At 49.5% G+C, this 71,331-nt stretch overlaps 1 protein-coding gene across 2 annotated transcripts; it reads right to left on the bottom strand.

Moving 5' to 3' along the window:
• Positions 1-15,541: 15,541 nt before the first annotated feature.
• Positions 15,542-69,312, bottom strand: PRDM11 (PR/SET domain 11). Of its 2 annotated transcripts, XM_049779575.1 has the most exons (8): positions 68,988-69,312; positions 68,216-68,340; positions 67,828-67,931; positions 66,888-67,150; positions 38,837-38,904; positions 25,040-25,227; positions 18,993-19,619; positions 15,542-17,818 (listed from the first exon to the last, which is right to left on the bottom strand). In XM_049779575.1, the coding sequence occupies exons 2-8, from the start codon at positions 68,332-68,334 to the stop codon at positions 15,654-15,656; spliced, it is 3,534 nt and encodes a 1,177-aa protein (XP_049635532.1). In that variant the 5' UTR covers positions 68,335-68,340; positions 68,988-69,312; the 3' UTR covers positions 15,542-15,653. The 2 variants fall into 2 exon arrangements, with proteins under 2 accessions (XP_049635532.1, XP_049635533.1); XM_049779576.1 differs by lacking the exons at positions 15,542-17,818; positions 18,993-19,619; positions 25,040-25,227 and adding exons at positions 32,297-33,059; positions 35,196-35,617.
• Between the last annotated feature and the right edge of the window lie 2,019 nt (positions 69,313-71,331).

Here is a 71,331-nt window from a genome sequence, read left to right as displayed (position 1 = left end):
CCCCAAGAAGCCAGGAGCAACTTCTGAGCGCATAGCCAGGAGTAACCCCTGAGCGTCACAGGGTGTGGCCCAAAAACCAAAAAAAAAAAAAAAAAAAAAAAAAAGAATTGGAGTCGTAGCCAAGTTCTCAATCATGGTAGTGACAGCATCAGTCTCAAGTTGGCCTTGAGATTCATGACATTGAATTACCATCCTTCTACTAACAATTCGTAGTTCTTCCTGGAAATGTGAGTAACCGTAGACAAGAATGTGACCACTGTGTTTGTCTACTAAATCTGTCTTGGTGACTTGTCATTTATTTACCTGGGGCTCTCAAACTGCCAAATCTCAGGACTCCTTTGCATCAGCTCTTCTGAACCGGAGACTTTTACCATTCACTGCTCTGAGAGAGGCACTGAGTCTGTGTGAGATATCTTTTTTTTTTTTTTTTTTTGGTTTTTGGGCCACACCCGTTTGATGCTCAGGGGTTACTCCTGGCTATGCGCTCAGAAGTCGCTCCTGGCTTGGGGGACCATATGGGACACCGGGGGATCGAACCTCGGTCCGTCCTAGGCTAGTGCTGGCAAGGCAGACACCTTACCTTTAGCGCCACCGCCCGGCCCCTGTGTGAGATATCTTAAAGAGGAGAGCCTTTTCCTTCACCAGGGCACGTTTTTCTAAGAAGAGCAGAAAGCTGAGGTGAAAATAAAGTGAAGCACATTCCCAGGTTGAGCTGTTACCCCCAACTGGCCTGATTGGTTATTTTATGGATACAACCATGTGAATGGAATGCTTGGAGTCTACACTCACTGATCCCTGTGTCAAATTCAGCTTTCTCTATCCAGAGAGGTTCTTTATCCAGACCTTGCATGTGTGTGTCTATTTCAGTATGAAATGATGACTCTTATGTGGAAAGAGAGACAAGCATCTGAGAAGATGCCCTGTAGCAAGAGGAAAGTGGGAGCAGGTTCTTGGGGGGTGCAAAGGAGTTCTAGAGGGTAGGTGGCTGCAGCCTAAGCCACTGAAGCAGGGATCCCCAAAGAGAGACCACATCCTTGTCATTTGTTTATCCCCCTGTTTTTCCTTCTAGTCTGAGCTATGTGTGTGTGTGTGTGCGTGTGTTTTGCAATCATGAACTAAAGCACAAAATGACGCATGAGACATTGTAGTCAACTATCTGGTGTCGTATTTTGGAGCAAAATCCATCCAGTGATAAATAAATCATGTCTAATAGCGTCAGCTGCCTGGTGTTCTCAGTTGATCCCCTCACATCATACTCCAGATGCGCAAAATACTAATGAGATGGCCCAGGATGGGGAATCAAAGGGCTGGAGCACAGTGGCACAGGAGGATTGGGTTCTGTCTCTAGCATTGTGTGGTTCCCCCAGCACTATCAGCAGAGACCCCCATGTATAGGTACTAAAAAGTGTGTGATTCCAACAACAGACCCATCACCTTTCCAGGTCAGTTCTTTTACCACCCCACTCTTCACACCCAGAAGGACCTGCGTGCAAGCTCTCCTTTCAAGTCTAGGTGAAAATAGGCAGCCAGTGGTCAAGGGGCTGTACTGGAAAGAAACTTGGATGTGTTATGGGCAGGGACCTCAGTATACTACCTGGAAGTATGGATACTTATAATCACCAAGCTCAAAGGATGTAGAACGTAGGGGACCCTTTCTAGATTGGATGAGACATTATCCACTGTGGGAAAAGAGACCTTAAGTGAGCCCTGTGGGGCAGCATCCAGCTGGGCAGAGAAGTTGGGGTGATGGCCAGGTGTGGGCCAGTGATGCTTAACTGACCTTTGAGGGCCTTGGATAAACACAGGAACAGCAGGGCAGAGATGATGCCATCTCTCTGTGTTTTCATTCTGGTCTTTGTTGGATTGTTTTTGTGGTGCTGAGAATGGAGTCCAGGGCCTCACATATTGTTACTCTACCTCCAAGCTGCACTCCTGACCTTGGGTTCATTTTTTTTTCCGGGTGGGAGGGGGTTCAGGTTTTTTTTTTTTAGTTTTTTTAATAATTATTTTTATTTAAACACCGGGATTACAAATATGTTTGTAGTTGTATGATAACAGTCATATAAAGTACACCCCCTTTCACCAGTGCAAGATTCCCACCACCAATTTCCCAGATCTCCCTCCTCCCCACCTCACTCACACCTGTACTCAAGATAGGCTTTCTATTTCCCTCATTCATTCACATTTTATAATAGTTTTCAGTGTAGTTATTTCTCTAACTGCACTCATCACTCTATGTGTTGAGCTTCATGTCATGAGCTGCACCTACATGGGAAGATGGGGGAGAAATAAGGGTTGGGACTGAGGCAGTAAAAGATTAGATATGAGCTTTGTAGGGCAGTATCAAGGTCACAATACAAGTTAGATATTATGTATATATAATGTATATTTATATGTATGTAAACTATATGCATACAATACTGTCAATATGAGACCAAGGAGAAAAAATTTCCAGTGACTGTTCCAACATAAACCAGTGATAGAACGACCTGCCCTCCTCCCAAAGGGCATTCCCATTACTGTAGGGAGAGGTAGGGGGAAAGCCTGATGACCCCTATAGAGCCCACCTAGACTGGCGCCCAGGGAAGGCTTGGAGTCAGGGGATGGCTGGGGGCCTGCCAAGCATCCCAGCACTGCCCAGGCTAGAGAGAGGGCCTCTGGCATGGGGCTTCCCCAAACCCCATACCTGACAAGAGCTGGCCTCCAGGATCAAAGGGGAAACCGGAAGCCAGATATTTGCTCGTCCTCCTCCTCATGCACCTCAGCCCTGGAGTACAGAGGGAGGGGGGGAAGCCTGAGGACTAGGTGGGGAAGCCCACCTAGACTGGCGCCCAGGGAAGGCTTGGAGTCAGGGGATGGCTGGGGGCCTGCCAAGCATCCCAGCACTGCCCAGGCTAGAGAGAGGGCCTCTGGCATGGGGCTTCCCCAAACCCCATACCTGACAAGAGCTGGCCTCCAGGATCAAAGGGGAAACCGGAAGCCAGATATTTGCTCATCCTCCTCCTCATGCACCTCAGCCATGGAGTACAGAGGGAGGGGGGGAAGCCTGAGGACCCCTAAGAATCCACCTGAACCCACTTCTGGCCATCTAAGCCGGCACCCAGGGAGGGCCTGGAGTCCAGGGGAAAAAGAGGGGGATGGCTGGGGGCCTGCCAAGCCTTTCAGAACACCCTAGGCTAGGGAGAAGGCCTCCGGCATGGGGCCTCTCCAAACCCCATACCTGGCAAGAGCTGGCCTCCAGAATCAAAGAGGAAACCAGAAGCCAGATATCTGGCAGCCCTCCTCCCCATGGACCTCCCCCTGGAGTACGGAGGGAGGGGGGAAGCCTGAGGACCCCTAAGAGTCCACCTGAATCCACTTCTGGCCATCTGAGCTGGCACCCAGGGAAGGCCTGGAGTCAGGGGAAAAAGACAAGGATGGCTGGGGGCCTGCCAAGCCTCCCAGCACACCCCAGGCTAGGGAGAGGGCCTCTGGCATGGGGTCTCCCCAAACCCCATACCTGGCAAGAGCTGACCTCCAGAATCAAAGAGAAAACCAGAAGCCAGATATCTGCCCAACCTCCTACCCATGCACCTCCCCCCTGGAGTACGGAGGAAGGGGGGGGAAGCCTGAGGACCCCTAAGAGTCCATCTGAACCCACTTCTGGCCATCTGAGCTGGCACCCAGGGAAGGCCTGGAGTCAGGGGAAAAAGACAAGGACGGCTGGGGGCCTGCCAAGCCTTCCAGCAATCTCCAGGCTAAAGAGAAGGCCTCTGACATGGGGTCTCCCCAAACCCCATACCTGGCACGAGCTGGCCTCCAGAATCAAAGAGGAAACCAGAAGCCAGATATCTGGCAGCCCTCCTCCCCATGCACCTACCCTCTGGAGTACAGAGGGAGGGGGGAAGCCTGAGGACCCCTAAGAGTCCACCTGAACCCACTTCTGGCCATCTAAGCTGGTACCCAGGGAAGTCCTGGAGCCAAGGGAAAAAGACAAGGATGGCTGGGGGCCTGCTAAGCCTCCCAGAACTCCCCAGGCTAGGGAGAGGGCCTCTGGCATGGGGTCTCCCCAAACTCCATACCTGGCAAGAGCTGGCCTCTAGAATCAAAGAGAAAACTGGAAGCCAGATATCTGCCACCTCCTCCCCATGCATGTCCCCCTTGGAATATGAAGAAAGGGGGGAAGCCTGAGGACCCCTAAGAGTCCACCTGAACCCACTTCTGGCCATCTGAGATGGCACCCAGGGAAGGACTGGTGTCAGGGGATAAAGAGGGGGACAGCTATGGGGCCTGCCAAGCCTCCCAGCACTCCACAGGCTAGGGAGAAAGCCTCCGGCATGGGGTCTCCCCAAACCCCATGCTGGCAAGAGTTGCATACGCTCAGTTTTTCAGACCTGTTATTTCAGTGTGAAAATTTCTGATTTCAGTCGTCAAATCCTCTTGATACTTACCCGTGCTCCAGTCAAGTCTATCAATGCTTTTTTAGAGCTCCCTGATCATCTTCCATAACTTTTTTGTTTGTTTTTTCAGGCCACACCCCTTTGATGCTCAGGGGTTATTCCTGGCTACACGCTCAGAAATTGCCCCTGGCTTGAGGTGACCATATGGGACGCCGGGGGATCGAACCGTGGTCCTTTCCTTGGCTAGCACTTGCAAGGCAGACACCTTACCTCTAGCACCACCTCGCCGGCCCCAATCTTCCATAATTTTAATCTAAACTTCTTATTTGAGAGAATACCTAGCTATTTCCTACTTTTTAGATTATCAGAGCAGCCATCTTGATTTCTTTAAACATGGGGGTGTTCTGCAAAATTTCTCCATTGGTAAGGCTGTAGATTGCTTCTTACAATGTGGAGAAATGGAATTCAGGGGTTAAAAGATAAGCATGGCCGCGGAGCGGAGCTCTGCAGCCGCGCTTCTCGGGTGTGGGTCCTGGAGAGATTATGGTCCTTGGTGTCTCTAGGCTGGCTCAGCAGGAAAAAAAGCAAAGAGCATCGCCGTCGTCCCTTTTAAGTCTCTGGGTGCCCAATCACAGGGCAGGAATCGGCCCCACATTCGTTGGGTGGGGACATCTTACCGGGTGTGGGTCCTGGAGGGATTATGGTCCTTGGTGTCTCTAGGCTGGCTCAGCAGGAAAAAGGCCGGGTTCAGGTTTTTTAACAGTCACTATAGGGCTAGAAATATAGGGCATTGGGGCCGAAGAGATTAGCTCAGCGGTAAGGCATTTGCCTTAGATGCAGAAGTACGGTGGTTCAAATCCCAGCATCCCATATATTCCCTGAGCCTGCCAGGAGTGATTTCTGAGCATAGAGCCAGGAGTAACCCCTGAGCACTGCTGGGTATGACCCCAAAACCAAAAAAAAAAAAGAAAAAAGAAAAAGAAATATAGGGCAGGGGTAAGGTGTTTGCCTTGCATGTGGCCAAACCCAATTCAGCCCCATATATTGCCCCCCAAGCAATGCCTAGCCGTGATGGCAAACTTATGGCATGTGGTGGCATGCAAAGGCCTTGCAACTGGCACGAGGGAAGGTCCACAATTAAGATATTTGGGAGGCGAATGTGATACTAAAATCTTGTTATTAAGGTTTAATTGACGTGCTGGCACTTTGAGGAAATTTTTTGGCTTTGTGCGGCAGATTGGGCACTCGGGCTCAAAAAGGTTAGCTATCACTGGCTAGAGCAATACATGAATGAACATAATGAACACAGTAAAAACCCTGAGCACTACTAGCTTTTAACCCCAGGCTAAACAACAAAAATTCTACTATGAAGGGCTGGGGAGATGGCTTAAAGGGCTGCATCATGTGTTTTCCATACAGAGGCCTGAATTTAACTCTGAGTATTAAATTGTTCCCAGAACAGAGCCAGGAAGAAGCCTTGAGCACCCAGTCAGGAGTAGTCCTCAAACAGTGTCGAGTGTAGACCTCCCCCCAAAAAATTAACTCTATGACTGCATAATGCTACAATCCCACTCCTGGGTGTCTGTTTCAAAGAATAAAAAATCATCCCCAAACTGGTGAAGTTATTTCATGCCATTATTTATTGAAGCAATATTTATAATAGATAAGACATGGAAAGCAAGGAAGTGGGCTGAATTAAAAAAAACATTCCCTTGACCTACACAAGGGAATGCTATTCAGCACTCTTTTTTTTTTTTTAGCAATTTTTAAAAAGATGAACTTTTGCTGCATGTAGCAAAATAGGAGAAGCTCAGGGGATTGTGGGAAATGCAATAAATCATTAAAGAAGGTGAAAAACGGGATGGGTGATCTCGCCTATGCGTACAATACAAGGAAGTAGAATTGAGCATATTTTTTAAAAAGAAATAGGGCTGGGGAAATAGTCCAGTGATGAAAGCACTTACCTTGTACCAGGCTGACCCAGGTTTGATCCCCAGTACCACCTATGATTCTTGAGCTCAAAGCTAGGAGTCAGCCTTGAGCATAGTCAGGTGTAGCCCAAAAGCCAAAAAGAAACAAATTGTGAGCATAACAACAAACTGAGGTCACTAGAAGGAAATAGGAAGAAAAAAGGTGCTATTATCTTCTGCTTAAAGCTGATTCGAAATTATCACCTGGCCTTATACATCTTTAAAGTGTCATGAAGACTTTTACCACCTTCTCTTTGAATTCAGTTCAACAGGTCCATGGACCATGGTGGATTTGCTTGGAAAATACACTTTTTGCCCCTGCCACGTCCTACCACTAGAGAGAAGAGAGGGAAATGGAGGAGAAGGGAGCACTTCTCCCTACACCCCAAACTCTACATTGGAGAGACTCAGAGACCCAACTCCTGGCCAAACACAGGAGAAAGAGTGTCCCAAGAATACAGATCAGACACGGCTGCAAGTGGGCAGCTGACCCTGGACAAGGACAAGGACAGTGATACCCCACTCTGCGTCTTCTTTCTGCCTGTCCTCAGGGAAAGGAGACAGAACATTCCATGCCAATGAACAGTCTCACAATGAGACACTTTAAATGAGCAATAACATAGCAGATAAGATGCTTTGCCTTGCATACCGCTAACCCGGGTTCAATTCTGGCATCCCATATGGTCCCTTGAGCCTTCCAGGAGTAATTTCTAGTGCTGAGCCAAGAGTAATCCCCAGAGCCGCCAAAAAGACCCCCTCCCAAAAATAAATTTTAAAAAAATGGAATGCTATAATTTAAAATAAATAAATGACCAAGGTAGGAGCATCCAGGTATAGACCCTAAGGTGGCAGAGGAAGGAGAAAAAAGAGTGCGAGTAGGTGGGGGTTCGGGTGGGTGGATGGTGGAGGAGCAGTAGCAGAGAGTGGGTAAGGCCATGCACTGACTTAAGTATTTATGAACAGACTACTCCACAAAGAAGGCGAGCGCCATGTCTTCATCTACCCACATCAACACTGTCAACAAACAGTGGGGGAGTCTGTCTCCTCATCATCCCCATACCAGCCCACCTATAGGACTGCAACTAGAGTAGGCAACAGGAGGGAGAACTACCTTCTGTCTCTAATAGCTCTGGCTGTTTGCTTGGAAGTTCCTGTGAGGGAAACTGCCAGAGATTTATGGGCATAAGGGGGCAGTGAAGGAAGGTGGTGAAGCTTTCCCAGCACGGAGATGCCCCAATCACTGGAGCGACATGGCCCAGGAGAAACAGTAAGTTCAGTGCAAAAACCTTTGTTCTTCATCAACTCGTCAGCCATAACAGCGGTTTAGCTAGCTGCTTGTTTGTTACTTGCTTCCTCATTTGCAGACATAAAAAAGAAGAGTCCCCCTTTGTTTGGACCAGGAGTTGGCACTTGGTCTGTGCACATAAATTCCTTTCTCTTTCACCTACCTCATACTGCGATCTCATTTCTTGAACTTTCTCTGGCGTGCAGAGGGGAATTGGAAGATAACTCAGTGCTTAGAGCACACCTGAAAAATCAAACCCAGGGTTTGACTCCCCACATTCTTTACATAAGCCCCTAAATGAGGTACTTATCAGGTTCATGTGAGTATGTGTAAGGGGGTGAGGTTGTTATTTGTATTCTAATGTTTGCACTTCCTTCTGAGTTCCCAGCTGGGTAAGGCGAGTAGTTTTCCTGCTGAAAGTGAAGGGAAGAAAAGTGAAAACCTAGTCCAAGGCCTCTTCTCGATCTTTCTGAAAGATCAGAAGTCTGTATTCTTCATGCCAGCTGCTGCAAGCTGCTTTATTTTAGCTGTCTCTATACTCCATTAAATATTTTATGCAGGGGCCAGAGAAATAGCATGGAGGTAAGGCGTTTGCCTTGCATGTAGAAGGATGGTGGTTCAAATCTCGGCATCCCATATGGTCCCCAGAGCCTGCCAGGAGCAATTTTTTAGCGTAGAGCCAGGAGTAACCCCTGAGCACTGCCGGGTGTGACCCAAAAACCAAAAAAAAAAAAAACTTTTTCTGCAAATTGGGCCACTGTGATAATACAGAGGGTAAGGCGTTTGCCTTACAATCAGCAGACCTGGGTTATATCCAGGAGTAATTCCTGAGTGCAAAGCCAGCAGTAATCCCTGAGCATCGCTTGGTGTGACCCCCAAACAAACAAACATACAGAATAAAGAAAAAGAAACATTCCTGCAAATTCCTGGACTCTGAGACTAGGGAAGTTTACAATTCCCTCAGACCATACATTCTGCCCCAGACCTTGGGGTCACAGGAGAGAGTCTCTGCAATCACAGGTCACAGGAGTCAGGTCACAAGAGTCTCAGGTCACAGGAGACTAAGATCAAAGAGGCAACATCTGGGCATATAGTGAAATATAAACGTAAAAGACCTTAAGTAAACAAGAGTCACCACCAGTCTAAATGGGAATGCAAGATGTTCATCTTATTTTAGCAACACAAATGGGCCCCAAGTTAAAAAAAAAAAATTGCTGGGCCCGGAGAGATAGCACAGCGGCGTTTGCCTTGCAAGCAGCCGATCCAGGAGCAAAGGTGGTTGGTTCAAATCCCGGTGTCCCATATGGTCCCCCGTGCCTGCCAGGAGCTATTTCTGAGCAGACAGCCAGGAGTAACCCCTGAGTACTGCCAGGTGTGGCCCAAAAACCAAAAAAAAAAAAAAAAAATTGCTGGGAAACAAATTGGAATATACTCAAACTTTGTTTGAGAAGTAACACAAGAACAGTTTTCTTATAAAAACACCACAAAATGAGCCACACTTAACTTGGTCCTATACAAAGATCCTCCCCTGATAAGGAGTCTCTTTCTCTTCTACGTACTTTCCAATAAACTTTTCAATTTGCAGACAGTCTGAACATCTTTATTTTCATTCTTGAAAATATTGAATAACCCCATGGAAGGACACAAAGACCCACTGTCATCACCTCTGCATCCCTTCCAACCTGCCAGTAGGCAGCCCTGCAGCTGACCCTGGAACCCTTGCAAGTGAGGGGCGGGATACTGAGAGTACCCTGGGTGACAAACCCTAATATAGGACCAAGAGAGAGGAAAGGAACAGAGAGAGCCTGCACCTCTGTGAGTAAATTTAAATGCTTTTTTATTAACAATCTTCGTACATTACAAGGATAATATGAGCAAAGGAAAGGTTTTGTGTACATACTATGATAAACCAACATAGCTCTATTTGTATCCAGTGTTCTAGGCCCCTCACACAGGTACTATAAAGCGTAGTCTGCAAAAGAACAGCATTAAATTTTATTTTAATTTTTTTAAGAAAGAAAGTATTAACATATTAAGATGCACATGAGAACAGACTCCCAGGCATGCCCTCCCCACCCCCACTTCAGTTTTTCTTGGTTGATTGACATGAAACTGTTAGCAGTGTGGTGGTGAAGAGGAGAGAAAGAGAGAGATCTGGGGGGCACCCAAGACCCCTGCAGACAACCTGCTCTTCTTGAGAGACAGGGTGAGACTATGGGGTGCCTGGAACCCCTGCAGGCACTCTCTGAGGTACAGTGCATTGTGGGATTGCTGCCAGGGCCTATGCCCATCCCCTGGTCCCTGGGTCTGACCTGCCTCCTTGAAGGAAGGCTCGGGCCAGGCCTGGTCTCTCTAGAATCGGGAGCCACTGGCAGCTGGTGGTGGCTCAGGGGGCCCAGCCCGCTGTGTGGGGAAGGAGATGGGCATTGGCAGGGCAGGCCTGCCCGCAAGTAGGGATGCTACGGGTGGGCCTGCCAGGAACTGAGGTCCGTTGGTCGGATGGTGGGGGAGAGGAGGATAGCTTGGAGGAGGCTGGCAGGGATGGGGGATAAGTGCCTTTGGAGAGCCGATGGGCAAGCAGTACACCCCGCTTCCTTCCCTGGTCTCTCCTGGTCTGCAGCCTCCTCCAGCTTCTCCTCCCCTTGTTTCCAGGGGAAGACAAGAAGCAATCAAGAGAAACCTGGACATGAAGAAAAACCTGATTCTGTCAGGGCAGCACTTCCTTGTGCCCTCCGTCAAGTTGCCAGTGCCTCCTGAGAGAGGGGTCCCCATTCCCCCCACTCCCCAGGCATCCCTGCAACTGGGGTTGGGGTAGGGATTGCCAGAGAAGGTGCATGCCTTCCTCCCTCTGTTAGCAGTGGAAGTGGGTGAGCTTGGGGCAACGGGCTCGGCCGCTGCCTCGGGTCACAGAATCAAAACAGTGTATGTGAACCACATTGTGGGGGCCTGGAGGGGACCCCTCGGGTGCAGGGTGTGTGCAGGATGTGGGTGAGGGAAGAGCGTTGTCCTGAGTAGCCAGCTGTGGGAGCTGTGCAAAGAGGGCTGGACTGAAGCCCTGCTTCTGACTGGAGTTGCCACTGAATTTGCAAGAAAGCGGATTTATCTGCCTTCCTCCCCCACCCACCTTCCCTGTTCCCCCAGATCCCCTACACTGGCCAGAAAAGCTTGGTGGGGGGAGCTATGGATGTTAGCGTCACCTAAGACTAGTTTCCACAGAGGAGCAGAGCAGGTGCCCTCTCCTAGGGCCCAGGCCACTTCCTCCTGGAGGAGAGGGACTGTGAAGAGTTGTGCTGGCCCTCTCCCTACTGGGGTGGGGTGGGGGGCAGAACCCATGTTCTACTATCCAGCAGCAGTGGCAGGCCACAAGGGGTGGGGTGGGGGAGCTCTTCTGCTGGGGCTCAGGACATGTGTATTTCCTGGGCCAAAGGAAAGAAAGTGCACTGAGGGTGGGGACCCAGCTACTCCCCTCTCCCACACTCTAGGTGAGAGGCCCCATTCCCCACACCCCCAAACATGACCAGCTGTGCTCCCCGATTTTCCCCCCACCCCCATCCCCGCCAAGGCTCTGCTTCCTGCGTCTTCGAACAACCAAGTGACAGGCGCTGCCATTGCTGTCCCAGCTCTATAGACTCTATTTTTATATCTATTTAAAACATAGAAATGTATAAATATATAGGCTATTATTTATAGATATATAGACGTGATTCCATCTCTTCCTCTGCGTGTAGAGTAAGAACTGCCTATGCCCGTATGTACAATAGACATGCTGCAGCGCTCATAGCCCCGCTTTCTCGTGCTCACTCTCAGGGGACACTAGATTGCATAGGTATTTCTGGGGTGTCACCACTCAGAGGGAGCAGGAGAGCTGGCTGGAAGAGAGGGCCTCCCAGTTGCCTCCTCAGATATTGAGCATATCCTTCCTCTACCATAACCAAGCTCGCCTCAGAGGCTCCTTAGGCCATCACCGGCTCCAGTCACTCAGCTAAAGAACCCGCCAACAGCAGCCAGAGTAGTTCTCTCTTCAGGCAAGCAGAAGGACCCCATGTTCTCAGACATAGCATTTCCTCTTAAATAAGTGAGGAGGGACTCAGACTAGAACTGGAGACCCAGGAGATGGGGGCCTGTGCCAGGAATGACCCTATTCCCTACTCTCTCCAAGCTAACCTGCCCCTTTAAGGGGTACCAGGTGTATTTGAGGTCACTTCCTGCCCCCTCCAGTTGAGTTTCAAGTTCAAGAGCAGATGTGTAGGGTGCCTGGTTGTCACCCCAGACCACAAGCCCCAGGATGTCAAATGTAGGCATCCAAATTTTTTCTGGGATGAGGGGGAGGAAGGGAATCTAGAATCAATTCTACTTCGAGGACCCACTTTCAGGCTTGCCACTGAAGAGTTCTCATGAGGTTTGCCCCACACTCAGTTGGGGTCAGAACTTAAAGTCCCTTTCCGTTGTCCCAGAAATCTCTACAGCATCTGCCCACCTTTTCTTGCCTTTCCTTTCTACCTCTTCCAAACACCAGAACCCTAAAACAACCAACCCCTCTTCCTAATGGAATAATTGACAGGCACCAAGGAGCGAGGGTTTGACCAGACAAATCCACCTGGAAACCCCCAGTGGTGGTTGAACCCAGACCCCAATGCTGGGGCTTCAGGCTCAGCCCTCACGCCACTCCCGAGAACTTCAGCCTCTCTTTGTTGAGTGAGGATAAAGGGATCTGTCTGTCCAGCACACAAGAAGTGGTTTAAAAATAAAAAAAAGCAGTGTTTGGGTGCCTGGACTCATAGTAAAGCAGTCAGGCAAAACTTGGGGGTCCTGACTTGGCAAGAACTAGAAAGGACTTGGGTTTCACAGACTGGAGGGGGGCAATGATTGGTTCCCCCATCCATATCTCCAAGGAGAAAAGGCAAATCATTTCATCATGGCCAAACACAGACTCTGCCACAACCAAAGCCACAGTTGCTCTGATAATTCTGCAATGGACAATGAACTTTCTCCCTCACAGAGCTCACTTCCGGTACATCCAGGAACCCAGGCAAATGGCTTATCAACCATTCCAGGGACAGCTTGAGAGACAGAAATACACACGCTTCCTTCTAAGCTTCTAGGGATACTTGGAAGCCAGGGACTGCCTTATGGGACTGATAACTGAGGCAACCCCATTCAGGATTCGATGAACCCTAGCCACAGGCTTTTCTCCCCACCACGGGGCAGGTAGGCCAGGCAAGCAGAGTCCCCCAAAGGTTCAGGTGAGGACATCCTGCAGAAGTTACAGGATGGAAGCACAGAGCCTGCTAGAACTACTGGGTTGTCAACAGACCCTGTATGTACCACAGAGGCCTTTCACCTCAGTTGTCCCAAGCAAGACACTGTCTAGGCCTAGCTAAATTCAGAAGTCATGAGCACCAAGTTTTAGAGGACCCAGCCTCTCATCTGTGGCTTGGGGACCACCTGTGGCAGCTGCTCCTGCTTTGACCCCAGAGGCAAGTGACAGTTCCCTGCTACACCAGAAGATCCCAAAGTCATTGTTTTCATCTCCAGATGAAAAGTGAATTGAGGTTACCCTCAGTTCAGTACTCAGGGAAACTAATGATTCCCTCTTCTGGTTTTTCAATGAGTTTCTAGGGGATGGTTCCTGGCAGAAGGTTCCATGAAATGTGCCTGTGTGTGTGGTGGGAGTGGGCGGGAAAGGGGTGTAAGGCAACTCTTGGCAGGAACAGAAGCCTCTCGACGCGTGTCCCTGTCAGACCCCTCTGCCCTTCACCCTTCATCATCTGAGACTCCAAGCTCCTGAGGATGCCTGAGGATACGTGTGTGGCAAACAGGAAGTCTGGGAGGGAAAGGTGAAACCCTGTGATCTGCACCCTACTTCCCACTTAACCACAGTTGCTTTAGGACATGGAGGAGTGAAGGTGGAGGTCAGGAGATCTCAGCCTCAGGTGGGGAAGCAGGAGACTGGGATCTCAGAGCCTCACGAAGGACCCTCAGCCTTGTCTAATTCCTGCAAACTGTCTCTGGTTCAGAGAAGCGAGCAGCATGGATGACTAAGGGTGAGGAAGCAGGGGGGCAAATGGTCCCAGGCAGGGTTAGGGGGAGTGCATTGATTGATTAAAGAAGGCAGCATATGAGGCTTGGCAGTGGGACAGTCAGAGGAAACCAGGTTTTTGTGGAAGTGTGTGCATTTCATTTGCTTTTCCCCCATGCTACATCACTGTTAAGAACAAACAAAAAAAGTTTAAAAAATAATATATAATATAGATTTATATAATGAAAAGCTATTAACTAGCAGCAATGATTCTAAAATTCTCTTAGCACCAAGACCAGGGAGGTGGAGGGAAGGTAATATGGGGGAGTGAAGGGTCTGACAGGGTCAGGATGGGGGTGTGGCATGTTCAGTGTCGATGACATTTCCACGGTGGTTCTCAGCGGCAGCGGCACGAGGCCCGGAGCCCAGAGAGACCAAGCAGGACGGAAGCCACCACAGTTTCATAAGGTCAGAGCCGAGCAGGGTTTTACCTGTGGCCAGATCACACCATTTTTGCCCACCCTCTGCCAACAAACAGGCCCCTGGGGACTGACCCTGCAGATCTTCCTCACCACAACGTCCTATGTCCTGCCTCCTCAGTGACACAGGATCTCGGCGTATTAGATACGCCTCGATCAGAGGTGGAAACATGAACAGTTTTGAACAGCTCATGCACATTTAAAAAAAAATAAAACAACTCCCTTACGAGGTATACCGGTAGTTATATGAACAAAAGAGCATTGATCAGACTCCTCTCACTTAAACCGAGACTTGCCCCAGGGAATAGGCAAGTGGCTATTTCTAAAGCTTATAGTGTGTATGTGCGTGTTTGTGTGTGTGTATATATCTGATGTGTGTGGTGACGTATAGGCTGAGGCCTGAGAGTCCTATCTTACTGCTTGCTTTTTCCTTGTCTTTAGGACATCTCTACCCTGTGCAAAAAGGAAAGCGTTCACAGGTAGAGAAACAGGTACCATTTCCCATGATACCTTGCAGCAGCAGTGCTGCCCAACACTCTACTTCGAGACTCTCGTTTGAGCTCAGCACCACCCAGGGCCTAAACTGTATTGACATCTCCTGCAACTGGACAGTAACAGGCCTTCCTTGACTTTAAAGGAAAAAGAAAAATACCCCCAACACATTAGATGCTAAAGACATAGTATAAATAATTTAAGGGCAATTGAGTAGATATTTCTCAACTGCCTTAAGATTGTGGCTGTTGGGGTCTGGGTCTCTCAGTTCTTGTGTTTTTCCCTCAGCCCTAAATCTGAATGTTATACTTTATCCAGCCAAGAGCTCCCTCCCTCTCCCAGACCTGGGGATTTCAAGTTAGGTGAGAAGGCAAAGATTATCTTCTGTATAACAGAACTCAGGGTACCAAGAAACAAGGAGCCAGCCATCCAGGGGCAGGAGAGGAGACAGAGGTGGGAGCGGTGGGTATCACAGTTTGCCAATACTTGTGTTTTTGAGACAGTGCAGAAACCCTTGTTGGAGAGTGAGGAGGGTTCAAGGGAGTCATCTAGACCTGACATGAGTGCTTGGACTCAGAGGCTCTGAGCCCACCATGAAAAACCCGAGCAAATGAGGAAAGAAAAGGCAAGAGCACAAACTTGACCCTTGCATTCCCCACCCGCAACGAAAACACAAACAGTAAAAGAACTGCCTAAGATGAGGCAAGTTTATGCTGTCGTGGGGTGGGGGGCCGTCACGGGTAGCCCCAGCAAGTGCTTCTGCGTTGTGGAAATGAGTCGCCACCTAGTTTGCAGCTGCCACATTTTGAAGACGACGGTTAGCTTCCGACATTATTCCTATGAAAGCTCCCAGCAGCTTCAGGTGGATGCATCACCTTGGTTTTTTAAAAAAATTTTTTTCAGTGTGAGTTTATATATATATATATATATAATATAATATAATATATATTTATATAATATATCAAAGCTTATGCGTAGAGAGATTAAAAAAATATTCAACAGCTTAGTGAACTCTGCCTTGCCAGCTCCCTACATGTCTGCGTAGAACTCCGGCCCATGGTCCACAGCATGCAGCACTGGCTTCTGCTCCAGCACTGACATCCGGCTGAGTACTTCCGCTGACAGTGTGTAGCTGTTGCCCGATTTCTCCTCGAACCAGCTGTCCAGGGCCCGCTTGGCATCAAAGTTGGCAATGGGCGGCCCATTCACGGCAATGGTGAGCAGGTCACTGAGCTGCTCCAGGGTCAGCCGTGAGCGGTGGTTCTTGCGCACCCGTTGCAGGGCATTGCGGCCCTTTTCGCAGCATGCTGTGGACGTAGGCAGGACTTTCAGAACCTGAATGATCTTGTTCAAGAGTGGAAACCGCTGCTTGTACTTGCCCACATGGCCGATGAGGTCTTTGAAGCCATTCTTGGTGTAGTAATCGGCCTTCAGTTCCCGCCACTCCATCAGCAGGTTCCCCCGGGGATCCAGGCCCTCCCGGCACACATCCCGGGAGAAGGTGGGGATGGCCTCCAAGTGGTCAAAGATCTGAACCATATCTTCTTTGCCATAGCTCACAAGCTCCTCGCTGCTCCGGGGCCAGGTGGCCAGGTCGAACACCTGGCAGGCCTTCACAAAGATCCGACTGCGGGAGTCGAACCTCTGAGCCAGGATCACCTGAGTCTTCTGACAGATCTTCTCCCGGATGGACTGAAACTTGGCTTCGGCTACTCGGAGGTTCTTCATGGCGATCCCATTAAAGTTCTCTCGGAAGTTCTCCTCAAATTCTTGCAGGTACTCCCCCGGAGAGTCAGCCAGTCGGCTGATCTCCTGGATAGATTCCTCGATCTTGTCATCCACCTGAGACACTAGGAGGTACTCACCCTGAAAGACATAGGCCAGGCGCGACAGCACAGCGATCACATCCAGGAGAAAGTAGATGAGTTTCACTGACTGGTAGTCCATGAGGAACTGCAGCAGGGCCAGTGCGATGGCCGAGGCATCCGCCCGCTGCGTTTGGCTGCTAACATCCTTGAGGTGTGCCACCACCTCCAGATAGTCCTTGATGAGGGCGTTGAGCACATTCTGCTCACCGATGATCCATCTCACAGCCCGGATGTCACCCAGAAACTCCGTCTCCTCGCAGAGCGTCGAGGCCGTGGCACGCAGCTCACCCATGAGGCGCGGTGAGTAGCGGTAGAAGCTGAGCAGCTGCTTGAGGTTGTTCTCTAGTTCCTCCAGGCAAGGAAGCTCTTTCCCACTGATGGCGTCTAAAACCTCCAGATGGGGCCGGTGCACCATGAAGGGCAGGCATAGAAGCCAAGGCAGCGTCTTGCGGATGGTCATGAACATGCTGGCACGTAAGCTGGCTGTGACATGGGCCCCATCCACACCCAAGCCCACTGTAGGCTTCTCATCCTGCAGCCGGATGCCCAAGGCAGTAAAGGCCCGATCAAGTGCTTGCAGGTAGCTCTCAGTGCTGGAGAAACCCAGCTCCTGCAGTGACAGGAACTCTGTGGCTGGTGGTCCATCGCTGCTGGTGTACTGAACATAGACAGCCACCGTGTCAGCTAGCAGGTCATCGCTCTGGCCATCCAGGATGATGCTGAGGCAGGGAGACTGGCGGAGCCGCTCTACCAGGTCCTCCCTCAGGGCCCGGGCAATGTGGTGGATGAGGATCTGACAGTCCCCCTCGTTCATGTACTGGTCCACCACCTTGAGCTCACACTTCCTCAGCAGCTCAGCCAGCGGTCGGAAGTCCAGGTAGGGCCGGCCCTCAAATGCCAAGTGGTAGGCGGTGTTGAAGAGCAAGGTCATGTTGCGACACATCTCCTCCGTCTTCTCTGGGTGCATGCGTAGCTTGTAGAGCTGCAGACACTTCTTGTGCAGATTGCTCTGGCTGTGCAGCTTGATGGTGTGGATCTTAAATTGCTTGGAGCCAATGATAAAAGCCGATGTGCGTGAGGACTGCACCGTGTACTGGCGGCACACGTGGCACCACATCTCGTTGAGGGTGGGCGAGTAGCGCAGGAACCAGAACTTCTTCAGCCACTCTTGTTTGAAGCGCCGGATCCGGCGCCCAGTGGCCGAGGACATCTTGGAAGGCTCGTCAGTCGCTGTCATCATGTCGTTGGAGACGGATTCATCAGCTGAGTCCACCTCTTGGTCGTCGTCTTCCATGAGGACGGGGCCAGAGACCAAGCTCTCTGAGGCTGGAAGACAGATGAGAAAGAAAGAGGCATTTACTGTGGGGAGAGAAAACAGACTCCACCAGGGAGCACTGCCCTTTCAGACAGACTGTGCTATGGACATGCCCATTCCTGCCATGGACTCCCAGCCTCGTGTGTATGCGCTGCCTGGGGAATTCTCTGCCTGGATTACCTTGGTAGCCTCTGTGCTCCAGGCCACCTGTCCCTGTAATCCCCACCTCACACCCCCCTACTCCCATCCAGAAGATTCTAGAGGCTCTGTGCTACCTAGAGTCTTTGTGCTACATGCAACATCACATAGCCACTAGGCAAGGAATGGGGGGGACTCACTGTCTCCCAGAAATGGGCAAGTGATTTTAGGAGCAAAATGTAGTTGATGGGTGCTGCATACTTTAATAGCAGTAACTTCTCATTCTAAGCTCAGGGACATGGTTAAAATAGTAAGTACTTGTGGAAAACCTCAGGTGTAGATGTAGATTGAGAAATACTACTGTGAGGTTGAGCAAGTCTCAAAGACCCAGCAGCCTAGAGGCAGGGCAAGGGCAGGTGTTCAATGCCCTGGGTCCCTGTCCCTCTAAAACATCCTTGGAAGTCAAACAGCTGTTTGGGAAATCGACGAATTGGGAAGACTGGGAGAGCTCCCTCAGGACCCCCTGCTTGGGGCTGGAGAGAAAGATGGCAGCCTTGAGAATTAAGCTGTGCCAGGGAGAATATTCAAGGGGTAGAGCCCAGGCCTCACCTGTGTAATGCCCTGAGCAATCCTGGCATGGCATGGCATCTCAGTGGGTACAGCCCTGGTGGCAGCCATTTGGAAGACCCTCATGGCCAGAAGTGACCCCAGGTCCTCTGAGCAGTGCTGGGGGTGGGCCCTATTTTTTAGAAAATTGAATATTGAGCTTTGGGTCCAATTGAGTCCATCAGAGAAAGGCCACGGGTTAAGAACACAGCACACACCCCTCCAACAACGGAACTTCCTTTATTGATGAGTCAAGTACAAGAGAAGATGGTGGATGAGATCCTGAGGGAGATCAGGCAGAGGTGCCCGGGGACAGGGGCCCACCTCCGAGCTCATTCCAAGAGTGTCCCTGAAGATGGCTCCCACGGAGCTTTCAGGCCCCCTGCACACTGCCCACCGAGCCTCTTCCCTCCGACAACCATCTCATCCATACCAACTTACCTGCAGGGTCTGAGAACCCGGGGAGCTCCAGTACCTGTGCAGGCAGAATGGGGGGTTCCGGGAGCTTCCCAGACTTAAGCATGTCCAGTTCTGCCTGGAGTTCTCGGACCTTCTTCTTGAGGCGAATACAGTTGGGGCAAAAAGAGGTGGTGGGCAGTTCATGGGGATCGGAGGCCAGTGAGGCCTCAGCAGGACTGTCAGCCTTAAAAGACGAAGGCTCCTCTTCCTCATCCTCTATTGAGCCTGGCTCCTGGGTAGCCCCTGAAGCCATCTTCCAAGACGCATCCCCTTGAGTCCGGCTAACATTCTGTAGGCCATGGGCCACAGGCATGGCACAGTGGCTATAGGTGTCATCCTGATACTTGGGGACCTTCCTGATAACCAGTGACGTGCTCAGGGCCAGCTGGCGGGCTTCTGCTTTTGCTGACTCCAGTGAGGCCTCCAGTACATCCTTGAAGATAAGGTCAATCTTCTTCTTCTTGGTCTGGGGGTGTGAGTCCCCCTCATCAAAGCTGCGCTTGTAGGGACTCTTGCCCTGTCTCAACACGGGGAGTTGGAGGGGGCACCGCAGGTCTTCCGGGTTATCCAGAGCCTGCTCAGCCTTCTCCCTCTGCAACCGCTTCTCTCCTAGGAAGGAAAACCAGGTGGTGAGGAAGCAGGGGGGACAGCCCTGAGAGGGGGCACCCACAAAAACCAGGCAGGCCTCCATGTTGGGGGGACTGCCCACCACCTGTCCCTGGGTTTGGCCTGATAGAACTAAGCAAAGAATAGGAGCAGGAACCCTCAGAGAAATGGGTAACTTGCATCTGGGGACAGAAAGAGGAAGATATATTCCACTTTATGAAGGCTGTTTCCATGATGCACCATGTTTAACAGTGCAGAACAGGAGTTAGAAGAAGGCAGGAGTAAGCTTCTCAAAGGGTCCTGCTGGCCTGTGTCCCAATATATAATGCCCAACAATATCAAGGTTGAGAGAGTATGAATGTCCCCAACCCACCAGGCTTCTCCCGACCCAGAACAAGATGGTGCCTTCAACTTAGTTAGCAATGGGTACTCAAGACTCTGATGTCCCTTTCTAGCCTCAGCACTGACTGGAGTTCACATGGGATCTCCTGTCATTATTAATCCATCAGGAGTGCCAAAGATGGACTTCTGAAAGCTCAAATCTGGCAGGAAGCCAAGCCCCATCCTTCCAGAAGTGCAAGCCAGTCAGGAAGTGGAAGTTAGAGCCCATGGAGAAGCATGAGCCTATAAGGAAGTGCAGGCCTGTGAGGAAGCCTAACCTGTGAGGAAACCTGACAGAACGAATGAGCCCCTAGGGAAGAGTGACCCTCGAAGCACAAGCCAAAACCTATCAAGACACAGAAGTGCAAGCCCCGTCAGGAAGCGAGAGCACCGAGAGCTCAAAGATGGTGGTCCTCATCAATGTCTGCATTAGCACTGACCCCTGGCCCTTCTCCTTTCCTGATAATCCATATTAATCCTTTTTATTTCTGGCATGGCCTCAGAGACTTTGCTGAGTGCCCTAACCATGTACTATCAGGATAGTGTTCTTTAAAAATGATTCACACAGTGTTAGAAATTGTCCCAGAAGTGGGCATGCTGCCTATAGGGTCAGAAGCTATGGGTAAACTCTCAGAAGGTTCTGACAGGGTCTGAGAAGTCCAGAAATGCTTCCCTCCTCCCAGTTAGCTTCTCAGGCCTAAGCCCCTGTGGAAAAAAGCCAGGGTGATAGGAGCAACCAGGATGTCCTTCATGGCCAATGCTGGCTTCTATGATCAGTGCACTGGACAAGAAGGGGGACAGCTGTTTGGAGAGCCCCTAGTCTGCCCTCACATTGATGTGACAAGACTCTATATCTCCAGGGCTTCTGAGATCTAGATTGCAGCCAGGTTGTCTCCAAGAGATGAGGGACAAATGGGTTGAAGACATATTAAAACAACAAGGAAAGACCAAACCAAAGCCACCTGCATGTATTACAGATCAGATACGACGCCTGCCTATTCTTCTCTCTAATACCCAAGGGTCAGTCGACCTTTCCCTATCTTGAGAACTAGCAAGGGAATGGGGCTGTCCAAATCACATAGCACCAAGAATTCCACAGGCCTTGCCTCACATTTCCTCGTGTGAGCTGATCTCTCTGGACTCAGTACATCATGGGAATCTGCAAGCCCAGACAGAACTTTATTTTGGCATCATGAGCCAGAAGCCAATTTTGTCATAAAGCATGGGGGGTAGAGGCTAGAACTAGAGTACAGTGACTATGAGTAGGGAATTAACTTTACAGGCAGCAAACTTGAATTTGATCCCAGTATTACACATGGTCCTCCAAACCCCACCAGGAGTGCTCCCTGAGCACAGAGCTAGGAATATACCTTGAGTCCTACCAATTATAGGCCAAAATAAATAAATGGGGCAAATAGCCTATCAGAGGCATACTGGGGGTGGGGTGGGGCTTTCTTCCCATGCTCCAACAGCTCAGTGTGATTTTGGTAAAAGAGATGAAATGGGGAGAGATGAGAGAGCAGGGAGTTGGGGGTAGTGTTTGAAAGAGGCCTAAAGAGGGGCAGGCATTGCTGCCTAGTTCTATTTTGCCCTAAGTGGAAGGCCTGAGATGAGAAAAAGCTTGATTGGGGAAAATGAGGAGTTTAAGTTTAGTCTAGACAGAAAAGAAAATGGTTGTAATCTCTATTCTAAAGGGAAGAGGAAACGGCCTAGTGTTCCCTGCACTGCTGCCTGCTTGTGATTCATGAGAGCTCTTAATCTAAGTGGGTTGTGCCAAGTTTTTACCAAGACAAGGCTGATATTGTAGAGCACCTCTGTGCAAGGTCATTTTCTGGGATTAGTTTTAACACTCATGAATGAACTGCACTGGCAAAAATCATTAAAGGTGGGGGAAAGGGGTTTGCAATGATCAACAGAAGCTCCACGTATTTCTGAGTAAAACTGCTACTTAGGACTCAAGGAACCCTAACGATGGTTATGCAGGCACACTTTCTAACCCCTTCAGAAATTTTGCAAATTTATAACTTCTCTTTTTCTTAGGGAAAAATCTTGATAGAAATTTATTTTAAAAGATAGTACAGAGGATAGGGCTTTGCATATGACCTTGCATACTTGACTTGCACATGACTGAACTAGGTTCAGATGCCATATGGTCACCCAAGAACCACATGGATCTTTCTCTTTTTTCTCTCTCTCACACACACACAGAGGAAAAACATCACAAAGGAAATTAGTAATTCAAAGTGGATCCAGTTATACAAATTTTGAATCTATGTACTTAGAGGTACCCAGTTCCAAAAAGATAACTACTGAGAAGACATCATCTCTCTTCCCTTAAGGAAACAGTTCTGGGCTCCAACTAATATTTGTACTTTAAAAAAATTAATAATGCACTCTGATTTTTCTTTGGTTTTGTTTTATTTTGGGGTCACACCTGGCAGTGCTCAGGGGTTACTCCTGGCTCTATGCTCAGAAATTGCCCCTGGCAGGCACAGGGGACCATATCGTATACCAGGATTCGAACCACCGTCCTTCTGCATGAAAGGCAAACGCCTTATCTCCATGCTGTCTCTCCAGCCCCACTCTGATTTTTTTTTAAGGCTCCAATCTCCAACTCCAAAAAAAATTCATCCTATGACTGAGCAGGGGTCCCCCCTGCAGAGTACACTCTGACTTTTGAGTGTAAGACACCTCGAACAAAACCAAATATGCCTGAGCTCCAGGCAGCACACATTCATCTGAAGGCCCCTGAGTGATGCGCATGACTGGTCCAAACTCCCAGCATTCAGAGCAGCTCCTCTCCCTCTCTATTCTGAGGTTCTCCCCTAATCTCCTCGCTGTTCTCTGACCTTTCCATGATTTCACTTCCTGCTGCTCATATTGACCAGGAATGAACAGACAGTACCTCTTCTCTGTCTTCATATGGTCTCCTGCTCCTTCCTTCCTCTCTGTTGGTCTAGGAAAGTTTCCCTCTCTGGGCCTTCCCCTTGGGTCTCAGGGCTCTTTGGGAGGGGTGGACGATGAACTTGCATTGCAGTGTTTTGGAGGAGACACAGAAAAAAAGAGGACATCGGACACCAGGAGAATTCAGGAAGGTGATTGTTACAGGATAGAACCTGCATCTGCAGATAGAACTTTTCACATTTTTTCTTTTCCTCTGATGGCAGAATCTGTTGGAACTTCTGGGCTTCATTCACTTCTTCTTTTTATCCATTCAGTAAAGATTCAAGGAGCACCCGCCAGCATCAGACCCTTACATGAGGTCTTTGCAGAGGTTACACAGAGCCAGGATAAGCTTAGCAAGGACAAGGGCCATGCCTTGGAAACCACCACTTGCCTAGTCTCAGGATCCAAAAAGGAAAAGAGATGAGAGTCTATGGTCTCTTCTACAGCTTTCAACCAGTCACAGATATGCATTCAGTGTCCATAATTTGCTTTACTCTGGGTTTATTTGTTTTTTAAGAACATTTCAGTGGGCAACACCCATCACCCTTTTCATAGTCTTCATTTAAGCTCCAAACAGAGACTATTTCTTTTGCTTGCTTTGTCTTGTTTTGGAGCCACACCTGGCAGCACTCAGGGGTTACTCCTGGCTCTGTGCTCAGAAATCTCTCCTGGCAGGCTCAAGGGACCATATGGAATGCAGGGGATCAAACCGTGGTCTGTCCCTGGTTGGGCGCATGCAAGGCAAACACCTACCACTGTGCTATTGCTCTGGTCCCCAAACAGGGTCTATTTCTGTTAAGTACATTGATGAGACTGGGGAATAGACTTGGTTCCTGAGATTCAGTGATCACTAGAAATTTGTATGTGGGGATTCAGGCTGAAGATGGAGTCCAAAGGCAAAGGGTTCCTAGCCAGGAAGTGTTTGAAATGTCTGTCAACTAATTCAATTCATTTCAGTTGAGTTTATGTGGACATGTATCCACCAGGTCACCTCCCAGATAGGGCCCCTTCATTTCACCCTTCAACCTTTACTTTTAATAAACTTTACTCTCACTCTTCAGACTTAGGACTGCTGGCAATAAGAACAGCAGGAAGCAGGTGAGATACTAGTTTGGGTTGGGAGGTATCTGACATTGTAGGCCAGGTAGAGTTTAGAGGTTGGATGCAGGCAGGTGTAAGACAGAACACTGGGAGCCTGAGTAAGTCACCATATTTGTATGAAACTAAGTAATCACACTGGGGCCTTTACTAGGAAAAGTTTATCAGAGAGGACTTACAAAGTTCTGTGGAAGATTCTGTCCTCCACAGGTATATCACCCATCTAATAGGTCCTGCCCTCTGACAGAGTGCAGCCATGTGATCATTATGTGGGACCCAGCAGAACACCAAGCTTGGAACACATTAAATATTCTCTATGCCACCTATTACTAAGGCTGTTTACAGAATATTTCTATTCAATGGAGTTGGGCCAACATAAATGACTATGCTTAGCTTTATTCTGTTCATGCAATTCTGAAATGTCTAGATCAGGGGTCTCAAACTCAATTTACCTGGGGGCCTCAGGAGGCAAAGTCGGGGTGATCCTTGAGTGCAAAGTCAGTAGTAAGCCTTGAACATTTGGGGGGTGTGACCCAAACAACTAAAACAAAACAAAACAAAAAAAGATTCCTCTAGGGCAGGGCCACAAAATGTTGTACGGAGGGCCGCAAACAGCCCGTGGGCCGCGAGTCTGAGACCCCTGGTCTAGATAAAGGGTTTCCACAACCATTTTTTTCTTGATTTTTTGACCATACCCAGCAGTGCTCAGAGGCTACTCCTGGCTCTGTACCCAGCAAGCTCAGAGGATTATATGGGATGTTAAGATTGAGCCTGGGTGGGCCATGTGCAAGACAAACACCCAACCTGCAGTACTATCACTCCAGACCCTTCAAGACCATTCCTAAAGGTCATAGACTAGCACAGATCTCAGTTCTGGACTAGCTCTTCCCTGGGTTCCCTCTGGGTCTCCCTATTTTGGGGGCATTCCACATTTCTTACATCCTCAGGCAACCCCTGGAGTGGAATCTCTGACTTCCCCGGGGCTCTATGGTACTTACCTCTGGCCAGGTTGCGATGGATGGTCTCCTGGGACATGCTGTGCAGGCGCTTCATGTAGTCCTCACTGTACCACACCCGCAGCCACTCCCCAGGCCGGATGTCCCTGCACGTGCGGAAGTAGATGTGCTCGCTGTGCTGGAAGGCCAGCAGGTTCTGCTCCCTCTCCTCTCGTGAGATGACCACGTACCTGGGGATGAAGGGGGGACAGGTGAGAAGATGAGGGCCACCCCTCGGTAAGTGCCTGCTGGTGCGGGGCAGGCAGGCATGAGTGCCCAGTTGATACCCTCAAGCACCAGGGAGTGGCTCAGTTCAGGTTCAAATGCCTTCCACTCAGCTTGTTGGTCCCAGGTTCCAAATGTGGCTGTTGTGTGGGAACTCAAGTGGTTCTCAGAACCCCTAGTGAGTTCTCTTTTCTAATATTGAAGATGCCCTCTGCCCTACCTCCCAGACTAGGGGAGATAGAATATTTAACCAGATATGAAGGGGAGGGTCCTCTGAGCCACTTGTCACTACCTTATAACTATTCATAGGGCTGCTCGGATGTCCACAGACACTAGTGGTGTTATAGGTGGGGCCTGTGAACAGCTTGGGTCTCTCATAAAGGCTGGCAGAAATGATCCAGAGACAAGCGTGCTAAGGAGGTCAATGGATACATGCAGAGGTTCAAAATCTTTAACAAGAGGGCTCTAGAAATAGTCCAGGTGTTTATGGGTCAATTACTGGTACTGAAAATGGTTCCTGAGTACTGCTACCAGTGATCTCTAAGTCAGCAGTAAGCTCAACAATGCACAGTGTGATCCCAAAGTCCCCCTTAAATAAAAATCTTTCAAAATAGAGGGTCTGAAGGGGACAGATAGAAAGGTATACACACAAGGCAAGCAAAGGATAACAATTGTATCATAAATCAAAGTTGCTCCAAAGTGCCCTACACTGGAGTCAACCCCATCCCAGCCCAGGATGTGCTTCTCTTCCTTTACTTGATCTCTCTTTCTCTCTCTCCCTCCCCTCCCTTGCTCCTCCAACATTCCTGAATAGAATTTCTTACTTCACCTTAATAAGTCATTTTAAGTTAGCTACTGAGCTCAGAGAGGCTAAGTGTTCTACGTAGAGCCATATAACTAATAAATAGGAATTATACTATGAGGTCTATACTTTTCTCTAGAACTTATAGATCCTTGTGGGCCTAACAAATCACCAGAAAATCTTTAAAGCCCAGTCAGCTTCTCAGAATCTATGATCTGCTCCTGTCCTCCCTGAAATAACATTCCAGCATCCAACATGCCATTTTATTCATCTCAAGCAACATCTAGTGGGGATCGAAAGAAAGTATGAGAAGGAGTCAATCTAGTGTTCTCAGTTCTATACTGACAAGTGTCTAGAAAATTTTTTGTCAACACCTCCTCTTGATGCTATGTCTCAAAAGCCAGTGAAATCAAAATCTGTTGAGCCAGTGTGGCCCAGAGATATATAGTTGGAACCCAAGTTTTCTGGGAACATGATCATTCACAGGAAAAGTTGAATGGATCACAAACAAGTGAGGTACTCAGTGCCACTACTTGAAAACAAATGCGACATCTTCAATCACATTGGTATTTTTTTTTTTTTGATGGTAACACTTAAAAGAAAAGGATCTACCTTGGAATAGTCGAGAATGAACTGGCATAACCCTTGGGGGAAACAAATAGTCAACAAAGACTTGCATTTGTCCTTGGTAGCCACACTCATAGTGGCATTACTCACAGTGGTGCACACAAGGCAAGTATCTATGGATGGTGTGTGTGTTGTGTGTGTGTGTGTGTGTGTGTGTGTGTGTGTAGACACTCAGCAGAACAGCAGAGCCATCAGAAGGAGAGACCTTGGGACACATACTACGAAGGCAATGAAGCTTTTAAAAAATAGACTCAGTGAAACAAACCACAATGAATGATCCCAGTAAGGGTACTTAGGAGCTATTGAATTCCCAGAGAGAGAAAATAGTATGCCAATCACCATGGGAGGCAGATGGGGAGAATCTCTACCTTGGGGATCCCCAGCTTTACCCAGGGAAGAATGAAGGGAACTCTAAAGATGGTTGGTGATGAGATTGCATATTTATTATAAAAAAATGGATGTATGCCTAGCGAGATAGTACAGATGGGTGTTAAAGTGCTTTGCAGGTGTCCAACCCAAGTTCAAATCCCTAATACCACTTACAATCACCCGAGCACCAGTAGGGATCACTTAAGCACAGAGACAAGAATAATAGCCCCTGAGCACTGCTGGGTACAACACAAAACTTAAAAAAAAAATAATACTTCTGAGCTATACACTTAACAATGTAAAATGGTCACACCTATTTGATCACACTTAAAATAATAAGCTGCAGACCACGGTGCCTACTTGATTGCTCACTCTGTGGTCACCTCATTGTTTATAAAACACTTTATAAAGGAAAAAAAATATATGTGTCAAATAGTAGAGAATGGTTTTGTAACTAGGATACATTCATGCCATGGGATATAACTCATCTATTTAAGAAAATAGTTTTGGAAAATCTTTCTTGCCCTGGAAAGAGGACCCTGAAAGAAAGCAAAGTGAGGACAGGAGGCCTGGGAGCTATTTATATCATGGTTCCATCATTCTACAAAAACAATCTGCCATCCCCAATGCTATAAGGAATGATATGAATGCTTTAACACTGCCTTTCTTTTTAAGGTAGAGTTACTTGGTAACTTGCTATGGTTCCTAGGTTTTCCTGAACAATCATCTTCCTCCTCCCGCCCCCCCCCCACCAATTCCCACCCATCCCCTGAAAAATGACCTGTGCGAACACTGAGTTCAAAGCAAGCTCATGATGCTGACAACCAGTGGCACCCTGACCCTTTACAAATCCCATCCCTGAAGAACATCTTTAGAGGCTACCCTGTCTTTTTCCACTGGAATCCCTGCGGGATCTACTCATCAGAAGGCTGTGTAGTGGGGACCTTATATATGCAGAGACCACTCTCTTATGGCCACAAGAGTGTGCAGACACCCCTTCCCAGCCCAAGTAAGTGAGAATGAGAAGGGTGGGAGAGACAATTTGTTCTGTCAAGTGAATGACTCCATCTGAGCAGTCTTGAGCCCCAAACTGGGATGTGTACAATGCTAGCTTGAAAGCCTTTGGGTGCCCAGAACCTGCTTCTTTTCTTAGATCTTAGTTTCAAGATAGTTGTGTTTTTCACATCAGTATCCCGGCATGAGCCCATGTTTCTCCACATTGTAAAGACAACAGGTGAGTAGAACTCCTAGCCAAGGTGTTATGAACCTGTAATTTAGGTAAAGAAAAGGAGAACCCCGGTCTGGAGAACTCTTTCCAGCTGACTGCTGCCTTTGCACTCTCCCACAGAAGGAATGCACCTTTTCTACCTAGCTGAGATTTTTTCAGAAAATGTAAAATATTTTTCCAGTGCCCAAGACTGGGACACTCTGGGACCTGCCATCCAAAAAAGAATCCACTTTATGATCAGCACAGAAGAGAATAGAAGTATAGCCAAGCTTCCCTACTCCCACATAGACTGCCAATGTCCCTTCATCTCCTCTGAAGCACCACTTGAGAGCACAAGGGAAGCAAGAGAGCAGGACTCATTTTTTAATTTCTGTTTCTACATTGCCATTAAGCCCTAAACACTAGGATGATTTTTCCCCTGACACTCAACTTCAAGAGAAAAAGACTGATGAGGAACTTGAAACCATTAGGGATTTCTGTGAGAGAATTTCAAGAGGTCAACAGGCCTTACTAAAGATTCCTCAACTTCTTTTCCCACTATTTCCTGGATTTTTCTTACGCAAGCAAAATTGATATTTAGGAGGAAAACCCCAAATCTTTATGTTGATGGCAAAGTATCTTCACACATAGATCAAAAGTTTTTTGGCATTGGCTATAACCTTTTGTTTTTAAGATGGAAGTAGAGGGGCCGAAGAGATAGCATGGAGTAAGGCATTTGCCTTGCATGCAGAAGGACAGTGGTTTGAATCCTGGCATCCTATATGGTTCCCCAAGCCTACCAGGAGCGATTTCTGAGCTGTAGAGCCAGGAGTAACCCCCAAGTGCTGCCGGGTGTGACCCAGAAACCAAAAACCAAAAAAAAAAAAAAAAAAATGGAAGTAGAGCATAGATGTACAAGGTGATTCTCTCCATGAACTCAGTCTTAGCCTTGGGAAAGTGGCTTGAGTGATTTTTCAAGGAACTAAATGGAGTCAATTGAGTCAGTTAAGTTACCACACCAAATCCCTTGAACTAAGTCTTCCTATATTAAGTATTGTTCAGGAAAGCCAAATGCTTCAGCATACAACTAGGAATCTCTGCTCCACACAGCACCACCTCATAAAGATGTGTGCCTGTTTCGCACCAATGGAGCAGATAAGTGTGTGGGTCTTCTCTCTGGAACAGGGTTCTGGGAACTGATAAAAACTCTCTATTAGTAGAGTTTTCAGTCTGTTTTCTCCTCATTAGAGGAAATATACTGAGTGTGTAAAAGGGGGAAGGAGAACCCATCACAGGAGGCTGGAAGATAGCACAGTGGCGTTTGCCTTGCAAGCAGCCGACCCAGGACCTAAGGTGGTTGGTTTGAATCCCAGCATCCCATATGGTCCCCATGCCTGCCAGGGGCTATTTCTGAGCAGATAGCCAGGAGTAACCCCTGAGCACCGCTGGGTGTAGCCCAAAAACCAAAATAAAACAAACAAAAAAAACAACAAACAAAAAAAACATCATAGGCTGTTCCCCATGGTGGAGCTCGTTCAATTACAAGGGCAACACTAGATGGAACCTCTAGAGGTTGAGAAATGAGAAGTTTGTTTTCACTCCAAACTTTCAGCTGACTCTGGACTTTGGCTATTTTAGCACAGACTTTTCTTTTTTGGCACCCAGGACCTTACACAGGGCACCCCAGTTTCTGTCTCCGGAAGTAATTATCAAGACATTCCAGGGTAAAGACAGACCAAGGCAAGAGCACAGATGCCCCTGCTGTTGGGTATGTCTTCATGCAGAACAAGTCGCCTTGGCTGTGGAGGCAAAGTAGAAAGAGATATTAAAGGAGCAAGAGTTCTGCAGCCATCAAAAGGTACAAAGGCTCTTGGTGAAAAGCTCCAAGTTCCTGGTACAATGAAGGCCTCAGGAAACACACAGCATCCCTACATATGCCTCCAAAGGCTGGTTCTGCCTATTTCCAGTTCCCAACTCTCACTGAAGCCTGAAAGAAGGAATGGAAATTCTTCCCACATGGACAGACCTCATCTTCTCCTGGGGTTCCCTTCCCTTCTAATAGGGCCCCTTGGCTCTCAGGCCCAGAAGATTGGCTGTAGTTGTGCTCTCAGGCCCAGAAGACTGGCCGCAGTCCTGGCTTCTGACTGCAGCAGAAGCAACATGGTTCTGGGTTCTAGATACACTTTTGGCCTTGGGCTTTGTTCTCATGTTTTTTGTTTGTTTTGTTTTGTTTTTCTGTTTTGTTTTGTTTTGTTTTGGAGGGGGGACGGTGGTAGAAGGGTGCTGTCAAGAACAGCAAAAGATGGCCTGAAACTTGAAACTTTCTAAGAGGGAAGAGGCAAACTAGAATCTTCTAGAAGGTAGCCTGCTCAAGATAATTTATGCCTGAGACTAGGCTACAGTTTTCTATCTGTGAGGAGTCTCTAGGTTAGGAGGGCAAGACCTAGAGTGGGAACAGGTTGCCCAGATGAGGGGATATTTGTGCCTCAAGACTGTTCCTGAGGGAAGCTGACAGACAGATACAACCAGGTTCTTTGGAATCTTCTGTCAGGGATACTTTTTTCCTTTCTAGGATACTAAATTTGGGAGACCACCAGGTACAGTGCACTTGGTAACATGAATTTCACTTTTGACATGCAGAGAAATAACCCCTAACCTCTTTCCTGCCCTCAGAGGCCTTGCTCAGTGTTGACGGCCAGCATGACAGGGACCAAGCACACCTCTTGCATCTAAGTCCTGTTTTGGGGACCTAGAGGTTTCCATGGGCAGGCAGCGAAGAAAGAGAAGACACACCAAAGAAAGATCCTGGAGACTGGGGGTGTTCCAAGTGTGACATCAATTTCTTTTTATTGCCATCGGGACAAAAATACTGGGGAGGGCAACTTGTTTCCGGCATTAGAGGGCAGGGCAGTGCCAGGCAATCATCAAGCTGCCAGGCTGTTGGGCAGCAAGGGATTGGTTTAGGGGAGCAGGAGCCCCCGAAGAACCATAATATGCAGGGGCCAGGTGCAGGGACATTGTAGCCACCCTCTATTCTTCCTACACAGCACAAGGCCTAGGGTGGGTTCTAAAGCAGCTCTTGGGGACCTGGGTCAGCCCCCCCCCCCCCAGGGCAGGTAAAGGTTTGGTGCTGGACACACACCGAGGCAGGTAACATCTGGGGTCCAGGGGAAGAGTTCTTGATGGGGCCAGCTTCAGGCCAGGAAGCAAAGAGAACCAAGAACTGTTCCTGTATCAGCATAAAGCTTGCCTTGGCCACCTGCCTCTCACTTCTGGCCTCGCAGAAGCCAGTGTTCTCTGCATTCTGAACCCCTAAAGCTGGAGGTATGGAGGAGATGCGTGCACAGCTCAAGCAAGCAGAGGCAAGGCATGCTGGCACCTGGGAGGAGATAGGAGCCCCATGAGGGGCTGGGTTCCTTTCAAAGCCAGGACAGGATGAGACTGCTGTCCTTTCTCACTGCTGCCTGCCACTGAAGAGACACTCCACAGACAGCACCCCTGCCCCACACCCAGCTGCCCTCAGAGGGATGCTGCCAAGCTGCCAGCCTGACCTCGACTAGCAGCTGGCACTTATGGAAATGCAGGTGATGATGGCAGAGTGATGAGGACAGTACCCGGCCTGGCCTGAGAACAGTTCTCTGCTGTCCCAGGCACCCTTGGATGCCACTTTAGAGCAGGAGGTGCTCACTAAGAATGCCGGCAGCAGCCCTTCTCTCCCGCACCACCAAAGGCAAAAGCACAGCAGCTGAGCACACACGCGCACACACGCACACACGCAGTAAGCGCCAAGTGCAGGGCCAGGGATGCCCTGGGGGACAGAGGGGCAGGCCGCCCTGCAAAGGCTGCACATGCCCAGATTCAGGCCTGACCTTTCAAGCAAGGCAGCAGGCCTAAAGGCTGACGCAGCAGCCCAGGGGATGGAAAGCAACTACCAGCTTTCTCAGGTCTCCCACTCTTGCAATTCCAAGACCCCCCCCCCCACCAGGACTGCAGCCCAGGGATGCAGACCAAGAGGAGGCTGACCCTTCTCTTGGCAGAGCAAGCAGGAAGCTAAGTGATTTTCCTGCAGCTGCCCAAGACAGAAGATGGACAACTGGGGCTCGCCCTGTTGGGGCACAGGGCAGAGAGCCATTGAGCCCCCATCCCACCTCTCCCTCTTGCACAGGGATCCTGGATCCCAGAGGTGACTCCATCTCCAGGCCAGATACCCTTCCTCTGTCTCTTCTCCAGTGCCAATGGGCAGGCTCAGAAATGGAACTTTCTCTTCCGAGACCTAGTAGTCCGTGTGGGGACCGGTGATGGGGGGGCAGGCGGGGCCTCAGCCTGGGGCACACAGCCCAGAGGGGCAGCCCTGGTGGGCCCCAGCTGGGCAGCCTGCAGACTGTCCCGGATCTCCATCAGGGTCTGGCTCATCTGGCCCATGCGGTTGCTCAGCTCGGTCACGGCCTGGCCCACAGCGTGCATGCTGTGGGCCATATCCTGGTGCACGGCCACCAGCTCCCGGCAGAACTGCTGGAATGCCTCGGTCTGCTGTGCATGGAGCTGGAGAAGCTGCCAGTCAAGGCTTGGCGGGGTAGGGTGTGGCTGAGGGGTCCTGCATGAGGCTTGGGCCTGGGGCAAGGGCTGGGGCAGGACCTCTGGCTTAGGGCCCACCATCTTCGACAGATCGGAGGAAGAGGAGGAATAAAGCAGGGTGGGCCTGGTTAGATGGGTCTCTTCCTCAGGTGATGACCGGGGCAGGGGTACCCGCAGAGGTGGTCTTGAAGGCCCAGCGATCTCCTCGTCTTCATCATCTTGAGAGAGAGAGAAACAAAGAAAGGTATGCGATTACAACACCGAGAAAGGGGGGCAGTTCTGGGCTTAGGCCCAGATCAATCCAGTCTTTCCCTGCTGCTCTGCCACCACTAGTCTAGTTTGGCACATGCCAACTCTCCATCCCTCCTGGAAATTTTCCAGATTCCAGGTGCCAGTTTGGGGAGTAGGGAGTGGGCAGGACCAGTGCCCCCCCTACTTTTCACAGCAATAGCCATACTCTAGGGGGCTCTCCTCCTCTCCCTGGACTCAGTTGGTGCAGACCTGTGAGGACCTCAGAGAGGCCAAAGAGGCAGTTTCTGAGCAGAGGGAGCTACCTGGTGGCCTGGCTAGAATCTGCAACTTTAAGTCAGAGCAAGAGGATGGTGACAGGAAGAATGAGGGAGGCTAAGAGGTGCCCTGACTTCTGAAAGAACAGTCCCTCAGGATAGAGTATGTGCATCCTTCAGCCTCCTACTAGGCTGCCCAGGTCCTCTGGCCCATCACAGGAGAGAAAGGGCACCCAGACAGGGTACCAGGTGACAAAGGATGAAGGCCAGTGAGCAGTGCATGGGACAGATGAGGAGGAAAGAAAGGCACTGGCAGCCCTCCAAGCCTGCAGCTGAGGTAGGGCTGCAGAGTGGGTGGGAAGGACTTGCTACAGAGAAGCCCCATGGGGCCATAGGGTCTCAGAGATCTGGGGCACGTGTTCTCAGCTACACTGAGGCAGCTTCCTCCACCCATCCCAGGCCTCCTTCTCCCACCCACCCCCCACCTCAAGGACTCACCACTCACTGCTCTTCCTGGCTGGGGGAGAAAGGGCTGCATGGAGAGAGTGCCGGGTAACCTTATCTCCTTCCATCTGGAGGAGACGGAAGTTGGGCCATGAGCAATACAGGAAGCAGGGGATAGACTTCCGAGTTCCAGGCCCCATGTCTCACTCCTAACTGGGTGTAATCACTGTGAGATGTCACAGGGATGCTTGAGGAGCTGGAAGACCTGGGTTTGAGTTCTGGTGCTGCCTGAGTGCTGGGGCCACCCCTATGTCTCTGTGACTTTGTTCAATGAGGTGAAAGCCCACACTCCCCCAGTTTTTTCTAGTCTTGAGAATCAGATCAGGAAATCAGCAGAATCCTGACTGGAAGGGCATAAACAGAGCTGAAATGGGCTCAGTCCTGCATGGCAGTTCTGCCCCTTCTGGGGAGAACGGGGACTTCCTCAACCAACTCAGGCTCTGCTTCCAAATCCATTCCTTGACACAGGGAGTAGCAGGATTGGAGGGCATACAGGGGTACAAGGGCAGGATGGATGGGAGGGACCTGGTAAGGACTAAGAGAACTTCAGTGGACAGAAAAGAGGAGAGGGTGAACCCCAGAGGGACAAGCTGCAGGGAGGAGCAGCCGGTGAGCAAACACACACAGGGTCCCCCTCAGAGGGGCCTGGGCCTACAGACTTGGCTGTGGGCCGGCTCCTCCCCCTCTGCCCTAGGCTTCTCTAGCTTCTTGCTGTTCCTGGAACGTGCCAAGCGCCTTCCTGATTCGGGGCCGTACATGCTGTCCTCCAGCCTGCAGCTCCCCGCCCCACCCTGCCCTGCCCTCCCCTCTGCATTTCCATGCCATCTGCCTGCTTAACTCTTACCCTTCCCTCGCTCCACTGTCACCCCCCTGAGCAATCCCTTTAGCTGCACCCCTCCCTTCACTTATATAGATGCTCCAGAATTCCAAGTTCTCCCCAACCCCCCACAGTCAGTGCTACATAAGGAAAGCGTCAAAAACTTGCTGGCATTCCAGGCTGCAGGAGCATAGACAAATGGGGACCCTGGCTGCACCCCCACGTACTCAGCCCTGTTCCCGAGTTCTGAGACATGCCTTCAAGCCTTCAAATGTCCCTGCACAGCCATCTCGAAGGGAAGGTGAGCTATTCCCAACTGACTAGGGGATCCCGAAGAGCGCGAAGGGCTGGGGCAGGCCCTTCCAGCTGCTCCCGGCCTCAAAGGGGCAGTGTCTTGGGAATGTTCTAGAATGAAGGGAAGGACGAGAATGGAAAGAAAATGAATGGGAGTGGGAGGAAGAAGGAAGACATAGGGGTCACAGAGAGGGAGAGAAGGGAGAAGGGGAGTGCCAGCGGGTGGTACTCACAGCTAGTGGAAGGGCTGTCTGTGCCATCCAGTTCTGCCTGGGGGAAGCCGTGCCCGGACCTGGCCGTGAGCAGCGCTGACTCAATGGCTCTCTCGTGGGCAGTGAGCACGATGGCAGGGGCGCGGCCCCCGGCTCCGGAGCCTGACAGGGACTGCTGCATGAAGGCCAGTTTGTCCTTGGTCCTGCGCTTCATGTCATCCCATCTGTGTTTAATGTCCTTGACGGAGCGGGGCACCTGGCTGATGGAGGTGATTTTCCGAGCTATGCCTTCCCAAATCTGGTCCCTGTCGGCATGGGACAGCCGCATGGTCTCCCTCCCAAAGAGAACCGCTTCGTGGCGGGTCACCTCTGTGACCAGAATGTCCAGCTCCTCCGTAGAGAACTTGGGCTTCCTCTTACGCTCGGCCAGGGGCGCCACGGTCCTTGGGTTGAATATCCCACAAAGCACAATGGGGTAAAGGACTGTCAGAGTGGCTGGGCCTCCTCCTGCTGCATCGCCAGCCCCCAGCTGAGGAGCCAGGAGACCCAGGGACACCCTCACTCATCACCGCCACCACTACACCCATTTCTGACCAGGGGTCCCTTCCGCCATTCCTCCGAACGATGGGGAAAGAAGGAAACACTGGATGGAGCATTAGACCTTTTGATCAGCCCTCATCTCTCATCAACAGGGAGCCAGGAGGGCTCACCCAACCTCTCCCAGCCAGCAGGGCTGGCAAACACTGCGGACTCTCGTTATATCAAGAAACAAAGGCACAGAAAGAAACGCAGTGAAGCATAAGAGCTTGGAAACTCGAAAGGGGATGGGCCACACAGAAGACGCTCAATGGCTTAAGGTGACTGTGAGGTAAGCGTGAGGGCCTGACTCCACAACTGTGTAGGATCCCAATGAGGAGAGGGCCAGGAAGTGCCCGGGTCAAGCATGAAGCCCATTGTAGGTGAGGGCAATCCTGATTGTCCTGCCCGGGGTAAAAAAATAAAAAAATTCTAAATACAAACACAGACTCCTTCCTGATGGAAGTGGGGGTTGGCACTGTCTCTAGAAAGTTCTTTTTTTTTTTTTTTGGTTTTTGGGCCACACCCGGCGGTGCTCAGGGGTCACTCCTGGCTGTCTGCTCAGAAATAGCTCCTGGCAGGCACGGGGGACCATATGGGACACTGGGATTCGAACCAACCACCTTTGGTCCTGGATCGGCTGCTTGCAAGGCAAACGCCGCTGTGCTATATCTCCGTGCCCTGTCTCTAGAAAGTTCTAATTACTCCATGTGGTTAGGTGGATGTGGATATGGACCAGGGACACTAGTGACTGTGGGCTTTCAGAGGAGGGACCTGCAGATGTCCTTTATGCAGAAAATTCTTTAAGTTTCTTTGTGCCAAGCCCTGTCCCTTCCTGGTTTCATGAGCTACCTCTTGCTCTCCAGCAGCTGCTGGCACCCATGGCCCCAGAGTGGACACCCCACACCTAGAGGGAGGCCAGGCTGACTCTGCCTTCCCTGCACAGCTGCTGGGTACCAGAACCTGAGCTCTGCACCCCACTCTCTGCACCTTGGGGCTCTGTCTGGTGTCCAGCGGTGCCCTGAAGCCCAGGAGTACCAATGCCCCCCCCCCCAATCATCACTTGAAGAAACAAACCATTCCACTCAGTCATCTCAAGTCTTGCAACCATGGCTATATCAACACATCAGAAAGAGCTACACTGATGAAAATCAGACATTCTATGGGGGCTCACGAACTACAAGGATGGCCCATGTTCCCCCAGATGCCATCATAAGGGGCATCTTTACAGCAACAATCCAGAGCCCCCAAGCCACTCTACTCCAGGAGTCTTAGAGGATTCCCCAAACAGATGGGATCAGAGTGGATGGAGGGTCCAGGAACTCAAAGGTGGCTAAGTTTAGCACACAGAACCCACATAGCAGGCTGGGAATCCATGTACCTAGCACAGAGAAGCCTGGAAGACTAAGATGGTTTTTAAGTCCTGCCTAAGCCACTGTCATCTGACTCTGATGCAGACCCTGCCCTGCCCTGGGCTCAATTCCCACAGCACAGAGGACAGAACAAAGCTGAGGCAGATCCATACACCCCCAGCTCCCCTGCAGATTGTTTCCAAACTGCCATCACCTGAGCCCAGTACTGATAGATAGATGTCAGAGATGCTACCATGAGTACAGAGGAGAAAAACTCTTCTCTAGGGTGGAAACAAAGCCTGACCCACCCCTGCCACGCTGAAAGCTGAGAGACGAGTGGAACAAACCAGCTGTGTGGGCTGCAGGAAGACTTGAGCCAGACCCAACCTGCACTCACATGCATGATCCTGAGCACCCCCAAACCAGGCGGGAGCTGCCACACACCTGTCCCCACTACTCTCTTTGATCACAGAGCCTCACCGAAACACCAGCCAGCCCCTCTGCGGCCTCCTCTGGCACATGCCATTAGCAGCATCTCTTCTGGGCCCCCCTTCTAGCATCCTATCAGAAGCAACCCCACCTGTGGTGGAAGGGGGTGCTGGGATCTTTACTACTCAAGGAGCATGGCTTGGGGTTCCAAGAGCAACAATAGACCAGACTCATTTGCAGGGCATCTGCTTCTGCCTTCACTCACAGCTATGAGAATGACAGCCCCAATCCCCAAGTGCTCTGGAGAGGACAAACCTGCCAGGTGAGTGTGTAGGGACCATGCGAGAGGTTGAATTGTGCCCACCCCACTTCACGCTGGCCCTAAGCCCCTGGGTTTAAAAACAGTAAGTGTTCTGCACCCGTTTCAGGCCCCAGCTCCCCTGTGCCTGCCCCGGTCACAGAGCTCAGGAGCGTTAGTTCACTGCATGGACCCCAGAGTCTGGCCATCCTCTCTTCCCCCCCAACTCTGCTCCAACCTGCCTGGTACCTCAAAGTCTAAAGGGTCCACCAAGGAGGCCCGAGGTCAGGGGCCTCCCCGAGACTTCCACTGTCCCATACACAGAACACTGGGACACTGGAGCCAGTGTCCTGCTCGCTTCTGCTGACCCTGAAGGCCTGAGACAGGGACTTAACCCGTGAGTACTCTCTTTTATTTATTTTTTTTTTTTGGTTTTTGGGGCCACACCCGGCGGTGCTCAGGGGTTACTCCTGGCTGTCTGCTCAGAAATAGCTCCTGGCAGGCACAGGGGACCATATGGGACACCGGGATTTGAACCAACCACCTTTGGTCCTGGATCGGCTGCTTGCAAGACAAACGCCGCTGTGCTATCTCTCCGGGCCCAACCCGTGAGTACTCTCAAACCTAGATCACAAGCACTGTGGGGAATGGCCACAATAGCTGAGCCATATAGAGGTCTTGTTTCTAGGGCATTTAAAAGACTGCCCTGGAAGGACATGTCCCCGCATCGCCTGCACTGCCCCCCCCAGCAGGAGCCTGTGAGGAGTGACACCCTTTGGGGTGTCTCATCCCAAGTAGAGATATTACTAGAAGCCTGGATTGCCAGCAACATTGACCAGCATGAAATCTCAAGGGGTCCCCAAACCCACAAGCCTAGCCACAGGCCACCTCCAGAGCGTCCCTAGGGGAAGTTTGAGGTTCCCCCTGAGCAAATATCAGCAAAGCTTTCAAGAGCCCTATACCCCCCAAAACCCTAACCCAGCAAAATTGCAGAGAGTGGGACTCACCTCATCCAGTTGGCTTTCGTCTCATCCGACCCATCTATGGACTTGTAGCGGTTGTTCTTGTCCACGATCTGGAAGGCAGAGAGTGTGTCTGGAACAGGCCATCCTCAGCGGGGGCACTCGGGTCTCCATCCTCCTCCCTGAAGGCCTAGCTGTCCTGGTAGAGGGTCTCAGCTTCCACAGCTGCTTGCCCTCTCCCCCTCCCCAAGGGTCCTCAACAGCTTCAGGAACAATGCTAAGCCTTTCAGAGTCCAGGTCCTGCAGCTGATGCAGGCCTGCCCCACTATAGAGCAGTCTATGGCGGATCAGAGAAGACATCTCCTCTCCTCATTCCCAAATGTTCACAAGCATCCATGTTTGGGTAAAATCTCCCTGCTTTTCTATGAGAATGTCAGCATTTCCTCATGGCTCCTGAATCAGACCTCGGCCGAGAAGGAATGTGGGGCAGATTCAATCTGGTTTCTCAGTGCTTTGAGGATGGCCAAAGCTGTGCTTATAGGCTCATAGCAACCAACTGTGGGTCTGATATTATTCTCTCTTTTTTTTTTTTTTTTTTTTTTTGGTTTTTGGGCCACACCCGGCATTGCTCAGGGGTTACTCCTGGCTCTCTGCTCAGAAATAGCTCCTGGCAGGCACGGGGGACCATATGGGACACCGAGATTCGAACCAACCACCTTTGGTCCTGGATTGGTTGCTTGCAAGGCAAACACTGCTGTGCTATTTCTCCAGGCCCTGATGTTATTCTCTTATGGCTCATTCATCTGCAGTAACTTTATGGAGAGGGATTTGGGGACCAATGTAGTGCTCAAGGCTTCTTCAAGTTTTGCACTTAAGACTTCTCCTCTACTTTTATTTTTCTGTTTGTTTTTGGTTTACACCCAGAGGTGCTCAGGGGTCACTTCTGTTACCTCTTGCTCTACACTCAAGGATCATTCCTGGCTGACCTGAAGAACAATATGGACTATTGAGGATAGAACCTGGGTTAGCCACATGCAAGGCAAGTGTCTTACCTGCTATCTGTACTCTCTCTTCAGCCCCAGCCCGTTTACTTTTGATTTTCTTTTTTGGGGATGGGGGGTTGGGTTTTGGGTCAGACCCAGCAGCACTCAGGGGTTACTCCTGGCTCTATGCTCAGTGACCATATGGGGTGCCGGGATTTGAACAATCATCCTTCTGCATGCAAGGTAGATGCCCTTCCTCCATGTTATCTCTCTGGCCCCTACTCTTGATTTTCTATCTCACTATGTGATTTTTGGTTTTTTTTTTTTTTTTTTTGGTTTTGGGCCACACCCGGCGGTGCTCAGGGGTCACTCCTGGCTGTCTGCTCAGAAATAGCTCCTGGCAGGCACGGGGGACCATACGGGACACCGGGATTCGAACCAACCACCTTTGGTCCTGGATCAGCTGCTTGCAAGGCAAACGCCGCTGTGCTATCTCTCCGGGCCCTCACTATGTGATCTTTGAAGTGAAAATTAACCTTTTTATCTTAATTTTGCATTATTTGGGTGAAAATACATCTCTACTTCAATTCTGAAGAATTCTCAGTTGTAACTGTGTGTCCATTTTTCCAGTCTCTTCCTATATATTTCAGTGATACCAATGCTGGTAAGTAGCTCAATATATTTGCCACATCTTTTGCTCTTTCATATTTTTCTCTTTCTGGGCAGTACTCTGGAAAAATTTCTCAGAACTCCCTTCCAATCCATCATTCTCTCCTTGACTGTATTCCAAGCTTACAAACCTATTGCAGTGGTTGTTTCTTCTCTTTCCTTTTTCTCTTTTATAACATATTCTTCTTTAAAAAAATTATTTTTTCTTAGGCACTGTGGTTTACAAGACAGTGTAATACTCTGTATTCCCACCAAGTTGGTTCTTTTCCTTTTTTTTTTATCTGTTTGGTTTTTTTTTTGCCAAACCTGACTGCACTCAGGGGTTACTCATTGCTCTATGCTCAGAAATCGCTCCTGGCAGGTTCGGGGGACCATATGGGATGTCGGGGATTAAACCTAGTTTGGTTCCAGATTGATCGTATGCAAAACAAACTTTATACCTGCTGTGCTATTGCTCTGGCACAAGTTTTTTTTTTTTTTTCACATCCATCTTTGTTTCAAAATCTTATGTTCTGTCTCTTTACTGAAATATAATTATAATCATGAAAGCTGACATTTGGTATGTGCTTTTGTTTTTACTTGTTTTTTGGGTCACATCCAGTGATGCACAGGGGTTCCTCCTGGCTCTGCACTCAGAATATTCCTCATGGTGCTAGAACACCATATGGGATGCAGGGAATCGAACTCGAGCTAGCTGTGTGCCCTAACTGCTCTACAAGTGCTCTGGCTCCCTTTTGGTAGGTTTTGACAAGTGTCTATATCCACTGACACAATCAAAATACAAGAGTGAATCTCATTGCCTTCCCAGTGTCTCCTTACTGACAAGAATTGGGATTGGAATTCAGCTCTTTATTAGAAGTAGGGCTGCTAGGAAAAATTCATGTACAAATCCTATGTCAAGATACATAAACTTGATTATCAAGCAAATTGGTCATCTAGTAAACATCTGTGTGATTTCAGAAAATGCTGCTTTTCTTTTCTTTTTTCTTTGTTTTCTTTCGGTTTTTGGGTCACACCCGGTGGCACTCAGGGATTACTTTTGGCTCTGCATTCAGAAATTGCTCCTGGCAGGTTCAGGGGACTTTATGGGATGCTGGGATTTGAACCACCATCTGTTCTGGATCAGCTAAGCAAATGCCTTACCACTGTGCTATCTCTCTGTATCCAAATGCTGCTTTTCTTTCTTTTTTTTTTGTTTTTTTTTTTGTTTTTTGGGCCACACCTGGCGGTGCTCAGGGGTTACTCCTGGCTGTCTGCTCAGAAATAGCTCCTGGCAGGCACGGGGGACCATATGGGACATCAGGATTTGAACCAATCACCTTTGGTCCTGGATCGGCTGCTTGCAAGGCAAACACCGCTGTGCTATCTCTCCGGGCCCCAAATGCTGCTTTTCTAACAGCTGCACTACCTTCCATTCCTCACTGGAGTGGGAGTTGAGTCTGGTCTACACCCTTGCTGATATAAGGGATGAAGTGACTCTTCTTTCCTTACAGCCATTCCAGCACCTCCTCGTTGAGGTTGAAATTTGCCTTTTTTTTTTTTTTTCTGTTTACCAATGGGACATCTACTGGTCCCACACCTTCTTTCTGGTGCACCTGTTAAAATATTTTTGTTATTTTTGTTTGCTTGTTTGTTTTTTGGGTCACAGCCGGCAGTGCTCAGGGGCCACTCCTGGCACTATGCTCAGAAATCTCTCCTGGCAAGCTCAGGGGACCATATGGGATGCCGAGATTCGAACCATCATCCTTCTGCATGCAAGGCAAAGGCCTTACCTCCATGCTATCTCTCCAGCCCCTATTTTTTCCCAAAAATATTTGGTTGCATTTTTGAAATTTTTGAAAAAGATATTAGATCTGAGCTCTTTGTCATGCATCTGATTTATAAAGATATGTCCTCCTAGTTTTTTATTTGTCCTTCTAGTTTTTGACTTATTTATTCTCTTAATGGTATCTTTCCAAGAGCAGTTTTAAATTTTTTTATAAATTTGTATAAAAAGCCCACTTAAGAAATGATCCCCTTCTCTTTGTTTCATTAAGATTCTAAATGGTTTCACTGGATCATCCACCACTTTACAAGAGGGTATAACCAGGTACCTCACTCCTATAAAAATAGAATATAGAACTGCTAAATCCTGGCCAACCACAGAAGCTTCAGTTGTCCACTTCTTAAAAGTTTCTTCAAGGGCCCGGAGAGATAGCACAGCGGCGTTTGCCTGCAAACAGCCGATCCAGGACTAAAGGTGGTTGGTTCAAATCCCGGTGTCCCATATGGTCCCCCGTGCCTGCCAGGAGCTATTTCTGAGCAGACAGCCAGGAGTAACCCCTGAGCACTGCCAGGTGTGACCCAAAAACCAAAAAAAACAAAAAAAGTTTCTTCAAAAGACATTGATAGATGCCTTGTCATGATGGGGGATGCTTGTCAAGCAGTGAGTCAGTGCTGAGCAGAACTAAACCTGGTTTCTTTAGAACTTAGTGGAGCAGCAGCATCTCATCAAAGAAGACTCAACTCCTGGCCTTATTTGAGTCATTTGAACAATTTTCATTTTGAATCTCAGTCACACAAACACCCTCCCATACAGACCTAAGAAGTTATTTTAACTCCATTTTCAGAAAACTCTTATTTATCTTTTAATTGGAGTAATATCATTTGATATAATATTTTTAAGGTACAATAAATTTTTATTTGTTATTTTGGGTGCTCAGGGCTTACTCCTGTTTCTGTGCCCAGGGATTAGTACTGGAGCTGGGGAGTCTTATGCAGTGTCAGAACAGAACTGGAGTCTGCTGCAAGCAAAGAAAGCACCTTACTCTGTATTATCTCTCTAGCCTTCAGACTGCCTCTTAAACATTGATTTTCTATATTCACCTTGGTGGCTTGCTCTGCTGACATATATTAAGATTTATCTCACCTTCCACACCCTTACCCTCACATACCTCTTTCTGATTATGTGCTCCCTCACAAAACTATTTTGAAAAATAAAATCTGAACAACATGCTTTCAGAAGTGATAAGGAATAAGGCTATAACAACCACACATCAACTAGAGTCTACAAAAAAAGACTTCCACCATAATCATCCCAAATCTCTCTCCTCTGGCCTCAAAAAAGACTGATATAGCTGAAAAACAGCCATCTCTGCTTCTACCACACTCCATCCCTCGCTCCCTTCAGCTGTGGATACCTCCAAGGTACCTTCTGAATCTAGTGGGAGTCTCCATGTTTTGTTCTGTAAGGATCCCCCACACAACCCACAACAAGGCATACAACTGCTTTGACAGCTCTAGAAAGCTCAAGCACAGCACCCTAGGGAAAAAGCTCCATTTGAGATCTTATGTAAGACTTCTCTCTTCTTCTCCTTCCTTTTCGGGAGAGCCATACCTGGCAGTGCTTAGGGCTTATTCTTGGCTCTGTGTTCAGATATCATTCCTGCAGGGGCTCAGGGAGCATATTCAGTGACACGATCAAACCAGGGTCAGCCTTCACCTTTCTTCAGCCCTTGACCTCTCCCTTCTCCTCTTTTGGGTTTCAGTTCTGTCATGTCCTCCAAAGCAACTTCTGACACCAGCTTGACCCCACACCTTGTCCCCCACAATAGATTCTCAGGATATCACTTGAGACATGGGTACACTTTGGGTAATGAAGGGCCACTGTTGTCTCTGTTTCCCTTGCTGGACAGGAGAGGACAAAGGCAAAGCGTCTGGTCATTCTGTCCGGGATAGTGGCTTAGATCTGCCATGGAAAAGAGGGGAGGCTTGGGGATGCTGGCTGAGTGAGTGAGTTCTTGAATGAACAGTCTTTTCAGTAACAAGAAAGTTAAAGAAAATGTACTGACTTAGTGTTCAGAAAGTCAGCAGGACATTATGTAGAGTTTGTTGAACCAGAGGTTCAATGTACTCACTAATGGGTCAAGGTTGGAGTTCAGAGGTGAGCTCTGGCTTTGCATATTGTGAAGCCCTATGTTTGATCCCTGAAGTCATCATAAAAAGAAGGGGGAAAATATAACCCTTATTAAAAATTAAATTAAGGGGGCCAGAGAGATGAAACAGGTAGGGCCAAGAACCAAAAATAAAATAATTATATAGACCAACAAATCAATAAGTTACATTTTATAAAGGCAAATATTTGATGCTTACCACTTCCTGATGCGTGTACTCTAATTTATTATCATCTATATTTTTTATTTGGGGGGAGGGGTTTGGGCCACACCCAGTGAAGCTCAGAGGTTACTCGGCTATGCGCTCAGAAATCACTCCTGGCTTGGGGGACCATATGGGATGCCGGGGGATCCAACAGGTCAGTTCTAGGAAGCGTGTGCAAGGAAAATGCCTCACAGCTTGCGCCACTGCTCTGGCCCCATATCATCTATATACTCTTGTAGTTGTTGTTGTTAATTTTTATTTTTGAGCCACACTTAGCAGTGCTCAGGGCTTACTCCAGGCTTTGTGCTCAGGAATACTCCTGGTAGGGCTCAGGGAGACCATATAGAGTGCTGGGGATTGAACCCAAATTGGTTGCATGCAAAGCAAGGTCATACCCACTCTACTGTCTCTCAGGCCCACTATTATCTATCCGCATAGGATTCTGATAGCCACATCTCTATTCAGTGGAAAACTCTGTAACAGCTGTTTCCACTGACCTCTTCCCAACTATCAGTGTTCTCAGATTGCCCCTTGAAATCAGCCAAAGTAGAAGCATTTTGCTTCTCAGCAGCTTAAGAGCCCAGGGGTTGTGGTTCAACAGTCAGGAATAGAAGTTCCAACCCCATCACCCCATGTTCCCCTAACTCTGCCAGGGTGATCACGGTGGTCTCCAGGTAGTCTCCAACACTGCATATCCTCGGGCATTTGAGCTGATCTACCTGGCCCAGTTGGTTTGATATTACTGGTAATGGCCTCCAGACTGCCCCTAAATGGTGCTTGGGAAATTTCCCTCAATTGATCAGGAAACAAATCAACCAGCAATATACATAGTTTCAATATGCAGAAAAAGTCAGGGAGATGACTTCAGAGCCCCAACAGTAGCCACCTGGTGGGGTGGGGAGGAGGACAGGGAGAAAGCAGTTATGGTTTCTTGTGCCTGTTTATGAGACCACAGAATCATGACAGCTCTCAGATGAAACGCAAACCTCACTTCCTCTCTCCTAGCCCCCCCCCACGATGCAACTGTCTCACAGAACCCCATCCTTTGTCATGATGCCCCCTTCGTGATCTTTATCTTCCACAGGAGAGAGAGGGCCCCAGAGTCTGTGTTAGATGCCAGAGCTAAGGAATCTGTGAAGATCTCAACCTTGCTCAAGACCAGTAGAGAATACTGTGCAGAACCCTCCACAAAATGTGCCTCAGTCTCCCAGCTGTAAAAAGGGCGTAAACATCACCCTAACTCCATAATGAGCAGTACAGAAGGAACTCAGTAAAAGGCAACTGGAAGAAAAGGATGCTGAGACAAACCCCCCATCCAGGCTGTAATTATGAGCACCAGGTGGGGGATGCCTACAGAACCACAAGGGGATGCTCACCAGTTAATGGGGATGGGAGGACTGGTAGGAGTGGGTGGATGGGGGTCCTGAGACCTCAGGGCAGGTCACAAGTCTGGGGGCTCTCTGAGGATGTTTGTGTGCTGCTCAGAGTTTATTCCTAGGTCTGAGCTCAAGGAGTGACTCCTGGTGGTGCTCGGGGAACTATATGTGGTATTGGGGGTCAAACTGGGGTTGGCCTCATGCAAGGCAAGTGACCTGAAGAGTGGAAAAATCTCTTCAGCTCCTTCTGGGCTGATCTTTCATTCCAATGAGGTGACCCCAAATTAAACATTCAGCCCACAAAAATCCCCAATGGGGCTCTGGGGCTAACATAGGGGTCTCAGTAGATGCCCTCTCTGCTCTCATGGAATGAAGAGTAAAGGGGAAGAGGTGTGAAGCCCTTGAGGCTACCGCTGTGGGCACTCAACTGAGATTCTTCCTGGTCACACACAGAATCTCAGAGGTCTTGGTGAGGGTGTGGGGATGGCAGGGACAGACACTTGGTACAGATGAACCCAGGCAGAGTGCAAAACGGCAGGATGCAGCCTCTAGCCCTGGTGCCAGAGGGGCCAGAGGGACCAGAGCCAGGTTCTCAGAAGACTCATTTCCTGGTGACCTCTCTCACACTGTCCTCCTGGTTAATGTCTTGGCTCCTCCGAGCCCTACCTTTAGGGAATGATGAGACATTTCCTAAATGACATTCCCTAAAAATGACTAGACGGGACACCGGAGTAAGGAAACCGGGAGAACCCAGACTGGACCAGCCTGGCACGGAGTTTCTGAACCCAGCCAAGAAGCATTCAGAGAAAGCAGCGCTATCAGCAAACATGGGAAGGGCTGGATGAGGACCACTGAGAGGGAGGCAGGCTTGACTCACAGACTGTGACCCCACGAACCAGGAATGACTGTGAGGAGGGAGACAATGTGGCAGGCTGGGGCACACGATTTGCCTTGGATTCAGTTCCCAGCACCATGGAAGTTCTTGGAGCAACAATGAGTGCTGCCCCCCATGAAAATCAAACAAAGACACAAATAAGCTCTACCATATAGCTGAATCATAGCATTAAAACGGTAGCCTGGGGGCCAGAGAGATAGCATGGAGGTAGGGTGTTTGCTTTGCATGCAGAAGAACAATGGTTCAAATCCTGGCATCCCATGTGGTCCCTTGAGCCTGCCAGGAGCGATTTCTGAGAGTAGAGCCAGGAGTAACACCTGAGCGCTGCTGGGTCTGACCCAAAAAACAAAAACAAAAACAAAAAAGCAAACAAACAAAAAATGGTAGCCTGAAAGGGAGGTGAGCCTCTAGTCACTGGGAGCATGTAAGCACCATCAGACAAGGTGCCATCAATGATTTCCCCACTGCATTGAAATATCCCTCAAATAAACGTTCCAATTCTGTCTTGACTAAGTCTGATGCTAGACAGGCCAATTCTCAAAAATGAGTAGGAAAAACATGAGCTTCAGTCCCCTGGATCAAGCTTGATGCTAGGGAACCAAATGAGATCTCTGAGCATGGAAATGATCATCAACAACAACAACAACAAAAATGCCAACTATCCAATCTCAGAGGGATTTCACAGTGCCAAGTCCTGGCACCATCATAACAACCCTAACCACCCCACTCTAAAATGCGGTGCCATTATTATCCCCATTTTACAGAACAGGACACTGAAGCTCACTCAGTTAGGGTCATTGGGAGGCTACAGAGGAAAGGCATAAGCATACTAGAGCTCAGACTTGGCTTCAGCCAGGACATCCCAAGCTCTCCAGCATGGGAGAGAATGATGCGTGTGAGCCCTGAACAAGGCTCATCAGAATGAACTCTAAATGTCCAGGAGGCCTCCGGACTGTCAGCTTTGCCTTCTGAGTTAGCTAGCTGCTTTGTGAAGCGAGGCTTCCTCTTTTATTTTATTTAGTATTGGAGCCATACCAGGCAAAGCTCAGAGCTTACTCCTGGTTCTGCATTTGGGAATCACTCCTGGTGGTACTTGGAGGACCATATGGGATGCCAAGGATAGAACTGGGGCAGCTATATTGCAAAGTGAGCGCTCTTAACCTGCTATGTTATCACTCCAGCCCTGAAGCTGGGCTTCTGAGTAGGGAAGAATAAACTGTTTACTGGTTCACCAAGGTTCCCCAGGCACTCTCGAGCAGCACCATAACCCTTGGCTACAGGAACCTTCCAGGGACTCCTACAATCCACAAAGTGCTCTAGATTCCAGTCCTATGCCCTTGAAAATAATGTGGTCACAAAAATGAGTTGGGAAGCCTTTCAAAGACTCATCCTCAGCTCTTACATATCCAAGACACTCTCCTGATTCCAGCTCTCACCTGAGAAGGTAAACACAGCATTGACTCTCCAGGCACTGCCCTGTCATCTAAGGAAAACACCAGAGATAGAGGCTGACCTCAACTTAAACTTAAACAATGCCATGCCTAGGACCATAAGATTCTGAAGATTGTTTAACCCTGGGATACCTGGGATACACAGACAAACTTTTGCAATAGGATATATGTATGTGTGTGTGTGTGTGTGTGTGTGTGTGTGTGTGTGTGAGCACACGCGCATGTGCATAATGGGTAGGGCACTTGTCTTGAACACAGTTGATCTTAGTTGGATATGGTTAATATGGCCCCCTGGGCACAACCAGGGGTCACTACAGAGCCAACACAACACAACAATGTCAGAGCACCACCAGGTGTGGCCTCCGTGGCCTCCAAACTAAACAAAATGTGGATATGGCTCAGTGGTAGAGTCTGTGTCTCTCTCTCTCTCTCTCTTTTTTTTTTCTTTTGTTTTTTGAGTCACACCCGGCAAAGCTCAGGGGCTACTTTTGACTTTATGCTCAGAAATCACTCCTGGCAAGCTCGAGGGACCATATGGGATGCCGTGATTTGAACCACCATCCTTCTGCATGTAAGGCAAATGCCCTACCACTGTGCTATCTCTCCGGCCCCTCTGTGTCTCATTTGTAAAAAGCTGTAGCTTCCATCTCCAGCACCAACCACCAGCCCACATATAATCATGTCATGCTTAAGGAAGATGGGACCAGGATGCAGTTCAGAGGGAGAACACTTACCCTGCAAACGTGAGGCTCTGGGTTCAGTCCTTGGCACCACAAAATAAACTGAGTTCAACTAATAGTGTAGAGCATTTTGTGACTACTGCTACATAAAAATAATTTTATAGGTGACTGTGAAATGCCCAAGAGGCCCCTTAGGAGGATAGAAGGGCAAATCTCCTGCCCTACTGAAGCCTTGAGGCTGCACATACAGACCTACCTTATAACAGCTGCCAGGCCAATGGCCCAGCTTCACCACTTTGCCACTACTCTCTGCAGAGACTCCTAGATTAAAAAAAAACCCTAGGTATGCTGGTTTTGTGACTGACATCTCCAGGGACTGTTTGGAGCCAGGGCAGGCCACCTGCCTCCGTGTCTCTGTACTTGCAGAAGTCCCTGCAGCCATGCTCATGAACCACTACTGCTGCCATATGATCTCAACACCCTAGTTCCATAGATCCTCAAAGTCTGGGACCATGCAACACCTCCATAATTTTAATACACTTGCCAGTAGGAGGACACCAAATTAGGTGTGAAATTATCATAGCAGCCACATAATATCAACAAACAGAGCCAACAACAGAAACTCAACTAGCAATAAACAATTTAGTAGACCTCCATAGATGATATAATGATCCCCCTGAGAGATATGACAATTTTCACAAATTTTCTTCTCTTTTCCAATAATTCCATTACCATTAAGTTGTACCAAACAATATTAAGTAAATTACTTGAACCTGCCTGCTTCAGGGAGGTTGAGAAACTGGTGACAAGGTGGAGAGACTGTTACACTGGTGGTGGGATTGATATTGAAACACTAATGCCAGAAATAAACAGCACTGTGAGCAATTCTGTAAACCCAGAAATTAAAAATAAAGAAATAAATGCTCAGGAATCATAATCTAACCCTACCCCTCTCCCAACCTACCTCTATTGAACTAAAAATGGAATGAGTCTTTTGTTTTACTGTTCTAGAACCACCACTGATAACATTTTCAAAGACCCCCAGAAGCCAGGTAATGGAGGCAAGTCTACATGACAGAGTGACAAAGTCCAGCAGCCAAGGAGCGCCATGACATGCTGGTCTGTGTGTAAGTTCAAATCCAGAAATTGCCTGGGGAGGGTGGGTAGATGGTGATGGCCAAGGGCTGAGCAAACAGATAGTGGAAGCGAGCTGCGGAAGGGAGGCCCAGGAGTGGGTTTCTTTTAGAGGAGCTGATTTCCTTTAGATGTTCTAGCAGAGATGGCAGGGAAAGTAGCAAGTGCCTGGGACCACCCCACGGACACTGGAATCGTGTGCTTGCAAGGAAGAATTCATGTATTTATTTTGCCGTGCCAGGAGTGCAAGCAGGGCAAGCAGTCTATACACACTGAGCCTCAGCCCTGGAATTACACGCTTTAAATGAGTGAACAGTTTGGTGCATGACATACCCGTAGCTGGAACACTGTTAATTTCTCACCCCACCCATCTGTCCCAGTGCCCAGGCCAAGCTCCCTGCAGGTAGCATGCTTAGTGATAGCTTCGTGCCCACATTCAGCAAGCCCACCTAGACCCAGGTGGCCTGAGTCAGGCTGACATCCCTGATTCATGGACAAGGAAGAGAAAAAGAGAGAGAGAGAGAGAGAGAGAGAGAGAGAGAGAGAGAGAGAGAGAGAGAGAGAGGAGTGACCAGTGTAGAAACACCTTCCTGCCTGTGACAGCAATGCCAGGTGGTAACCAATCCAATCCAAGTGCTATTCCATCCAGGGTCACAGGCAATCCCCATAAAAGCAGCCACAGCCTAAATGTGATTGACCTCCCTGTCTTTATCTTGTTGTTGTTGTTGTTTGTTTTGGGATCACACCCCCATCGATGCTCAGGGGTTACTCCTGGCTCTGCGCCCAGAAATCGCTCCTGGCTCAGGGGACCATATGGGATGAAGGGAATTGAACCCAGGTCTGTCCTGGGTTGACTTCATGCAAGGCAAATGCCCTACTACTGTGCTATTACTCTGACCCTGGCCTCCCTGTCTTATGATGAGCCTGAGCAGCCAGCGAAGTGGGTACCTGAAGACCAGCCTCTGAAAGTCCTGTCTCTCAGGACTTACAAGAAAACAAAAATGTAAAAAAACAGAATGGGCGTGTAGCCAGGGAAACTTGACACCATGTACACAGGCCATGCTACAGACCAAACAAGTATCTCAGGGGGTAAGGCAGAGGGCAGTGGGAACCAGGGCTGATGCAAGAGGGACCCTGCAAAATGAGAATGGGTCAGGGCATGATCCGATCATCCATTTTCATGCATCTACCCCCAAAAACCCTGTGGAAAAGATCTCTTTACAGTCATGGAAGAGCAGGAATCAGCTAGGCGACATGAAATTTTGCCTTGCACACAGCTGACCTAAATTCAATGTTCGGCATTCCATATAATTTCCCAAGCACTGCCAGGAGTGATCCCTGAGTGCAGAGCCAGGAATAAGCCCTAAGCATCGCCAGGTGTGGCCCAAAACCAAAAAAATAAAAACAACTTGTGCCAACAGGAGAGGGGAGGAATCAACCTTGCGGCTGTTAACCAGTGGAGATGTGAAAAGGTCCAACTGTCTGAGACACCAGTCAGGCAGGTCCACTAACCAGGACACTCAAGGTGACCATCAGAACCAGCAGATATAGGGAAAACCCAGTTGCACGTAAATACTGTCACTGTTCGTGACTATCATGTTGTCCTGTCCCTTAGCAGAGCATCGCTAACAGGATATGGCTGAGCCATTCGCAGCACTGACTCGACTCAGGAAAGAAGGTGACATTCTACGACAGATCCACGTTCCTTCAGGAACTCCAAATTACTAGATTTGGAGTGACAGTCCAGCAGCCAAGGAGCGCCCGTGACAAGCTGGTCTGTGTGTAAATTTAATTCCAGAAACTGCCTGAGGAGGGTGGGTAGATGGTGATGGCCGAGGGTTGAGCAAAGAGATAGTGGCAGCGAGCTGTGGAAGGGAGGCCTAGGAGTGGGGTTTCTTTTAGAGGACCTGATTTCCTTTAGATGTTCTAGCAGAGACGGCAGGGAAAGTAGCATGTGCCTAGGACCACCCCCACTGACACTGGAATCGTGTGCTTGCAAGAAAGAATTCATGTATTTATTTAGCCGTGCCAGGAGTGCAAGCAAGGCAAGCAGTCTATACACATTGAGCCTCAGCCCTAAAATTACATGCTTTAAATCAGTGAACAGGGGCCCGGAGAGATAGCACAGCGGCGTTTGCCTTGCAAGCAGCTGATCCAGGACCAAAGGTGGTTGGTTCGAATCCCGGTTTCCCATATGGTCCCCCGTGCCTGCCAGGAGCTATTTCTGAGCTGACAGCCAGGAGTGACCCCTGAGCACCGCCGGGTGTAGCCCAAAAACCAAACAACAACAACAGCAAAAATCAGTGAACAGTTTGGTGCATGACATAACTCAATGGTGAAGCTGTTGGAGAACTGAAGCCTGAGGGTGGGGAGATGGTACAAAGGTTAAGATGCTTGCCTCACATGTCTTAGCCTTGTCCCAGTAGTGAATGGTGTGCCCTGAGCACTGCCAGGCATGGCCCTGAGCACAGACTCACATGTGACCCCTAAAAAACACCAGATGTGCCCCCACTTCAAAGATAAAGCCTGACAGCCGGGGAGACGAGTCAAAGGGCCCAGTGCTGGCTTTGTATGTAGAGCAGGTGCAATCCCCATACACGGAGCCAGGGTATGTTCCCCAAACCAAACAACCAAAGACACACCACTTCCTGAGTACTTTATGATGCTCTGAGGATGCACTAGGACTTAAATGGTTACTTCGCTTAAGTCTAGTGGAACGAGGCTCCTGGGGTTTAGCTCAGACAAGCCCTCTGCTGGAGGAAATTGCAAATACCAGGAAACAACTCATCTCCTATTACAAGGATCAGAAAGTTTACGAGGAATTTAGCATTTCTAATTTGGGCCCATCATTGAGATATATTTCGGATCTATAGTTCTTTGGGTATTTTCTCAAGACCTGTAGAATTTTTGCTTTGGTTGTTAGTTTTGTTTGAGAACCACACCTATAGAGGCTCCTTCCAGCTATGTTCTCCATAATCACTCCCGCTGGGGATGGTGGGCAACCAGGCAATGCCAGGTACTGAACTCAGGCCGCTTGCCAACCTGCTGAACTATCATCTCTCTGGTCCTACAGAGTTCCTTTGACTTTCCTTTAAAAAAAAAATCAATATATAGATCATTATGAGATTTCCGCTCCCCAAGCGTATTGTTCTGAGGACAGTGTGCGGGACACTGGTGAGTAAATTCTGGGGAGTTCTCAGCCCTTCCCTATCACCCATGACCACACAGACCTTGTGGTCTTACAGATAGGCCACATTGCTTCACTGCTTGATCTGGGCGCAGCCCACATGACTTATTTAGCCAATGGGATGTTCACACATGATAAACATTTTGGGCTTAAAATGTGTCTGCAAGAGTGGCCTCTTCCTGGGACCTCTGCCTGGGCAGGAGAGGCAATCCAAAACACACACGACACACAACACACACACACAGACAGACACACGGTAATCCAAAACACACACCACACACACCACACACACACACACACACACACACACACACACACACACACACACACACACCCCAGAAGCCCAGCCACTGAGTCCAACTCACTCAGCTCATTGATCCACAGATCCATGAGTGGGCAGAAATGACAGTCATACCAGGTCCAGACAACTGTCCACAGCTTACCATGCTTTGGTACGTCCCACCAGATAGGACTGGTGGCTATTGCTCAATGATTGAAAAAAATCAATTCATCGAAAGACCATTTCTCCATGTGAAAACTACATGGGATTCACATCCCAGAAAGATTTCCCAGTGTTTCAAATGGAGGTTCAGGAACCACATGCAAACCAAAGCACAAGCACCCCACCTCCAAAGTTTCTAGGGAGTTGGGATTCACTTCTCATCACCTCCTAGCCAGCCTCCTTAAGCTTCAGAATCACGACATCATCCCAATACCGCAAATAGACTGCGAGTGTGAATTGTGTAGGTTTGAGTTCTGTTCTTATTTTCATTGGCTATTTAGTCTTGGTTTTTATCATTATTTAAGAACCAGAGATTTATAGGTTTAAGAACTAGAGGTCTGGGGCAAAAGTGATAGCACAGCGGTAAAGCATTTGCCTTGCAGGCAGCCAACCTGGGATGGACCTGGGTTTGATCTCCAGAATCCCATATGGTCCCCTGAGCCTGCCAGGGTGACTTCTGAACTCAGAGCCAGAAGTAATCCCTGAGCACGGCCAGCTGTGGCCCAAAACAAACAAACAAACAAACAAAAAAGCTAGATGTCTATAGGTGTAGCTAATAGTTTTCCTTGCTGTAAGTTGATATCTTTTACTTGGGGGAAGGGGAGGGACACCTGGCAAGGTTCAGATGACATTAAGTGGTGGCAGGGATTCAAACCAGGGTTGTCATCATTTATGCAAAACAAGTGCCTCCTTGCCTCCTGGCACATCTCTCCGGCCCCTAGGTTGACACCTTTTAAGTGAGATTTGAGTAGAACAAATCTAACACTGAGAGCTCAAGCCCCTCAGAGACCACCTAGACATGATACAAGTGAAACCCCCCACCAAAGTACAGCCTTGGGTAGACAGGGGTGGAGGCATACAGCAAGGAGCCAGTTCATACTGATTCATTGGACCAGTTCAGAATCATTTTTCGTGGGTTACTTTTGCATTTCAAGACAATATAATTTGAGAATGAGTCCTGGTTCTTGGCAGGACTGCTTCACTAGCTTGTATTTGATTTGGTTTCTGATTCAATAAGCAAACTATTAGGGGGTGCTAAACTATCAGCCAATTAACATCTTATCACAAAGCCCCAAAAGCCAATTTCATTTTAAATGTCACGCTTCTGAGCTGGAGAGATAACACAATAGGATAGGGCATCTGCCTTGCACACAATCAACTTGGACATTTTAATTCCTCCTGACAGGCACCATGAGCAATCGCCTGAGCCTGGAGTGAATCCTGAGCACAAAGTCAGGAGTCATTCTTGAGCACTCCCAAGTATGGCACACACACACTCACACACACACACACACACACACACACACACACACACACATCCAATGATGCTTCTGAATTGAAGATGAATCTTAGATTGAAGCCTCTATTTTTATTTTGGGAAAGTTGATGGGCATGTTCATTCCACAACATCTTAAAACACTTTGAGGAAAGTGATTCCTTTTACAGTATTGGTTTCCACTGTTCTTAGAAGCACCATGTCCCAGAGCCAGAGAGATAGTTCAATGGGTAGGCCTTTTACTTCGCATCAATCCGATTCAGATTAGATTCCCAGCACCCCCTGTAGTCCCCTGAGTGTTGCCAGAAGTAATTACTGATCGCAGAGCCAAAAGTAACCCCAGAGCATCACTGGGTGTGACCCCCAAACCGATAAGGAAAAAAGCACCACATCCCCCCACAAGATACAATACATAGGTTCCTGAGATACTTCAAATGTAAACTTGCATTTCATATCAATTTAAAATGTTTTAATCGGGGCTGGAGAGATAGCACAGAGGTAGGACATTTGCCTTGCATGCAGAAGGATGGTGGTTCAAATCCCAGCATTCCATATGGTCCCCCGAGCCTGCCAGGAGCGATTTCTGAGCATAGAACCAGGAGTAACTCCTGAGTGCTGCTGGGTGTGACCCCCCCAAAAAAAAAGTTTTAATCAAGTCATGTCATGTTTATAATCATTCAAAAAATGTGCCAAAGAAATATTATCGGAAGAAAGGCACTTGTTTTGCATATGGCTGACCCTAATTCAATCCCTAGCATCTCATGTGATCTCTTGAGCTATCAGGGATCACTACTGAACTTAGAGCCAGGAATACCCCATAGCACCTCTGAGTATGCCTCTGTCCCCCTCTCCCCCCCTCCAAAAGTGAAAACCTTGGTTGGCTTAGCGGCTATAATAAAATGAAAGGTGAGGGTCAGTGGTGGACTGCACTGTTTGGCTCTAGTTTCTGCACCTCCCTGTCATCCTTGAATAGAGGTATCCCTACTTGGGATCCTGTATTCTTGACTCTGTAGGTCATAGGCTTCAGCTCATCCTTCAAAACTGAGTTAAGACCTAGAAATAGCCGGCGTGGTGGCGCTAGAGGTAAGGTGCCTGCCTTGGTTGTGCTAGTCTAGGATGGACCGCGGTTTGATCCCCGGGTGTCCCATATGGTCCCCCAAGCCAGGAGTGACTTCTGAGCACATAGCCAGGAGTAACCCCCGAGCGTCACCGGGTGTGGCCCAAAAACAAAAACAACAACAACAACAACAACAAAAAGACCTAGAAATAATGATAGCCTAGAAGCACAGACTGTGCCTCCTGTCCATAGTCTCTGCTTTTGGAAACACTGTTTCCAAGGACCAGAGAGATAGTACAGTGTGGAGGACCCTTGCCTTGCACAAAGCCCATCCATATTTGATCTCCGACATCCCATATAATCCTTCAAGCCCACCAGGAGTAATTCCTGAGTACAAAACCAGGAATAACCTCTGAGCACAGGAGATGTGACTACCAAAAGAAAACAAACTAAACAGAGCATCCAAATACACAAACAAACCCCCACTGTTTCCATCTAAAACCTAGCAGTTCTGGAAAACACACACACACACACACACACACACACAGAGAGAGAGAGATGGCAGGAGCATCTTTCCTGTATCCAAAAGGGAAAAACTTCAAATAATGACAAGGAACTCAATTGAACAAACTCCCCCTGGGGCAGATCCAGAATAATTTAAAATGAAAATGAGAAACAGGTACTGAGACGGGGATCTGGAAGAGGTAGGGGCTGGGTTCTCTGTCAGCTCCACAAGACAGAGCAAAACAAGAGAAACAGACAGAAATGGAACAGAACACCTCAAAGGTGCGGGGGAGACAAGTCATAAGTCTATTAATGATAATTTTCAAACCAGGCTAAAGGTGGAGGACAACTTAGCCCCTTTGTCCTGGGAAGGGGCTTTGTAAGCTATCTTAAACCTGCCTCTGTGCTCAGGGATCATGCCTGCACATGTTCTAGGAGGGAACATATATGGTGCCAGGGGAATGGAACCCAAAGGTTCTTGTGAAGCAAGAATCTTAACCTTTCAACCATCTCTCATTCTTTTTAGACAGTATAATGTCAAGTAATATATGTAGGAGGAATGATGCAAAAAAATTATTTACACCATAAATTATAATCAATACAGGCAAAGGATCATCAACCATTGCTACGATTACTGGTGGGGATCACACATCTCTTATACTGAGAGAGAGAGAGAGAGAGAGAGAGAGAGAGAGAGAGAGAGAGAGAGAGAGAGAGAGAGAGAAAAAACAGTTGCCAAATCCATTGAATAAAGAAGCCAACATCCCATGTCACCTCATCACCAAAGCCCCAATCCGGGAGCTGGACCTATGGCTAGGGCACCCCTGACCATTGTCAACAGAAGTTATAAACCCATCTGTGCTCAGCTGCCTGCCTTTTCACAAAAAATTGCAACCCCTCAAAAATCCAATACTCTATTCAATACAAAATGTACTCATGAGATAAAAGAAAGAGCAAAGTGCAGAGTTGGGGGTTCCCAGACAAGCAGGGTTAGCCAGCACATTACTGGGATAAGTAGGAAATCCCCGAGAAACAGAGAAGAGAAGAGATTGTGAGTCCACTGAGGGTTCACCCAGTGTAATACCCAGAGGATCCCACTGGGCAGGCAGGCAGGGGGCAGAGTCCCTTCCCATCCATCCATCTGTTTCCTCGCATTCTGGAGGCAGCTATGAATTTTGCACATTTTTAATGATGTTGAGTGGACAAAGTATATTGTCTCATGGACATGAGATTTTTAAATAGGGAACAATTCAAGTTTGATTTGAAATGACTTGGAATTAAAAACTCAGGGTTGAGAAAGCTTGTCTATACTAGGCACTGCTGTTCCTTCCTGTTCTGTCTGTGGCTGTTTCTGTCCAGGGACTGAGACAGAGATGCAGAACCCAGAAAGGCCATAGTATCTAGGTGAGCCTCAAACGTGTGCAGGGCATACCCAAACCTGGACATGTGTGTTTGTGTGTGTGCATACACACACATCATTATCATTAACATCATCAGGTACAACCAGACAGCAATTGCTCCACAAGGTAAGTGGTCAGAAAGTCTATGTGTGGGGTTGGCGTGCTCCTTATACTGTTCTTTGATGGTGGAGGGGGCACTTGTAGTACTCAGAGTATTTCCTTCAGTATTAGGGGTAGGGGAATCCTATACAATGTCAGAACTGGGATCTCACTCCTGGAATGACACAGGAGGTCATATGGGATGTTGGGAATGGAACCCAGGTTGACAATGTGTAACGCAAGCACCTTACCTGCTATACTACTGCTCAAACCCCAGAAACATCAGAGGAAGGGTTGGGCCACACTCAGGGCTACTCAGGGCTTGCTCTTGGTTCTGTGTTCAGGGATGACAGATTCAGCTCATTTCTTTTTTTTTTTTTTTTTTTTTTTTTTTTTTGGTTTTTGGGCCACACCCGGCGGTGCTCAGGGGTTACTCCTGGCTGTCTGCTCAGAAATAGCTCCTGGCAGGCATGGGGGACCATATGGGACACCGGGATTCGAACCAACCACCTTTGGTCCTGGATCGGCTGCTTGCAAGGCAAACGCCGCTGTGCTATCTCTCCGGGCCCTCAGCTCATTTCTGATAGACACTGCTTGGGGACCATATGGGGTGCTGGGAATGGGACAGGGATCAACTACCTCCAAGACAAGTATTTTCTCTCTACTGTACTATCTATCTGGCCTCCACCAATTCCTTTCATATTACCGAGAAAAAAGTGTACTATGGCCAACTGCAAGATTCATCCTGACTTCAGAGCAGTTAAAATGTGAAAAATGAATGTCAGAGAATGAAAGTAAAAGTCAAAAAACATTCTCTTACATGCAACTAGGATCAGTATCATTTTTAACTCTATTTTTCATAGAGTTTGAACTTTCCAAAACAAAGAGTGTGACACAATCAATCATCAGACAATTAAGACCATACTGGGGGGGGGGGTGGGCAGAGAGATAACAAACACCACCCAGGACGGGTTTGACTCCCAGCATCCCATATGGTCCCCCGAACCTGCCAGGAGTGACTTCTGAGCGCAGAGCCAGGAGTAACCCCCTGAGCACCACCAGTTGTGGTCCCAAAACCCAAAAGACCACACTCAATCCCAGACTTCTTTTTTTTTGGGGGGGGGCCACACCCGGCGGTGCTCAGGGGTTCCTCCTGGCTGTCTGCTCAGAAATAGCTCCTGGCAGGCACGGGGGACCATATGGGACACCGGGATTCGAACCAACCACCTTAGGTCCTGGATCGGCTGCTTGCAAGGCAAACGCCGCTGTGCCATCTCTCCGGGCCCGACAATCCCAGACTTCTAAAGTCCTATAAATTTGCAGACCTGCAGCCAACTGCCGGAGTGCGCCTAATACTGCCTCCTCAGCCCCTCAGCCCATACTGAAGGCCAGATCACGTGCTCTGCACCCCAAGATTTCAAGGTTTAAAATAAAATTCCCATTTGCTGGTGGCAGTTGGAATAGAAATGCTGCAAGCTGATTTCACAGTTCAGCTTCCAGCCTGAGTACCGCCCCCATCTGACTGACAGCCGGGAGTCCTCTTTATGAAGACCCCCCCCAAATCTCCCATCTAGCTTTAAGCCCCAGAGTTCCTGGAGGGCAAGAGGCCTGGGAGATAGAATGTGCTAGGTGAACTGAACCCACTCCCCTTTTCCCAGGGCCTCCTAGATGTTTGAGTCATGTGTTGTCAGCTCTTTCTGGAGAACCAACCCCTCTGTGGACCCCCATCCTTGTTTTTCTGTCTTCCCTCTCCCAGCTTTTATAGGCCATCAAGTTAGATTTTATGTGTCCTGCTAGGCTGCTGAAAAACCTCCTGGAACGAAACAGCCCTGAATGAGAAACTGAAATCGAAACCTCTGCAGACTCCCCCCTCCCCAGGGCCCCACCTCTGTGAACTCTGAGGCAGAGAGCACCTTGGGCCTCAGAGGGCAGCTAGACAAGCTTCACCATGGTCTTTGGAGATTATCTGAGAGGAGAAAGCAGAGATGGGGGGTGTTTCTTTGTAAAATAATCTGAAGTGCGTGTGAAAGTCCTTCTCAGGACACTAGTCCCAGAGGGGTGCTCAGAATGGGGTGATGTGGGTATATACAGCTAACGCCAGGCCCTGCGTCCACCACACTGCACATGAAGTTGGGTGGGTGAGGTGGATAATGATGAGTGAGCTGGGCAAGAACAGGACAGATCAGTCAGGGCTGCCTCAGTGGATGGTGGATGAGTTTACCTGGCATGAGTAAGGCCCTGAGTCCCATCCCCGGCTTCCCCTGTCCTTCACCAAGATCATAAAAATGAGAGAACTAAGAGAAAGAGGACTGAGGGAGCATCTGGGTTCAGCCTTCTACCCTACACTCTGCTACTCGCTAGCTGTTTAGCTCTGTGTGAGATGCCTCGGTCTCTCTAGGTGTCCTCTTCCCAGCAGTGAAACACATCATCCTGGTCACCTCACAGGCAAAATGATGCAGGACAGACAGGTCCGAGCACAGAGTCGCCACCATTAGAGCAGCAGACAGTCATGGTGCTACTTAGCACCACCTTCAGTTCTAGGAGCAAGAAACACTAAGAGGGTGGGAAGAAAGAAATGTGCTTGCAGGGTGGAGACTGGCTCAGGCAGGTGGGGAAAAAACTTCAAAGAGGGCTCAGGACTGGTTTGACAAGAAAAAAAAAATTGAGGTGGGGGCACTCCCTGTAGTGCTGGAAGCTGCTCCCAGCTCTGTGCTTGGGGTCACTCTCAGTGCAGGGAAGGGAGACCCCGTGTGCAGGACGGAATGCAGGCCTCTAGCTTGCAAAGCCTGCACTAAGCTTTCTCTGACCTTGGAAGGCAATTCCTTTAGGAGGTGGGTTTTCTGGATCCTGGTCTAAACTTGGAGCAGAACTCTCTCTGCCACCATTTCCCCAGCTCTTCCTCCTCCTCCTCCACTTCTTTCTCCTCCTTCTCCTTTTACTCCTCTTATTTACTTACTACTTACTACTATCCCAACATAGGCCCCAACTAAGGAAGGACAAACTGATAGACACACTCAGACATCAGACACATAGGGATCTTTACAGAAACATTTAGATACAAAGTCACTCAAACACTTAGGGACACACACACTCACCCATTCAGACATAGAGGGACACCCATTCACACCCATTCAGTTACACACAGTCATTCACGCACACTCAAATACAGAGATACTCGGTCATTTGCACACATAGACAGCAGTCATTCAAACAGATACACTCCAATACAGTTCCTCACACAAGCCAAATACAGTCACACCCAGACAGAGAAAGTCACACACAGATACAATCAATCACACAGACCCAGATATCTCCGCTACACAGTCACTCACACACATTCCATTTTTCACACACACACACACACACACACACACACACACACACAGTCACTCACCTAGACACAGAGACAGTCACTAGCTCAGTCACACATCTCATAAACACAGAGAAATACACACACAATCAGAGACATACTCAGATACACACACCCTGCTTTCAGGAGTCCTGAGGAGATATACACAGGGACTACACAGATATACATACTTAGACCCACACATGTGGTGCACATGTGCATACACTCACATACACACACACACACCTGTGTTGTCCAGCCTCCAGTTCTATTCAGATCTTCTCTGGGAATACAAAAGCTCAAGCCCATGGTCCTAGGACCCCAGCCACTCCCTCCACAGATACATGTCTGTGGATATATATATATGTGTGTGTGTGTGTGTGTGTTTGTTTGTGTGTGTGTGTGTGTGTGTATCCACAGCTCAAAAGCTCAAGCCCATGGTCCTAGGACCCCAGCCACTCCCTCCACAGATACATGTCTGTGGATATATGTGTGTGTGTGTGTGTGTGTGTGTGTGTGTGTGTGTGTGTGTGTGTGTATCCACAGCTCAAAAGCTCAAGCCCATGGTCCTAGGACCCCAGCCACTCCCTCCACAGATACATGTCTGTGGATATATATGTTTGTGTGTGTGTGTGTGTCTGTGTGTGTGTGTGTATCCACAGCTCCAGAGACAGCCCTAGAGTAACTCTGTTAGCCTGCAGCCGCAATCCCTAAACTTCAGCCCAGCTCATCAGTCAGTGCTGTTCTGTGGCCAGGCTCTCCACACAACAGATTTCATCCAGCCTGGGATAAGGATGCCCCCTGCTCCCACTTCAACAGTAGGGGGCTGGGCTGGTCTGCTCTAAGGTGGGGAGAGAGGGTGTCCCTACATTTATCCCCAAGACTCCTGTGACTGGGACCTTTGGTCTCCTCTGGCAAACTTCTACCTGCCATTCAAGGTCCTTCTCCTTCTGGTCCAGTGGAAACTGAGGTACCAGGTGCACCCTCACAGCTTTCCACAACCTCTGCAGGGCCTCCCTGTAGGGATATGATCTTAGAAATGTCTCCTTGGGTGGTTCCGTTCCACATAAATGCCCCAGAACATGGCACAGGGCCTGCTTCATGCCTCCCCATGAAGGTACATTTGGTTCCTACCCATAGACCTGAGGGAACCCAGGCTGGTGTGGAGCACACAGAGGTTCTTTCCAACACTCCTCAATACTGGATGTCTAAGGGATATTAGTGTCTGGTTTTTATTTATTTTTATTTATTTAATTTTGGTTTCTGGCCACATCCAGTGGTGCTCGGGGGTTACTCCTGTCTCTATGCTCAGATATCATTCCTGGCAGGCTCAGGGGACAATATGGAGATCAAACCCAGGTTGGCCACGCATAAGGCATATGCCCTACCCACTGTGCTATCACTCTAGCCCCTAGTGTCTAGATTTAAAAAGTCCCTTCCTTGATCTCTAAACCAAGCACTCTCTGTCCTTCCCCTCCCCATGCCTCTCCACTTCTTGTCTTCTGCAAAGTGTTCTGTTTTCATTCCAAAGTGGGTGATGGGGCTCCCACACACCTACCCCTTGACCCTTAGACATCAGCAGGGTTCTGGGAGATGCCCTTAACCCCGGTGCAGTGCTGGGGAGAACCTATGACTGCACTGTCCTCCCAGACTGCACCTGGAACCCAGCTCTCCTGCATCCCACAGGTCTTCTCAGACTCGTCTGAGCTTCCCACGTTTTACCGAAACTGTTCTCAGAGCTTGGGTTACGTGTCTCTTCCTGGGTCCTGGATGTCCTTCAGAAAGATGCGGGCGCCAGAGCTCCTCAAGGCAAAGTCTGGGGCCAGTGTCCAGCTGCCTGCTCTCCCAGCAGGCCCCAGCCCGCCAAGACTCCATACCCAGTTCCTTGGAATCTTCCAAGCCCTTAGGACCAGTTTGATGGAAGCATGAGCCTATGAGAAGACTTGCCCTGTTTCCTTTCCCAGGGATGAGATGGTCCTGAGAGTCCAGCTTAATATCCTGGACCTCAGGTGCTTCCCAGAAGCTGCCTCATTAGCATAACAAAAGAAACATCTCACTTTCCAAACAGGAAATTCCAACCTCCTGGAAATCCTGAGCCAGGAACCCCAGAGGAGGAAGAACAAATGTTTATGAACTAAAGAATGACAATGGCATAGTCTGGAAGCCATCAAGACGCCAAGCTGCTGGGTCTCTCAGACACATGAGCAGTGACTGACCACTGCAACCAGAATATTCTCTCCTGTCCCAATCTGCATCCCCAGCTTCTGCTTTGGAGAAGCTGGGAGCAGAGTCCCCTCACCCAAAAGCTAGGGCAGAGATGCAAAGTTGCCAACTGTCCCACTGAGGAGAGACAAAGTGCTTGTGTTTGAGTCCCACGTGGGGTCACAGCTCACACTAGACCCGAGAGTGGCCTCCTACCTTGTCATTCATTCCCAGGGGTGCCTCTGAGCCTCTCTAGCCTGGAACTCAACTGCTTCCTGAGCTTCTTTCTCCCACTGACCACCCTGGCCTTGCTCCCTTTCCAGATGGTTTCTAGGGCTCCATGACAGAAGGATCAAGGTCCCTTTGGACCCCTCCCAGCTAAAGTTCTTTTCAGCTTACTCCTAAACTCTCCTCACCCCCAAGGGGAACCCAACTGACCATCTATACAGAGATGACTCACAAAGGATTTTCTCCAAACCTGTCCCCAGTTCTGAACTTGGACTTCCTGCTGCTGGCTTGACTTGATCACTGCAATCCCTTGACTTAATACCAAACTCAGTGCAGCCCAAACCACTCAGGATAACTTCCAGCACCCCAGTGCCCATCTAGTTCTCCATTTTTCAGAGTAAAGGTACCGTTATATGTTTGAAGGAGCAGAAACAGGGACTGTCTCTCCTTTCCTTAGACCAATTAGTCTAAGCACAAATTGCATCTCTCATCCCTGCACCAGTCCCCAGACCAAATGGAGCCCAAGTCTCTACCTGGACCCCAGAGAACAATCACAACCCTCTCAAGGATTGAGGTGGAGTGAACGGTCATTCCAAACTCATTCCTATTCCCCAACACCAGTGTCCAGTCTGTGGCCCAAGTCATCCTTTCTAGGTATACACAAAAGCTTCAATGGTTTCTTAAAGAACAATTTGACCTACTGGGCTCTGCATGGCCAAGTTCATTTCTTCCAGGCTCCTGTGTTAAGTCCACTCCAGGCACTCTCTGGCCTTTTCTTGCTGCCAAGGCATGCATGCTCACTACCCATAGGCCTCCCCAAACTTTTCCCACTGGTGCTTCTCACCATCATCAATCCATGGTTTGGAAGCTTTACCCAGCATCAGGCCCAATTCCTTGAGTGTCACTTTTCTGCCTCCCATCTCTCATACCTCTCATAGAATCCTTCTTTTACATGCATGTATCTAACTTCTTCATTTTCCCATTCTCCTACAATCTGAGCTAAGAGGGTAGGACTGATGTCTTTCTTATCTGGTCTACTTTGGAATTCCTCAGGCCAGCTCCAGACCTAGCAGAAGGGAGATGCTCCAGAAGTATTCTCTGGGGCTGAAAAGATAGCATACTGGACAAAGAACATCTTACAGTGAGTAGGAGGCCTATGTTTGATTCCCAGCACTACATGATCCCCTATGTACTACAAGGAGCATTCTCCAAGTTCTAAGTCAGGAGTAGCTCCTGAGCACTGTGTGACTCCAAAACATACCAAAAAATAAGAAGTGCTTGATATGGAGCATATGCTTATATGTAGAAACCCTGAATTAGATTCCCCAGGCCTCCATGGTTTCTCAAATACAGCCACAAGAACTGCAGCCAGGAGTGGTCCAGCACCATTGAGAATGGGTCAAAAACTTATAAAAGAGAGTTGACTTCACCAGAAAGAGGGTATGCTTTGCATGTGGGAGGCCCAGGTTCCAGCTCTGAAACCACATGAACCCTTCAGCACAGTCCTAGGCAGATTCAAGTACCCCTGAGTTTAGCCCCCAAAACACTTCAAGCATTAAATGAATCTTTCCTGTCCTGAGTCGTTGGATTTCAAACATACATCCATGGAACCATGGCATCCAGTTTACAGAAATTTCCAACCAGTTCTGCAGTTCTGCTGGACATGGACAGAGCTGCCCATGAGGGAATGGAATAATGGGCAAGGGAAAGAGGGACAGCCAGCTGATCTCCCTCAATGGTCCAGGCCCCTATCACTCCCCAAACTTCACCCCCAGGGTCAGCTTTGGCACCTTCCTCTTCAGAGCCTTGGAAACTCCTCTTCCTACCTCCATAGTCTGCCCTCAAATATATTCTGGGGATCTCCCCCTAAATTTCTCTCATCTGTGTCCACCTGGACTACACATCTCCTAGTGTAACCTGAGCACTGTACCCCACACCAGCTTCTGAACTAGAACCTGACTCTCCATCCCACCACCTCAGTCATGCCCAGTCTTGAAATATCCCTTGGTCAAACCCACCTGAAGGATGTGGGGTCCTCAAGCATTTTGGGGGTGCCTGAGGAAGCTAAACCTGGCCTCTCTCCTGCCTCTCCCCCAGGTGACTGTCACTTCCTGAATCCCTCTCACTCAGTTCCTGAATCTCTTGGGAGCACTGTCACCCCCTTTTAGGAATTACTACCCACTCTAGATATCAGGCTACAGCCAACTCCAAATTCTAAATGGGACAACAGGGGGTATTACAACCAATTCCCTGTAAGCTTTCAGAGGGCCAGGAAGATCCTCAGAACCTTCCAGAATTGCCTCAAGCCCTTAACCTTCAGGTAGGATTCTCTTGTCCCATATCAGGTAGAAAGAGGTTAAGGGATCAGCCCAACATCATAATGGGTGAACAGCAAACTGGCTGTGCCCAGGTACTCAGGATTTGGTCCAAACTCCATGGGCTTGATCTGCCAAGAGCAAGGACCCTGCTTTCTTCCTCTGTTTTTGGTTTCAGGGCCACATCTGGAGCTCAGAGTTTGCTCTTAATTCTGTGCTCGCAGCTTGCTTCTGATTGTTGCTAGGGGGATCAAGCACCCCAAGGATGGAAGGACCCGGGCCTGCTGCAAGCAGAACATGCACTCAGCCAATGGACCAATGCTCCAGAGAACCTTGAACACTTCTCCTCAGGCTCCATGTTATCAGCTTCAGAGGGGACTTGAAAAATTCTTCCTAATGCCACAAGGAGCCAGTCAGATACACACAAGGATTCATGGGAAACTCACACACACACATACCTACACATCACTGACCACCTTGCATGACCCTCGGCCATCAAAACTACAGTTACTAAGCCAGAGCAAGGAAACAACCAGCTTCATCCCCTCCACCCCCACATCTGGGGGTGAACCCAGCAGGGCCAATGTCTGGCTCCCCTTGCTGTCTGTCCACACCCTCTTCTCAGCATTCTCCAAGCCTGGGGGCCACTCACCAGCCATGAGAAGAAACCAGTCGACTTGTCCTGCGTGGAAAGCTGCCCTTCGTAGGGGCCAAAAATGTGGCCTTTGGGGATGACCTCATTGATGCAACGCACATCACTCTCCCCGCTGGCCTCCCTCACCACCTCCATTCCCTGCGGGAGGGTGAGGGCTGCCCGGTCTGGGATGCCCACGGGCACAGGCGTGTCGGTCACAAACACTGGGGGCCCATGGTTTGGGCACTCATCCACAAAGTACTCCTGGCAGGACTCGCAGACTAGAGGGAGGAGGAAAGAGAAGCTCAGTGGAGGTGGGGGTGGACCCCCACCCCATAGCAGCAGGTAGTGTCATGTCCCCTACTGGGGACTCCCAGGGCTGACCCTCCCTTGACCATAGGCCCCAGGGGTTTCTGCTGCAGCAATAACCCCTTTTCTGTTCCAGGGAACTCCAAGGACCTGTGTCCCCAAGCTAAGGTGTCTTGAACTCCCTATTCCCTATTTGAAAGACTAGAGCTCGGGGGCCAAGAGATAGCATGGAGGTAAGGCGTTTGCCTTGCATGCAGAAGGACAGTGGTTCGAATCTTGGCATCCCATATGGTCCCCCAAGCCTGCCAGGAGCGATTTCTGAGTGTAGAGCCAGGAGTAACCCTGTTGAGTGCTGCTGGGTGTGACCCCAAAACCAAAAAATAGAAAGACTGGAGCTCAGGACTGGGTAGTCAAATGGGTCTAAGTTTGCAGGCTGACCGTGTGCCAAGAGAACCAAGACAAGGCACATAACCCTTGGCAAGCCTCAGTATCCACACCTGGAAAATGGACCCAATCCCAGCCAACATAAGAACAAAAGGTGTAGCTCAACTACAATCTTCTAGAACTCTGAGCCCATGGAGGAGAGTCTGCACCAAAATGGGGAAAGTAAAGGGAGGTGGAGCTCAGCCAGAGTCCCGGATTCACTTACACCAGAAGTCCACTTGTTGGAAGCTTTTGGGCATGAGGAGGTCACGTTTCCCCTTCAACTTCTTGGGCTCTACTTCCATGGCCGAGGAATCTGGTCTCCTGGTGCTGCAGGGAAAGCAAGTGAAGATGCCATCAGAGAGGAAGTGGCTGGTGGCAGCAGAGCCCCAGCCAGCCTGCCCACCTGGACAGGGCAATTAAGGCAAGGCAGGAGCCCCTGCCTGTGCTTTGCACCAACCTGGGCCCACTTAGAGGGTCTCAGGAACTGCCTGGGACAGGTTAAAGAGAGGTTGGCAGGGACTAGCCACTCTGCTTCTAAGCATCTCACTGTATGTCCCCCACCTCCCAGCCCAGCCCTGATCACTCCCCTCTGTCCTCACGCAGGGCCTCACCAGGGCTGGCCATACTCCTGATCCCGGAGCGGGGAGCACACCTCTGTCTTCACCACTGTCACCATGTCCCCCACGGCCGCCTTGGTCTGCGCCAAGCATTCCTTCATGTTCTCAGTCATTCTGTCCTGGGGACGCGGGCAGAAAGAGGATCAAAGAGAAAAGAGGAAGAGGGGTGAGTGGGGGAAGAGGGCAAGCATGGGGGATCCTTTGGAGTCTGGTTACCCTCCCTGCCATCCCCAGAGGAAGTACTGGAGAACATAGACAACAAAAACAGCTGTGGCCAGGCCAAGAGGAAATGCCATTTCTATCCGGGGCTGGTCCTGGGGACAGTGGAGCCACCAGCCCCTGGGATCAGGAGAGAGAGAGAGAGAGAGAAGACAGAGGGACAGCTCTGGCCTGCAGGCTGGGATAGGAAGCACAGCTGGAAGCCCAAGACCAAAGGGCAAAAGGTAAGAAGAAGCCTCAGGGGCCTCCACACAAAACTCTTATGAGGGTGCACAGGGGAGGGCTGGACTCAAGTTTAAGTCCAGCTGGGACAGGAAGGGGGCCTGTGGGGCGGGACATGAGAAAAGAGGCTAAGAGTAGGGGGGCTCCTTCCTGGCTGTGCAGAGCAAGCTCTAGGGCCTTGAGGCTGCCAGAGAATGTAGCCAGGCTCGCTTTGCCAGCTCCCAGCAGGTACAGGCAGGGCCTGGGGGTCCCTGGGGTGGGCCAGCCCTGACTCCAAACCCCACCCCACGCCCTCTCTCAGGGTCTCCGGGGACCCTCAGCTTACCGCCCTCCTCCACCAACCGCGCCAGGCTGGGCAGCCCCTTCCCTCGGCACCCCAGGGTCCTCATGCCAAGCGCGGGGACACTCTTCGGGCCGGGCCAGCGCGCAGCTCTCTCGGGCGCTGGGCCCCAGGACTGGGCGAGCGAGCAGCGCGTGTGACTCACTCGCTACCCGGGGCCCGCTGGCCACACCCCTGCTCCTCGGCTAATCGGGGGCCCCCTGCTCCCCACCAGGGCCCCAGAGCCGCCGGCGCGGGGAGGGGTGCGGGGGAACAGAACGGCCTGCCCTCCTCCTGCGAGCCGGCGGGGGCCGGGGGGCGCGCAGAGGGGGCTCGGGCTAGCCCGGCCCAGCCGGACCGCCCCCCGAACCGTCCCGTCCGCGTGTCCAGCGAGGGGGAAAGTGGGAGCGCGCGGCCCGGCCAGGCCAGGCCAGGGGTACGGGCGGGCGGGCGGGCGCGATCGCGGGCACGGGCTCGCCCGCTCCCCTCTCACCAACCTTCCCTTCCCCGTTGGGGCGCTCCTTGCCCGGCCGGCCCGGCCAGGCCCTGCGCCAGCCCCGGCATTCCTTGCGGGGGCATGTGGCTTCTTGCCGGCCCCGGGGGCACGCAGTTGGCTGGCAGCCGGGAGGGGGCCCCGCCTGCAAGGAATTCCACCCAGCCCCTCCCGCGGACCGCTGCCCCCACGCACACGGGTCGGGGGGCTCCAGGGGAGCGCAAGCCTCATCCCTCTCCTCACCCCCAATTTGCAAAAGGCTGTTTTGGGGGACACCGCAGAGACCACTTTAACCAAGCAGCATGGGTCTGGGGTGCTATATGGGATGCCCCCTATCCAAAGTCCACCGGGTAGCTATCTCCACCCCGACCTGCCCAGCCTAGGACAGGGAAGCGGAGGAAGGACTGGGCGTTTTCTGCAGGGCCTTTTTGGATGCTGCTTGGTCACCTCTGAGGCCATGGAAAGCCCCGCTTGCTTGCTTGCCCCGTTCTTTGGGGCCTCAGCAGGGAATCCAGGGATGGGAGACTCCAAGACTGCCACCTAAAGCCATAAGAAGTCAAGTAATAACTTGCACAAGAGGGGGCAGAGTGATAGCACAAGGAAGGCACTCGCCTTGGACAATGCCAACCAGGTACCTGAGCACTGCCAGGAATGCCAGGAGTAATTCCTGAGTGTAGAGCCAGGAGTAAACCCTGGCTTTGCAAAGTTAAATTTTTATTTAGTTTTGGCTCAAAAACTAAAAAAAAGAAAAAAATTATTTTCATAAAGACTTGTCCATTCCTGGTGGAGCCTGAACTGGAGCCTGGGAAGCAAGAGAAGCCTAAATTCATGTACTATGTCTTCAGGCCTGGTTCACTTTTGCGCCATACTCTCAGCCATCCCTCTCCAGAAGAATGGGGGGACCATCTTTTGATGGCCTTTATAAATGAGGCTGCAGGTGAGGTGGCATAGCAGATGGACTGTTGGGGGTTCCCTGAACAGCCCCCCCCCTCCCACACACACACTCCCACACACACACACACACACACACACACACACACACACACCCCTCCATGAGCATCTTCTCACATATCCTGTGCTGAGAGGGGCTTGTTAGGGATTAGAAACCTCCTCCCAACACCCACCCACCTCTTGCCTGCCTTCAATGCCACCGATGAGCTCTGTGACCTGGCATATGTATATGGTCAGGCTGTGTGCATGTCTGCCCCCCACCCTTCATATGTTGACATTCCCACTCCATATGTTACTGTATTTGGAGACAGGATCAGTGAGATGACAAAGATGATAAGAGGCATCATGAGGGTTGAGGAAAGGGAGACCCCTTTCCTAACAACTACCAACAAACAATGCTCAGACACCAGCCTATGTTGGACAAGCCTGCTCTGCTGGCACTTTCTACCTGCAGTAGCATTCCATGGCGCAGGAAGGGCTCGATCCTTACAACATTGCCTTTTCCAAGGCCAGGGACATAGTGAGCCCCAGCATAGAAGTCCCAAATCAAGACTATAACAAAAAAGAGTATTCCTCCACTGCTTCCTCTTCCTACTTTCCCTTTTGCTGGAGGTTCCAGCATCAGTTGGAAGTTCTGACATCAGTTTGAAGGCCGGTCATGTGTTCATGCTATCTTCCCCCTGTGTTGCTAAGTCAGAGGCTTTTTCTCCATGGGTTTAAGTCCTTTGCTAGAGCAGCTCACAGGACTCAGAGAAGCACTTTACTTACCAGATCACCAGTTTATTGTTCACGAACAGATGCTTGGAAAGCATGCCCAAGGCAGGAGTAAAGGAAGAGGCATGGAGCTTCTGTGCTCAGACTCAACCTTTCACAGTCCATCAACCTGGAATCTAACACTCTTCCTGT

Source organism: Suncus etruscus, chromosome 9, assembly GCF_024139225.1.
Source record: "Suncus etruscus isolate mSunEtr1 chromosome 9, mSunEtr1.pri.cur, whole genome shotgun sequence".
NCBI lineage: Eukaryota > Metazoa > Chordata > Mammalia > Eulipotyphla > Soricidae > Suncus > Suncus etruscus.
Note: the sequence above shows the minus strand (reverse complement) of the source record. Positions and strands in the feature narration are given on the sequence as shown.

What these genes read in the sequence shown, in the direction of transcription:
- PRDM11 (XM_049779575.1), bottom strand. Translation starts at nt 68,334, where the DNA reads ATGACTGAGAACATGAAGGAATGCTTGGCGCAGACCAAGGCGGCCGTG. An exon ending in CAGGAGTATGGCCAGCCCTG is followed by an intron (nt 67,932 to 68,215) that starts GTGAGGCCCTGC and finishes CTTTCCCTGCAG; the next exon opens with CACCAGGAGACCAGATTCCT. An exon ending in CCATCGCAACCTGGCCAGAG is followed by an intron (nt 19,620 to 25,039) that starts GTAAGTACCATA and finishes TTTCCTTCCTAG; the next exon opens with GAGAGAAGCGGTTGCAGAGG.